This window comes from Bombina bombina, chromosome 10, assembly GCF_027579735.1.
Source record: "Bombina bombina isolate aBomBom1 chromosome 10, aBomBom1.pri, whole genome shotgun sequence".
NCBI lineage: Eukaryota > Metazoa > Chordata > Amphibia > Anura > Bombinatoridae > Bombina > Bombina bombina.
Genome location: NC_069508.1, coordinates 61,302,614 through 61,374,702, shown reverse-complemented (window position 1 = coordinate 61,374,702; position 72,089 = coordinate 61,302,614). Strand labels below are relative to the sequence as shown.

At 37.3% G+C, this 72,089-nt stretch overlaps 2 protein-coding genes across 2 annotated transcripts in view; both read right to left on the bottom strand.

Annotated features, from left to right (window-relative positions):
• LOC128641456 (cyclic AMP-dependent transcription factor ATF-6 alpha) overlaps positions 1-10,754 on the bottom strand; it is a 351,342-nt gene extending 340,588 nt beyond the window's left edge. The window contains exon 1 of the mRNA XM_053694096.1: positions 10,599-10,754. Coding sequence (XP_053550071.1) covers positions 10,599-10,695 — 97 coding nt within the window. The 5' untranslated portion in view covers positions 10,696-10,754. The remainder of the gene's footprint in view (positions 1-10,598) is intronic.
• Positions 10,755-39,075: 28,321 nt separating this feature from the next.
• On the bottom strand, positions 39,076-66,184 carry LOC128641146 (dual specificity protein phosphatase 12-like). Its single transcript, XM_053693714.1, has 7 exons — positions 66,032-66,184; positions 64,084-64,366; positions 56,120-56,233; positions 54,094-54,212; positions 48,483-48,573; positions 44,573-44,750; positions 39,076-39,627 (listed from the first exon to the last, which is right to left on the bottom strand). The coding sequence occupies exons 2-7, from the start codon at positions 64,335-64,337 to the stop codon at positions 39,466-39,468; spliced, it is 918 nt and encodes a 305-aa protein (XP_053549689.1). The 5' UTR covers positions 64,338-64,366; positions 66,032-66,184; the 3' UTR covers positions 39,076-39,465.
• Positions 66,185-72,089: the final 5,905 nt, after the last annotated feature.

The following is a 72,089-nucleotide window of genomic DNA, read 5'->3' as shown; positions in this document are numbered from 1 at the left end:
TGTGGCATTCGAGCACCTTCTTTGTTTTTACACATCCTATAGTAGTTCCTTTAACTATTTGCAGCCTAGGTTGCTGGGATTGCAGTGAGTTTCATCAGCCTTTATGCATTCATTTTCTGCTTTACTTGCAAAACAGAAATAGTCAACAGCAATGATATAATCAGTGCACAACAAAAAAAGCACAATGTAAAAGTATTAATTGAACATTAAAATGTAAGAAGGAACGGGGTTGAGCCCACTATATAGATATGAAAGTCAAAAATATACCAGTGTACTGCTGCAAGACACTTGGCTGATTCAGCCATAATAATAATAATAATAATAATAATCTTATTCGCCACGCTAGTTCCACATCTGAGTTGTGCAACTAGCTACTGAACAGTTCTTATTCTATGTGTTTAATTTAACGAATTAGAGCATACAATGTTTTACTATTATGGCCCTTTAAACTAATATGCCAATATGACAGCACACTTAGCTACTGATTGTCACTCTATAATGCACTAGCTTGATTGACAGCTAGAACGCAGAGCGTACCCATCAATCAGTGTCCCGCTAAACAGCCTCTTTTTAACACTTGTTTGAAACTGCTGACAAAGGCTGTACAATTCCAAATTATGTCTCTTAAATAGTTACTGTTGGAATTTGTGATCAAAGCACAGCGACCAAAATCAAGCAACAAAGTTTGAAATAAGTTTGAAAACTTCTGTATAACGGATTAATATTTCAGGAGTTCCATCTACCATTACAGAATTAGAAATGTATCTAAACAAATATATGTTTACTCTCTAACAAGTTCATTATATTGGGAGACTTATACAAGAACCATCCCTTGCTTGTTAAAGGGACAGTCAACACCAGAATTATTGTTGTTTAAAAAAAGATAGATAATCCCTTTATTACTCATTCCCCAGTTTTGCATAACCAACACAGTTATATTAATATACTTTTTACCTCTGTAATTACCTTGTATCTATGCCTCTGCAAACTGCCCGGTTATTTCAGTTCTTTTGACAGACTTGCATGTTAGCCAATCAGTGCTGACTCCTAGGTAACTTCACGTGCGTGAGCTCAGTTATCTATATGACACACATGAACTAACGTCCTCTATTGGTGGAAAACTGTCAAAACGCATTTAAATTAGAGGCTGCCTTCAAGGTCTAAGAAATTAGCATATGAGCCTGCCTAGGTTTAGCTTTCAACTAAGACTACCAAGAGAACAAAGCAAAATTGGTGATAAAAGTAAATTGGAAAGTTGTTTAAAATTACATTTTACAGTTCCAAATGATATTGTGCCCTCCTTTGTAGTTACATATTTGTAGGCAGTCATATGTTATGAGGTGTGGTCACTTTAAGAAATTAGCATAAATTGATAACCTGTCCAATGGCTGCTTAGCAGCCCCTTTTTAAAGTTGGTTGGCTCAGTACTATGTACGTCTATGAATACGGCACCACCCCGAAACGAGTAAGACCAGTCAGCCGGAATTATTACCCCGTTATGAACTTTTAATCTGAATGGAATAAAGATTTGTTTTTATCCCAAGCTGATTGAGACTGACTCCGGATTTCCTTTTTAATATTTAAAATTACATTCTCTGAATCATGAAAGTTTATTTTGGACTAGGCTGTCCCTTCAATGAGCGGTTATTTTGCACAATTATCTTCTGGTATTTGGAACAGCATGAATTAGCATTCATAAGAAAACAATGACTTTGTTTGGGTAAACAATAGGGGAAAATACAAGGAATTGCCCTATCGACTATAACTACTAATGCTTTCATCCACTAATTGCGCTTGCATTTCGCTCTCACACATTTAGAGGCTTGGGGATCAGGATTGCCACCTCAGCCATGTTTTCCTGGACACTTATGAGTTATTCATGTTGCAGGGTGTGCAGAGAGGAACATGAATAGTGCTGTCCAGGATCACTATGCGTGTGCTGTCCAGTGGTGCATTTCATGTTCCCCTCTGTACACCCTGCAGCATGTGTAACTCATAAGTGTCCAGGAAACATAGCTGAGTTAGCAACTCTATTGGAAATGTGAACAAATACTATTAGGTACAACATCTACAGGTGTAATGAATAATGTTATACTGCCCCCTAGTGTCCGGGTCCCTCTCTCGTCCTACTTCCTGTTCCATCCTGTAACCCAATGCTCTCCTTATTCGGACCTGGCTCACTTAACCCCAACCCTGGTTCCCTGCCTTCCTCTACTTAGTTCAAGCTATCTGCTCAATCTCTTTCCTATAATAAATACAGATATCACAACTCTAAATAACCTTTCAGTAAAGTATGAAATAATGTAGAAAAGAAATAAAATACGTGGTCTACTTGGCTTGGTCACTGTAAAAGAGAAGATGATATGTCCCCCTCTTCCACTCTATGAAACCTGTTTACCACTTATCCTACCAGTTCGGCCTATACATAGCCCCAAGCACCTACACACAGCTGCTTACAATACCAGAGTCAAACCCTCTAAACTTCTGGCACCTCCATAAACAGCCTTTAACCCGTGTAATGATGTAAAAACATTGTACACTGCCTCTGAGACAAAGCTGACATTAGCAGCACCCGCACAGCCACTTATTTAGACAACGCACACACATGGGACTCCTCTGAGGTGGTGAAGAGAAATCACCCCAAACTCGCTCGCTCAGGGTGATTGACAGACCCTTCTCTCGTGTGATTGGTTGCGAGATAAGGGCGGGCATTAAGACTCATCGGAGAGAAAGTACTGTTTTCCGGTATGCTGGGTTTTGCATCAGTAAACAAGATTAACAATGCAGGAATTTAGTTTCTATTAGCAGAAAAGTGTCTAAGCAGCTAATTTCATCTTCTTCAATGGGATTTTAAAGGACCAGTCAATGCAGTAGATTTGCATGATCAACAAATGCAAGATAAGAAGACAATGCAATATCACATAGTCTGAACTTCAAATGAGTAGTAGATTTTTGTTAAATAAATTGCAAAGTTATGTCTGTTTCCACTCCCCCTGTATCATGTGACAGCCATCAGCCAATCACAAATGCATATACGTATATGCAGTGCATTCTTGCACATGCTCAGTAGGAGTTGACTCAAAAAGTGTAAATATAAAAAAAAAAAAAAAATTGGAAAGTTGTTTAAAATTGCATGCTGTATCTAAATCTTAAAGTTTAATTTTGACTTGAGTGTCCCTTTAAAGGGACATGAAAGCCAAACATTTTTTTTTCACGATTCAGATAGAGCACACAATTATAAACAGCATTCCAATATACTTCTATTCTCTAATTTGCTTCATTCTTTAAATATCCTTTGTAGTTGCAGTGTGCATGGGTGAGCCAATAACAAGGCATCTATGTCAGCAGCTACTGAGCTATTAAGTTCTGCTTTTCAATAAAGGATACCAAGAGAATGAAGAAAATTAGATAATAGAAGTAAATTGGAAAGTTGTTTAAAATTGTATATTCCTTCTAAATCACTGGTTTTCAAACCTGTCTTCGGGCCTCCCTAACAGGCCACATTTTGAGGTTATCTGAACTGGAGCACAGGTGAAATAATCAGCTGATTAGTAACCATGGTTATTTTACCTGCTCTCATCCAAGGCTATCCTGAAAACCTGGACCGTTGGGGATGCCTGAGGACAGGTTTGAAAACCAGTGTTCTAAATCAAAGGAAAAACAAATTGGGTTTCATGTCCCTTTAACAGTTATCGCACTGTAAATAGTAAAACCACTAAGTGACAAGGTTTTAAATCAGTTACACATAGCTGCAGAGTATCTGTAGCATTCTGTTGCAGCTATGTGTGTAACTATGTATAACATTGATATAAACTTTGCTGCCATAGAGTATCTGTAGCATTCTGTTGCAGCTATGTGTGTAACTATGTATAACATTGATATAAACTTTGTTGCATACACTGATACCAGATGGCTAAAGTTAAGTGCACGCTCATGAGCTCACCTAGTATTACATTTTAACAAAAGGATACAAGAGAATTAAAGGAACACTGAACCCAAATGTTTTCATTCGTGATTCAGATAGAGCAGCAATTTTAAGCGACTTTCTAATTTACTCCTATTATCAAATTTTCTTCGTTCTCTTCCTATCTTTATTTGAAAAAGAAGGCATCTAAGCTTTTTTTTTTTTAGGTCAGTACTCTGGACAGCACTTTTTTATTGGTGGATGAATTTATCCACCAATCAGCAAGAACAACCAAGGTTGTTCACCAAAAATGGGTCGGCATCTAAACTTACATTCTTGCATTTCAAATAAAGATAGCAAGAGAATGAATACAAATTGATAATAGGAGTAAATTAGAAAATTGCATACTCTATCTGAATCATGAAAGAAAAAAATTGGGTTCAGTTTCCCTTTAAGCAAAACTGATAACAGAAGCAAATTGGAAAGTTGCTTGAAATTCTATGCCCTATACAATCCATTGAAGTTTAATTGTTACTTTACCGTCCCTTTAAATGTATATTTATATCATATTAAAAAAAAAAGTTTTAATGTCCCTTTGCAGGTGCTGGTCACAAGGACAGATCCCATGCTATTTTTGACCTTACAGCCACAGTAAAGGAACATTTAGCAGATAACACAATTAGTTCACCTTGTTAATAGTTAACTCATTCAGTTTAAAAGGGACCGTCTACACCAGAATGTTTGTTGTTTAAAAAAGGCATCCCTTTATTACCCAGTTTTGCATAACCATCACTGTTATATTAATATACTTTTTACCTCTGTGATTACCTTGTATCTAAGCCTCTGCAAACTGCCCCCTTATTTCAGTTCTTTTGACAGACTTGCATTTTTAGCCAATCAGTGCCGACTCCTAGGAGCTTCACGTGCCTGAGCTTAATGTTATCTATATGAAACACATGAACTAACACCCTCTAGTGGTGAAAAACTGTCAAAATGCTTTCAGATTAGAGGCGGCCTTCAAGGTCTAAGAAATTAGCATATGAACCTCCTAGATTTAGCTTTCAACTAAGAATACCAAAAGAACAAAGCAAGATTGGTAATAAAAGTAAATTGAAAAGTTGTCTAAAATTACACGCCCTATTTAAATCATGAACTTTTTTTTTTTTAACTTTACTGTCCCTTTAAGCGTGTGAGAATACAGGAGACTTTAGAACAAAAATGAGAGTGCCATTTGCTGTGCAGTAGACGCATTTTTTTGCTACTCGCTTGCATGCAAAACAAACATCCTTGTATGGCTCCTATAAAAATGATGAGCCTAGCTTTCAACCCATGTGTTACAGCCTTTTTAAATCTAATTTTATTGAGCTGCAACAACTAATCGATAAAATCGATTATTAAAATAGTTGCCAACAAATCTCATAATCGAATAGTTGGTTTACACATGGCTCCAGCGCATGGTATTGTATTTTATGGTTATGCCCTTAGCCTAAAGGACGTCTACAGATGTTTACTTTTCACTTTTTCAGGACAGTACAAGTTTATTTTTAGGTTTACAATTACTCCTGGCTTATGTGCAACGCAGAAATAATAGGAGTCATCATTTGGATCGTTAATATTAAATCAGGTGATTTGGGCCTTTGCATTGCATGATATATCGCCAAACTTGTGATTTACACCTAGCTCTAGATTGGTGGGAGTTGTTGGAATTGATGTGCAGTGTGCACTATTATCTGTTTGCACAATTATTAGCGGATTGCTTGCTATTGCTGATTATATGTACTGTATAGATAAATGTTTAAGGCTTTGTCCTGTTATTGATATATAGTCCTTAGCACTTTTGACTTTTTTTGTTTTTTTATATTTTTAATTAATTGTAATATGTACCAAATTTAACCTCTATAAGTATATATCTGTTATTTTAAGAGCAGACTAGATATTTTTTTCCCTAACCTTATAGCTGGTTATTTACCATTGCATATAGATATTCAAGATATTTTTATGTTAGAATGAAGTCCGGACTTATTTTAAGAGGCCCCTTGCCAAAGAAGAAAACCCTTTGCCTTGGTGGAGACAGAGTTAAGATAAAAAGCCCACCTTGGTGAAATCGACAAAACCCTATGCATCTCAGGCACCTAAACACCATGTGAGCGTCTCTCTTTTCTGCTGCAGGCAAAATAGCTTGCATAAAGAGAGTCAGCCTCAGCCAGGAGATTGTGGACATGTTGACATTTTTGTATTTTAATGCAACGTTTCTGAAAGAGTGAATAACAGAATGTTATAAACAGTAATAATTTACAGTACCTCTTTTTAGTTCTACCTCTTGAAACCATTCATGGTTTTCTTTCGCTTAATTATAAAAATTTGCTCTGCTTCTTAAAAAGTGGACAAACAGTTGTCGTTTAATGTAAAGTTTTAATCTGAAGTTTATATTTGTAACACTCAGTATGTGGATTTTATTTAAGAGATATAGGAATTATTATTTTTTTTTGTATCCGATTAATAAAAAAAAATAATCGGCCGATTAATCGATTATGAAAATAATAGTTAGAAATGTTAGAAAATTATAGGGCTGCAACTAACATTTAGCGAGAAAAACACATTTGGCTGAAATTTAGATTGTACTAATTTTTAAAATGACTCAGAAATGTTAAATTGACCCGGGTTTATCTAAAATGTAGAAATTATTGTGATCTTGAATAGCTAATTCCATTTTAATACATACGGCAGTTACATTTACATTTTAGATCTGTCAGATTTATCATTGTCTGGACAGAGAAGGTTTACAAGTAATGAGCTTGTGCACCTGGGATTTAAAATTTCTGGACTGCATTCCCTACCCCTATTTATCATTGCACAATTTGGTGCTCCTGCAACACTACCCCAGCTCTTACACAACCAATCACACAAGAGTATGGCTTGTCAATCGCCCTGGTCAGATCAGTCTAGTGAGAGCTGTTAATTTGCCTTAAAGGAACAGTCTAGTCAAAATTAAACTTTCATGATCCAGATAGAGAATGCATTTTTAAGCAACTTTCAAATACTCTTATTATCAATTTATCTTTGTTCTATTGGTATCTTTATTTGAAAAAGCAGGAATGTAAGCATAGGAGCCGGCCCATTTTTGGTTCAGCACCTGGGTAGCGCTTGCCAATTGGTGGTGGCTAAATGTAGCCACCAATCAGCAAGCACTACCCAGGTGCTGAACCAAAAACGGGCCTGCTCCTAAACTTACATTAAAATAAAGAAAGCAAGAGAACGAAGAAAAATTAATAGGAGTAATTTGTAAAGTTGCTTAAAATTGCAAGCTCTATTGAAATTATGAAAGTTTATTTTTGACTAGACTATCCCTTTAAGAAGCAGCAATCTACAAAGATTCATCATAAATAGAAGTTCCAGGTTTGCAAATCTAGCCTGCAACCAATTCACCTTTTGATAAATCTGCCGTATAGTTTTAGGTATAGTTTTAGGGGCACTGGCCCCTAATCTTGGATTATTTTATAAAGTGTTCTCCCTATGGTCTATTCAGTGGGTGAACCACTGCTAAAATTTAAGCCAATATTAAAAAGGGACATTCCAGTCAAAATATAAATGCACATAGATTTATTGCATCTTTAAATAGAAAATATTTGCATTATACATGTATTGGCAAAAATGCTTCTAGTAAAAGTTATCACTGTTTTAGTGTTCAAATTTTTCTCTGCATGTGAAGCATATTATCACTGCACCCAGATTTTAAAAAATGCAGCTGCTCAGGTCATCAGTGGGGCCTGTATCATGTCATCAATTAACAAATTAAGTCATTACCAGATGGTACAAGCACCTTAGGCTCTCCGAATAAGTGTTGTGTTTAAAATGCTGGTGCACAGCGCATACTTAAATACACTTTTGATACAGCTATAGCTTTTATTAGAAGCCTTTTTGCTAATGCATATTACATTTTGTATTAATGATATTACAAAATTACTTCTGTTCAATACCGAAATGCACCTATGTGGTTTCCAATTTTGGAAGCAATATCCCTTTAAGCTGCAATTAGCCAAAGGGATAGTCTAGTCAAAAATAAACATTCATGATTCAGATATAGCAGCAATTTAAAGCAACTTTCTAATTTACTCCTATTATCATTTTTTCTTCGTTCTCTTGGTATCTTTATTTTAAAAAGTTAGAAGTAAGCTTAGGAGCCGGTCCATTTTTGGTTCAGACCTGGGTAGCGCTTGCTGATTGGATGGCTACATTTAGACACCAATCACTAAGCACTACCCAGTGCTAAACCAAAAGTGGGCCGGCTTCCAAGCTTAAATTCTAGCTTTTTTTTAAAAAAAGATACCAAAAGAACAAAAAAAATTGATAATAGGAGTAAATCTTCTTCTTGATTTAAAATCGAAGTTTCTCAAATGCAAATGATTCCACTGTAACACAAATACATAACCCTCTTTACAGAAAATAAACTTTCAAGATGATAGTTATATTGTTGTAATCATTGTGCGCAATAATGTCATTTTTATGTATACATAAGGTTGTATGCAATGTATTTGTAACATTATAAAAAATGAAAAACTAATAAAAAAAGTATTTAAAATTAAAGCAATGTATGTTAAATTATGTAATTAATCTGTGCTTTGGACAATTTAAGTAACGAAAAATGTTATAATCTTTTTATTTAAATTAATTTTTTTATTTTTTTTTTTAAATAAAATGCTTTTTGAGAGGAAAAAAAAAATCGAAAGATAGTTATGAAGATAGCTTCTATTTAAAGATACATTATAATCCAAATGTTATTCATCCTGAGATATATATTAGTTTTTAATTATATAACACAATGCTGTATATTCATGCTGTAAGGTTTTGTTTTTTTTTGCTAAATTAATTCCAATAACAATGTCATGCTCTCCCAAAGGTTTCTATCAAATTATTTTGGACAATTTTTCAATCTTGTAGATATTATCACATATTATTAGTTTTGTAGTTCTCAAAACTATGCATTTGCGTCTGCAGAAATAACTTGCCCCTTCTACACACTAAAATGTAATAAAATTAACATACAGAGTTGATAAATGGACCTTAAAAGGGACATAATCATGAAAGAGAACTTTTGGGTTTCAGATAGAGCATACAATTTGCAGATTTCAGATTTACTTCTATTATCAGATTTGTTTCATTCTCTTGGAATCCTTTGTTGAAGGAGAGTAATGTTGTACTGGGGCCTAGCTGAATTACATTGGGTGAAACAGTGACAAGCAGCTAGCTCACAGTAGTGAATAGCTTCTGAGCCTACCCATGCAGGCGTTTCAACAATGGATACCAAGAGAACAAAGCAAATTAGATAAGGGAAGTTCATGCATGTTCTTTCTGTATCATGAAAGTTTAAAAGGGACACAAAACCCATTTTTTTTCCTTTCTTTCATGATTCAGATAGAGCATGCAAATTTTAAGCAACTTTCTAATTTACTCCTATTTTTCTTTGTTCTCTTGCTATCTTTATTTGAAAAAGGAGGAATGTAAGCATAGGAGCTGGTCTATTTTTGGTTCAGCACCTGGGTAGCGCCTGCTAATTGGTGGCTACATTTAGCCATGAGTTTGGCAAGTGACCCAGTGAGTGCGTAAGTAGTATAGTTTCATTATTTATTTTACCCCCTTTTTCTGTAACTTAAAAGGACAGTAAACACCTCGCAATTACAACATTTTTCTGCAGTATTTCAACAGATTAACATAATCGGCAAAGTATGAATGTTATGATTCAGATAGAACATGCAATTTTAAGCAACTTTCTAATTTACTCCCATCATCAATTTTTCTTCGTTCTCTTGGTATCTTTATTTGAAAAGCAGGAATGTAAGCTTAAGAGACAGACTATTTTTGATTCAGCACTAACTGATTGGTAGTTAAATGTAGCCATCAATCAGCAAGCGCTACCCAGGGCGAAGGAGGCCTTCAAGGGGTTAGAAATTAGCATATGAGCCTACTTAGGCTTAGCTTTCAACAAAGATACATAAATACATATATGTAGAATAATGTAAAAGAATTTAGGAGCCCAGGCTCATGTAATTTGTCAAGTTTTGTAAAATAACCAGTGACCAGCTATAAATACACATTAGGTCATGTTCTGTCACACTGTGACATTATGGTATTAAGTGACAAATATTTGACCCAAAAGCCAGAATACTTAGAAACAATGTGTAGTACTCAGTCATAATGTATAATACAGAGCACCACACAGTAAAATGGTTGAGGTCAGACTGTGTGACATTTAGAAAAAAACATATACAATATATGACACCCAGCAACACTATACAATAGTCAACACCACAGTATACCATATACTTTATGATACACGTTTACTGTATATAGGCAGATACTCCTTGCATACTATTTAAGACAAAAAACTCTGTGATCACCCTTCATTATGTATATAATTTAAAAATAGGCAGCTACATGGTATATGACAGTCATACTGCATGATGCTCATTAATAGTATAAGGCAGGTTTATATAACACTATATAAATGAGTAGCTATATACTGTAGCAATAGGGAGGGAGTTACACTGCTTATAACACTGTTTATAATAATACATAACCATATTAAAACTATAGGACACATTACATCACACTGAACAACACTAGATGACCTGGTGCTCCACTATGTGTAGTACTCAGTAACACTATACAGAGAGATGTCAAACTATACAGCACTCACCCCAGTGAAGCCCATCAAGGGTTGCACTACCCCCGCCTGGCCCAGGTCCCCGACCCAATTCCCCTCTTGGGTTCCAGCTCTGAAGATCGGCTGCCATGATCAACTACTTCCGCACTGACTGCTAAATACACGTCCTTCTTCTCTAAGCAACACCATTGGCTCGTACGGCGGCCGAGTAGGAACAAAAACCTGCTAACGCGAAAGAACAAAAACCAGCATGTGTAACTTACTGTAAGATACAACACGTAAAGGATACGCCTACTAAGCGAGAGCTGGTTGGTGATTGGTTATTGGCAACTTCTTTTATAAATGTAAATATATTGAGCCATGTGACTTACTATCTACGTCCCATATAAATTAGTTATGTATTGAGTTGATGTAGTGGTGTTCCCTAATTCCTTAGATAGGGTTTATGATTGGGCAAATATATTTCAAATACGGACACTGATGAATTTAAACTATGGTTAGTAAAATCCCTGTTTTCCCCATAGACTTTTCCCAGCCAGCACTTACACATGAACTGTGCTCACCTACATGTAGACGGTATCCTCAGCCTATATATTTGTATGAGTTTCTGTACGTTTTATACATGTGTAACTGTTTACTGTACACAGAGATTTTAAAGGGACAGTAAACATTGTGTAATTTAATACATATATTAGGGTTGCCACCTGTCCCTTAAAATACAGAACACTTATAAGTTACACATGCTGCAGGGTGTGCAGGGAGGAATATGAATAATACTGTCCAGAAACACAATACATGTTCCTCCCTGCACACCCTGCAGCATGTGTAACTCATAAGTGTCCAGGAAAACATGGCTGAGGTTGCAACCCTACATATAATAATAATAAATAACTGATAATAATAATACATAATTCTGCACTAATTATGTAACAAAAGGATAGCCTTGTGTTTGAAAAAAAATGTATAGTAAATAAGTAATTCGGCTGCTAATCTTATAACTACCTCATGTAAAGCCGTCTTGCGTATCACAGGCTTAAAGTGAATGTAAATTTTCTCTACTTTGAACGTTTATCTTATTTGCTTTTTGGTGTACAATTCAAACCGCCACTTTTTTTTTTTTTTTAAATGTAAAATAAATATTATACTTTTATTACCAATTTGGTCCGTTTTATGGACCAGCTCCTCCCATCCACAACTTCCTGATTTTGTTCCATGTTACATATACAGCGGTCCCACCCGCTGTTTACGTAGAGGAAATGCGCGCTCCCGGCTATCGGCACATCTGCGCATGCGTTACACGCCAATGTAATTGTATAGTAACATAGTATTCAATGAATGAAAACATTCATTGAATACTATCGTTGAAGACAGTACAGCAGCGATCGAGCCAGCCCCTGTATGATCGCTACATACCTTGCGATCCAAAATTGGGGAATAAATTACTAAGACCCAAAATCGTTGAAGAGCGCATGCGCAAAATGTGAACGCGTGTCTGAGATCAGTATTAGAACAGCGCTCTAATGCAAGCACATTACGGACGCATGACGTAGAGAAAAAGTTTTGGTCCCCTCGTGGTGGATTCACTGATTGGTTGACAAGATCGAGCCTACTATGTCAATCAATCATCAAACATGGCGGGCGGAGGATTAAAAGTACGATCACAGCTATCTAAATACAAAATACTCGGTAAATACAAATTTATTACAAAAATCATCAATTAAAGTATACCTATTTTCAAATACATTTTAATGCTGTGTTTAGCAGCCAGAATGACTTTACATTCACTTTAATATCTAATCACAGCGAGCCTGATAGCGCCATTCAGCTACATGTAGAGTACTCCCACGCTATGTAAAGCAGCCAACACAACAGCATTACCTAGTTTGAGTGCGTTAAATGCAGTTGAATGGCGTGATCAGGCTCACTGTAATTAGACAGTGAGCCCGTGGTGCACAGAAGAGAAAAGATAAGTATAGTATTAGCTGCCAAATTACTTATAGCACCAACAAACTTACAAACAGTAGATTATTCCTGAATTTATTCAATGCCTGTGGAGCAGAGGTGACTGCAATCCTCTCCAGTATCCAAATGTATGAATCCACAGCACCAAAACTTATTGAGAATATTTAGAAATGTATTCTTATAACTAGTACAAACAAAAACAAAGTTTCTGGAGCCATTCCCTTTATCAATCCCTAATGTTCACACTGCACAGCCTTAAAGGAATAGTCTAGTCAAAATTAAACTTTCACAATTCAGATAGAGCAGGCAATTTTAAGCAACTTTCTAATTTACTCCTATTATCATTTTTTCTTTGTGCTCTTGATATCTTTATTTGAAAAAGCAGGAATTTAAATAGGAACCGGTGTTATATAGAAAACTCCAAGACATTGAAAACTCCAAGATTACGTCTGTCATGAGATGCAGGACATATGCAGGACACAGCAGTGTTGGTACAACTCTATTTTATTACAGAGCATAGAAACATACATCTGGTCTTGTTGATTTCACTAAATGCGACACAGACAACCAGACTTAAGCCCCGCCCACAGTGACCTCACTTGCTGCTCTCATCACATCTTCCCCCCTTTTCAAAGGGCGAAGCATACATTTGAATATAACAAATAACATTGTATACAAACAGAGTATACAACAACATTTTTGAATAGTATATAACAAATAGGTTACAGAAAATACAAACAACATAAATTACATCCTGACTTGAACATCGGGGTAGACTACCCTATTCCACAGTGACCATGGGATTATTCTGCCCATACTTCCGGTCACTGTTCTAACTAAAGTTAGTCCCGATATCAGGCTGGAATTTTCACCACTCTTCCGCTTGATGTAACTCTGCATGAACTGTCCTCTGATACAAAAGAAGGTGAATGAGATTCCGCTGGAGGCAAAGACATATCCCCACTGTGATCTTGCTGAGGGGAAGGCACCCCTTTTAAAACAGGGGATCCCACCAGCGGTGGCACTGAGGCATCCAGTTCCAAACTCTCAGGTACAGGCTGAAGATGTTTTCGGTTACGGCGTGTAACCGTCCCTCCCTCAGTAAGGACTACATAAGACCTTGGTTCTGGAGAGCTTCCACTTACCGTAGCAGGCGTCTTCCATTTCTTCTCATCATCCAGTTTAACTCTGACACTTTGCCCCGCATTTAGCTCCTGCAAGGGCCTGACAGAATGTCTCCTGTTGTAGAAGAAACAATAGCCCTTTTTGGCCTCTTCATCCCTCCTAAGGACTTTGTCCCGAGGAACAGAGCCAGTCGGCTTGAAGACACCCACTGAGGGTAAGGTGGTGCGAATCTGGCGTCCTAGCATCAGCTGTGCCGGGCTAAACCCGGTGGCTTGAATGGGCGTCGCCCTATAGGACAAGAGGGCCAGGTACAGCTCAGATTGCTTTAAAATTAACTTTGTTGTTTGAACTGCCCTTTCAGCCATCCCGTTGGCCTGCGGGTAATGTGAACTTGACGTGGAATGTACAAAATCATATTCCCTGCTGAAAGCACTGAACTCTGTAGAAGCGTACTGCATGCCGTTATCACTCACCAGCTCTATTGGAATGCCCCACTGGGTGAACAAGCTCTTAAGACGAATGATAACGGCTTGACTTGTGATATCATTCAAAGGTGCAATTTCCAAATACCTGGAATAGTAGTCGATCACAACTAGGAACTTCATCCCGTGCAGTTCACACAAATCAGCAGCTATTTTCTGCCACGGGCCCGCAGGCAGCAGAGTAGAAATCAAGGGCCCCCTTCTCTGGGGAGCCGGCGTTCCCGGCAAAAGGCACATTTAGACACGTGATTTGCAATGTCGGAGCTGATCCCAGGCCACCACACAGCTGTAGCTGCCCTTTCTCTGCACTTTGTAATGCCTTAGTGACCATCGTGAATCCTGTTTAACATCTCCTTCCTCATACTGACAGGAATAACGATGCAGTCTTGGAACAGCACCAACCCCTCCAGCTCTGTGAGCTGCGACCTCTCTGACTGGTAAGAACTTAAAGACATCCAGGCTGCCCGGCTCTCTTATAACCTCTTGCAGATCTGTGTCCAAATATGTCTCTTTCTTTATTTCTTCCAGTTTCCTTGAGGAAATGGACTTTGAGGCCAGAACTGAATCAACATACACTTTCACATCAGATTCGGTTGAAGACTCTTCAGCAGCAGCCAGCGGGAGCCTGGATAGTGTATCTGCCACAACCAGTTGTTTCCCCGGCTCATGCACTGCCTGAACATTGAACCTGAGTAGTCTGATTAGAAGTCTCTGGCATCTTAAGGGTGTTTTGTCGATATCGTAGGAGTTGATTAGAGGGACTAGCGGTTTATGATCAGTCTCCAGACTAAATTTCTCTAAACCTACAAGGTAACACTGAAAGCGCTCACAGGCCCAAACTGCAGCCAGGCACTCTTTCTCAATTTGAGCGTATTTTGACTCAGCAGCCGTCAGTGTGCGTGAACAGTAGGCAATGGGCTGTAGTTTATTTTCATTTAACTGCAGGAGAGCAGCCCCTAACCCATAACTGCCTGCATCAGCACTAACCACAGTCTATTTGGAAGGATCGTAGAACCCCAGCACTGGGGCAGACCCCAGCAGGGACTTGGCCTGCATAAAAGATTTTTCCTGTGAAGGTCCCCAGACCCAGGCAACGTCTTTCTTTAGAAGGAACTTGCCCACATAATTTACAAGGCCCAATATTTGTCTCAGCTCATGTACATCAGAAGGACTTTTCATCTGTTCAATAGCACAAATTTTCTCGGGGTCTGGTTTGATGCCATCCTCATTGATGAAATGTCCAAAGTAACATAATTCAGTTTTCCTAAAATGGCATTTTTCTTTATTTAACTTCAGCCCAGACTCTTTGATAGCCTGCAGCACACAACTTAAACGCTGATCATGTTCCTCCACCGTAGACCCATACACTAGAATGTCGTCCATGACGACTGCCGTGCCATGTGGTCTCTTAGGAGAGAACTCATTTCCCTTTGAAAGATTTCAGGAGCAGAGGATATCCCGAAGGGGAGTCTGCAAAAGCAAAACCAACCTACCGGTGTAATAAAGGTAGTCAGTTTGCGGCAATTCGGATCTAGAGGGATCTGCCAAAAGCCGCTAGAACGGTCCAATGTAGAAAAGAACTTCGCCCCAGTTAATTTCGGAGCTATGTCTTCTAATGTCGGCAGCACAAATCTCTCTCTCTTCACTGCCTCATTCAACCTTTTCAGGTCCACACAGATGCGCACCTTTCCGTTTTTCTTTGCAACAGGAACAATGGGGGCACACCAGTCAGTTGCTTCAACAACCTCTTCAATAACCCCCATAGTCTTCTCCACTTGAGGCATGAGTGGGAACGGAATTCTACGGGGAGTAGAAATGCTGTATGGGACTGCGTCAATTTTAAGTGATATATGGACTGGCTTGGAATTCAGTAGGCCCAATTCACCAAACATATCTTCAGAGATCTCATTCACTCTGGCTACTAGGCCCAAGCCACAGGCTGCTTTTCTGCTCAATAAATTGCTAACACACTGACCTCAAATCACATGCACCCACATGGTGAATTTCCTTTGCTTGTACTCGCAGCTGGCAAGAAATTTCCCCGCACAATCAATGCGGCCACCAGGACTATGGACATTTGTAGTAACCTTCGCTAGGTGGGGCTGTCGAGGCAGTTTCATAAATGCAGCGAGAGACATTACAGTGATATCTGCTCCTGTGTCAATTTTAAAATCAACTTTGGCTCCCATTACAGTAAAAGTAACCTTCCAATCTTCCTCTGAACTTGGCCGTTCAACAACAGACCCCACAAAAGACACTTCCTGACCCTCCTGGTCACTATCCACCTGCATCTCCTTAATGTATTCAGTTTTACACACCACTTCAAAATGGCCCATTCTGTTACATTTTCTGCATCTTTTATCTTTGGCCGGGCATATAACACTCTGATCATGGGCCCGGTAGCACCGTGTGCATCGGGCATGTTGCGCCCATCCACTTCTAGGCCTTTCCAGTACTTTAGATCTACCGCTCACACTGTGCCTTTCACTAGCAGTTTTCCTGAACTATTGCACTTCATCCACAATACTCTCAGACCTCAGATCAGCACTTTGCTTTTTCACCAGTTCACTCTGGCGGGCCATCCTAATAGCCCCATCTAATGTTAAATCAGGCTCTAACTGCAGCTTCAGTGAGACTTCATCATCTGCAATTCCAATAACTATTCTGTCTCTGATTTGCTCTTCTTTAGCAACACCAAACTCACAGAATTCAGCTAGTTCATACAGGCTGCGCACAAATGACTCCACAGATTCTCCCACACGCTGATTACGTTTGTGAAAACAAGCTCTCTCATGAATCACATTTCTTTTGGGCACAAAGTGGGCACTAAGTTTATCCATAACTATATCAAAGTTAAATTCTTCCCCTTCTTGGAAAGTAAAAGCATTGAACACTGGCTCCACATCTTTCCCCATAGAGTAGAAAAGAGAATTAACTTGTACTTCACCACTCTCCTTGTTCAGTTTGGAAGCAATCCTGAAGTGCTGAAACCGCTGACACCATGTGGGCCAAGCTGCAGGCTGAGAGAAGTTAAAAGGCTCAGGTGGGGTAAACTTTGACATCGTCATCGATCAGGAACAGAAGCGCAGGCAAGAACTTCTGACACCATGTCATGAGATGCAGGACATATGCAGGACACAGCAGTGTTGGTACAACTCTATTTTATTACAGAGCATAGAAACATACATCTGGTCTTGTTGATTTCACTAACTAACTGCGACACAGACAACCAGACTTAAGCCCCGCCCACAAACAGTGACCTCACTTCCTGCTCTCATCACAACGTCACTTCCGGTGAATCCATACATCTGATTGGTTATGCATCCTGTCCCTCATGGAGACACGGGCCAATCAGATGGGACTGTAATTGCCTATCTTCACTATCTATTTTGCCTCCGCCTACGGAGTTCAAGGGGGGAAAAGCCCCCCTTGTTATTTATCTTTTAAAAAAAGATAAATACCAACCAACATTGTTACATTAAAATACTTTATATCCTCTAAACCTCTGCTGTTTCTATGACCTATGCTGCCTCCTATTTCTTACTTTTTATTAGCTTTTTACAGGCAGAAAGTGCTTGTTCATGTCTGCCATATAGATAACATTTTGTGCTCACTCCTGTGGAGAATGATAATGGTTATGCAGGAACCAGCACTGATTGGCTAAAATGCAAGATTGTAAAAAGCACTGAAATAAGGGGGCAGTCTGCAGGGGCTTAGATACAGGTAATCATAAAGGTAAAAAGTTTATGTTGGTTTTGCAAAACTAGGTAATAAATGGGTAATAAAGGATTATCTATCTTTTTAAACAATAACAGTTTTCAAGTAGATTGTCCTAACTATCACAACTCAGTGAATGCTCACTTTAACCCCTTAAAGTGATGGTAAATCTTAGTGTTTTTGAAACGCTAGGATTTACCAGTGCAACAAATAAAGGGGACTTTCAGTCATGAAGTATAAAACACTTCATAAAAATAAAACAATAGTAATTTACAACAATGTGCACTTGTTATTAAAGGATATAGTCTTTTAGACTGGTTTCTGTTGTTGAGTTTATCTTGGGAAAATGTCCCTTTAAGGATATGTTCCTTTAAGACCTTCACTTTTCCACACCAGAATCCTAAAAATTAAAGGGACAGTCAAGTCCAAAACAAACTTTCATGATTCAAATAGGGCAAGTAATTTTAAACAACTTTCCAATTTACTTTATCACCAATTTTGCTTTGTTCTCTTGGTATTCTTAGTTGAAAGCTAAACCTAGGAGGTTCATATGCTAATTTCTTAGACCTTGAAGGCCGCCTCTAATCTAAATGCATTTTGACAGTTTTTCACCACTAGATGGCGTTAGTTCATGTGTTTCATAAAGATAACATTGAGCTCATGCACATGAATTTACCGAGGAGTGAGCACTGATTGCCTAAAATGCAAGTCTGTCAAAAGAACTGAAATAAGGGGGCAGTCTGCAAAGGCTTAGATACAAGATAATTACAGAGGTAAAACTTGTATTATTATAACTGTGTTGGTTATGCAAAACTTGGGAATTGGTAATAAAGGGATTAGCTAGTTTTTTAAAACAACAACAATTCTGGTGTTGACTGTCCCTTTAAGGGAGAGAGGTACAAACAATATGATGGAGCTGATCATCATTTAGGACAAATCACGTAAGGCGGGACCCTCTAAATGCAGGAGGAGAGGATGGGACCGCTACAATTTCCACATTGAGAGCATGAGGGAGCCCCTCTATCTATACGGTCTATATCCAGGCTAGACCCAGATGCCTCAGCCCTCTATACTCTCTATATCCATACCAGACCTAAACGACCCTGCAACCCCTCTATAAGCCCCATATCCACACCAGACCCAAATGACCCTTTAGCCCCTCTATACCAGCCCTTCTTAAACTGTGGGTAACCCTAATGTGGTGGTCGCTAAAAATTCAAGCAGGGAAGTGTGCGACCTGTGCCATCGCACAGGTCACACACTCCAAGCGCTGTCCAGCTGCTTGCTTAATCCCAGCACTCCCTCTTCCCTCCTCCGCGGCAGCGCTGGGAGGAAGTGATCATATGTGTTTACCTCCCAGTGCACTGTTCTGCTCAGGAGAGAAGAGGGAGCCCTGCAGAGAAGGTATAAATCATACAGTACCATCTTGTGTGTACAGTACATTTGTGTGTAACGCTAAAGGATGTGTATATATTTATATGCAGGAGTGTACACTAATACTACATATATAAATCATACAGTACCATCTTGCGTGCACAGTACATTTATGTGTAACGCTAAAGGATGTGTATATATTTACATGCAGGAGTGTGCACTAATACTACATATATAAATCATACAGTACCATCTTGCGTGTACAGTACATTTATGTGTAACGCTATAGGATGTGTATATATTTATATGCAGGAGTGTGCACTAATACTACATATATAAATCATACAGTACCATCTTGCGTGCACAGTACATTTATGTGTAACGCTATAGGATGTGTATATATTTATATGCAGGAGTGTGCACTAATACTACATATATAAATCATACAGTACCATCTTGCGTGCACAGTACATTTGTGTGTAACGCTATAGGATGTGTATATATTTATATGCAGGAGTCTGCACTAATACTACATATATAAATCATACAGTACCATCTTGTGTGTACAGTACGTTTGTACTGAATGATTTATATATGTAGTATTAGTGCGCATTCATGCATATAAATATATACACATCCTATAGCGTTACACACAAATGTACAGTGAGCATGGAAGGGGGGAGTATGAGCATGAAGGGGTGAGTATGATTTATTATCAGTAAATATTTGATTTGTATACCTATTTTATATACCCTGGGTCACGTAAAAATTTCTTGCTTGAAAAAGGGTCGCAAGTGGAAAAAGTTTAAGAAGCCCTGCTCTATACACTTTATATCCAGACCAGACCCAAACAACCTTACAGCCCCTCTATAAGCCTTATATGCACACCAGATCCAAACAACCCTGCAGCCCCTCTATAAGCCTTATATCCACACCAGATCCAAACAACCCTGCAGCCCCTCTATAAGCTTTATATCCAGACCAGATCCAAACAACCCTGCAGCCCATATAAGCCTTATATCCACACCAGATCCAAATGGCACTGCAGCCACTCTATAAAACCATAACCAGCTCAGACCCAAAAGACCCTGCAGACCCACTGTAAGCCCATACCTACATCAGATCTAAGGACAAGCAACCTTTTATGTGTGATGTGCCAAGGCTGCAACCAAATGTGTTGTTAATCAAGTTTATAGCTTAAATGGTCAATAAACACTTTGAGACTATAATATAAAATATTTAATTATGGATAATAAAAACAACTTTCCTTATATTTTCATTGTTTATTTTGCCCCAATTACTCTAATTTAAGTATGAAAATTATGGATTTTCTGGTCATGAGAACAGAAAGAGCACATGTAAGGTTTCACAAGCCTAACCCTGCCACATAACTGTCCCCAATTTGCCATTTGTTAAAGGGACACTGAACCCAAATTTTTTCTTTCATGATACAGATAGAGCATGCAATTTTAAGCAACTTTCTAATTTACTCCTATTATCAATTTTTCTTCATTCTCTTGCTATCTTTATTTGAAAAGCAAGAATGTAACTTTAGAAGCCGGCCCATTTTTGGTTCACAACCTGGGTTGGCCTTGTTGATTGGACAGCACCAATAAACAAGTGTTGTCTAGGGTACTGAACCAAAAATTGCTAATAGGAGTCAATTAGAAAGTTGCTTAAAATGTCATGCTCTATCTGAATCATTAAAGAAAAATTTTGGGTTTAGTATCCCTTTAACTTATCATTTCTGCTGAGGATTTTGTTAACACAATGACAGGGGCAAACCCTGTCATGTGTAGGCTCAAGTACTGAAAGGCTCCTCCAAATAAAGACAGTGGTGGGTAAAGTTTGACATTTGAAAAAGAAATGGAGGAAATAATTAATCTGTTTTAATAACATTCATACTTCTTAATCTATTTGAAGACTGCAGAAAAATGTAATTATTAGGTGGCTACTGTCCCTTTAAAGAATGTATATTTATTATTATTAGCATTATTATATTAAAAATAAAACATCCCTCTATCAGCCCCTTGGGCCACCTGTCTGCTACTGACTTTCCAGCACAACATGCAGGGCCACATTGCCTGATAGCCGGTGTTAGCCATCACAGTAGGCCTGTTGTATTGCTATAAAATCACATAGCCAAGTCTAAACATTTTAAAAAGAAGCATCTTGTTTGCTGTAATTATATTTCAATAACCAATCTGGACTTTAGTTCACAGACAACAATACTAGCTACTGTCATAAAGTTAGTATAAATTTCAGAGCTAAATTACATAAAAAGGGGGATTAACAAATAATGAAAATATATTGCAAAATTGCTTTATTATACGTAACTAAACATTTGATATAAAAATCTCAAAGTGTTTACTATCCCTCAAAGGGCCACTGAATACAGTAGAATTGAACAACTGACATACCCAATAAAAAGACAACGCAAAAGCATCTACTATGAACTCAAAATGAGCAGTAGAATCTTTTCTGGCAAATTTCAAAGTTAATCCAATTTTCCCTCCCCCTGTATGATGGGATAGCCATCAGCCAATCACAAAATGCATCTATGTATATACTGTGAACTTTGCACATGCTCAGTAGGAGCTGCAGACGCAAAAATAATGTGTACATTTTATAATGGCAGTATATTGTAATATTTTATCTGAATAATGAACTTTAATGTTGACTTTAGGGGCCCTTAAAGTGCCATGAAAAATGACAGTGGCAGACATGACACGTGTGCCATAGGTTGCAGACCCCTGTGATAGGAATAAACTATTTATAATTATGGTTGCCAGGTGTCCAGTATTCAACCGGACAGTCCATTATTTTAGCAGGTTGTCCAGTATAATCTTCACAAAAATATTGGACAGTTTTTTTAAAGTCTCTTGAGTGTTAGCTATATGTAAAAGGCCTCCTATTCCCTCAACACATAACAAATATAGAACAGGAAGAAGTAAAGGGCAGTCAAAGGTAAGATCACTTATGTTTACGAGTCTTACTGTCAGCCAAAGAGGCAAAATTATTTATTTGAATGTTACTGGCAGCCAAAGGGTAAAGTGATAAGCTCTCTAATGGGAAAATGGGCCTCAAATCAGTCTGAGGACCCCTCTCAACGAAGAATCTGGAGTACCTCAATTCTTTACCTTCCTCCTGTGAGGCAAAGAAAAGACTGGACTTACCAGAGAAGTGGGAGGGATTAAGTGCTCTTTTCCTCCTCCTTAGTGGCCAGGAGTTGAATCCCAGGAGTGATGGCTTGTGGACTCTCACCACCTTATGAAAGAAATATGCATGGTGGGATCAAGAGAGAGGACTAAGGTAGTGATTTTAGGAGGGGGGGGGGTTGTGTGACCCTATCTTACGTCATGCTAAGTCACCAACAGATTGACCAGTATTTTTGAGGAGGGCATCTGGCAACACTATTTATAGTCTTATGTAAATAAAAGACTTGTATGGCATAGTACAAAACAGGATATACAGAAATGTATACAAAATAAGTGTGGTTTGTCCTTCTTATACTAAATAAATGACCTGAAGATTAACAGCATCAAATCAAGGTTTTATAACCAATAAATAGAAAACTCTAAACAATGTATTTCATGCGCATGAAACCATACACATTTCTTTCATAATTCAGGTAGAGCATACAATTTTAATTTACTTCTATTGTAAAACTTACTTAATTCTCATGGTATTGTTTGTTGAAGGGGATACCTAGGTAGGGTACACATGTATAGAGAAGTACTGTATAAAGATGCAGTTTTGTAATAATACTTTTGAGCAGTAGATGGCAGTGATTTCACAATGTACAGTATAGCACTGTTAAAAGCATTTTTGTAAAACCGCTGTCAAGTAGTGTTTCAGACACGTGCAAAATCTCCTTAAAGAGACACTAAACCCAAATTTATTCTTTCATGATTTAGAAAGAGCATGCAATTTTAAACAACTTTCTAATTTTCTTCTATTATCTAATTTGCTTCATTCTCTTTATATCCTATGCTGAAAAGCATATCTAGATAGGCTCAGTAGCTGCTGATTGGTGGCTGCACACAGATGCCTTGTGTGATTGGCTCACCCATGTTCATTGCTATTTCTTCAATGAGGATATCTAAAAAATAAAGCAAAATAGATAATAGAAGTAAATTGGAAAGTTGTTTAAAATTGTATTCTCTATCTGAATCGTAAAATAAATTTTTTGGGTTTAGTATACCTTTAAAGGGATATGAAACCCTAAATGTTTCTTTCATGAATTAGATAGAGCATGTGATTTTGAACAACTTTCTAATTTAGTTCTATTATACATTTTTCTGCAGTCTCTTGATATCTTTTGTTGAACAGCAGGGACGTATGCTTAAGAGTTGGCCCATTTCTGGAGCACTATATAGCAGCAGTTTTGCAAGAATGTTATCCATTTGCAAGAACACTATTTCCTACCATGTAGTGCACCAGATGCCTACCTAGGTATCTCTTCAACACAGAATATCACGTGAACAAAGCAAATTTGATAATAGAAGTAAACTTGAAACTTTTTTTTTAAATAGTATGCTCTGTCTGAATTACAACAGAAACATTTTGGGTTATATCCCTTTAACCTACATACCTACTTTTCAGCAAAGATAACAAATAAAATGTGATAATTGAAGCAAGTTATAAACTTTATTAAAATTGAACACTCTAAATATCATAAAATAAAAATTTGGGGTTTCATGTCCCTTTAAGCACTTTAAAAAAGAAAAAGAAGTACAAATATTAAAGAATATTTACACACACCTAGATAAGCACTATGTCTCTTAAACCATGCTCAGTGTATAATGTGAAACAAACTCCTCAGTGGCATCACCAGAAACAATAAATGGGTACATTTTTCTGAGGTTTACTTCTATCACCAATTTTGTTCTCTTGGTATTCTTAGTTGAAAGCTAAACCTAGAAGGTTCATATGCTAATTTCTAAGCCCATAAAGGCCGCCTCCTATTTCAAGGCATTTTGGCAGTTTTTCACCACTAGAGGGTGTTAGTTCATGTGTTTCATATAGTTAACATTGTGCTCACGCACGTGGAGTTCCTATGAGCCAGCACTGATTGGCTAAAATGCAAGTCTGTCAAAAGAACTGAAATAAGAGGCAGTTTGCAGAGGCTTAGATATAAGACAATCACAGAGGTAAAAAGTGCATTACTATAACTGTGTTGGTTATGCAAAACTAGGGAATGGGTTATAAAAGGATTATCTATCTTGTAAAACAATAAATATTCTGGTGTAGACTGTCCCTTTAAATACTATGTCACACTCTCATAATGTAATATCAGCTTTGTAGAAGAAAAAAGAAAACTTTCATATTTTCCTGGATGTATATAAATTTACCTGTAGAGGGAGATAACGATCCACAAAACAACTTTAATTTAAATATAAACCTGGAGTAGAAATATGCCTGTGATTATAATCTCTTTTAAGGTTAAAGGGACAAAGTCAAAATTAAATGTTTATGATTTAGATACAGCAAACAAATTTTAAACACCTTTCCAATTTATATATTTTATCAAAATAACTGTTCATTCGGTATCTTTTGTTGAAAAACATATAGGTTGGCTTAGGAGCAGCAGTGCTCTACTAAGAGGTAATGATTAGTAGCAGCACAAATATGCAGCTTGTCACTGGCTCACCTGTTGAGTTCAGCTAGCTCACACACACACACACACACACACACACATATATATATATATATATATATATATATACATACATACACACAAAACAGGGGGTATTGGCACACATCTACTTGCAAATAAATAAAACATGCAAAAATTGCCTGCAAAAAACACCTACGCTTTTATATTAAAATTGGGATCTTGCATAATATGGCCATATTCTAATTAGCCAGTCACCAACTTACAAAGTTTCCCAATGTTGACTGGTCCTAACCAGTGTTCCCTCTAAGGCCAGTTTTGTGAGCGGTCCAGCAATGAAACTGTTAATAAGAGAATCATACCTTGCAGTCTGTATTGTGCAGTGTTTGCGAATTGCAGGGTGTGGTTCCTTAATTAACTGTTTCACTGCTGGGCTGCTTACAAACTGAACTTAGAGGGAATACTGGTCCTAACACTACAGAACTTTGCCTTTATGGGCTGATCATTCCTGCTTTAACTCTTTATAATAGAATGAAACTCCCTGGTTTTATATACACAACTCCATTACACTGTCATGAGTACACCTGAGTGTGGGTGGGTTGCTTAAACACTGGAAGATGGTCAGTCTTCCTTTTTTAAATACAAATCCACAGTTTGGTTTAGCACACCTTTACAAAAAGTTTAAAGTGATGCTAAATTCACAAAATTTACTTTTGATCAAATAAAAGATTTGCCTTTAAAATAACATAATTTATGTAAGAACTTACCTGATAAATTCATTTCTTTCATATTAGCAAGAGTCCATGAGCTAGTGACGTATGGGATATACATTCCTACCAGGAGGGGCAAAGTTTCCCAAACCTTAAAATGCCTATAAATACACCCCTCACCACACCCACAATTCAGTTTAACGAATAGCCAAGAAGTGGGGTGATAAGAAAAAAGTGCAAAAGCATATAAAATAAGGAATTGGAATAATTGTGCTTTATACAAAAAAATCATAACCACCACAAAAAAAGGGCGGGCCTCATGGACTCTTGCTAATATGAAAGAAATGAATTTATCAGGTAAGTTCTTACATAAATTATGTTTTCTTTCATGTAATTAGCAAGAGTCCATGAGCTAGTGACGTATGGGATAATGACTACCCAAGATGTGGATCTTTCCACACAAGAGTCACTAGAGAGGGAGGGATAAAATAAAGACAGCCAATTCCTGCTGAAAATAATCCACACCCAAAATAAAGTTTAATGAAAAAACATAAGCAGAAGATTCAAACTGAAAACGCTGCCTGAAGTACTTTTCTACCAAAAACTGCTTCAGAAGAAGAAAATACAACAAAATGGTAGAATTTGGTAAAAGTATGCAAAGAGGACCAAGTTGCCGCTTTGCAAATCTGATCAACCGAAGCTTCATTCCTAAACGCCCAGGAAGTAGAAACTGACCTAGTAGAATGAGCTGTAATCCTATGAGGCGGAGTCTTACCCGACTCAACATAGGCAAGATGAATTAAAGATTTCAACCAAGATGCCAAAGAAATGGCAGAAGTTTTCTGGCCTTTCAAAAACCGGAAAAGATAACAAATAAACTTGAAGTCTTTCGGAAAGACTTAGTAGCTTCAACATAATATTTCAAAGCTCTAATAACATCCAAAGAATGCAACGATTTCTCCTTAGAATTCTTAGGATTAAGACATAATGAAGGAACCACAATGTCTCCACTAATGTTGTTGGAATTCACAACTTAGGTAAAAATTCAAAAGAAGTTCGCAACACCGCCTTATCCTGATGAAAAATCAGAAAAGGAGACTCACAAGAAAGAGCAGATAATTCAGAAACTCTTCTGGCAGAAGAGATGGCCAAAAGGAACAAAACTTTCCAAGAAAGTAATTTAATATCCAATGAATGCATAGGTTCAAATGGAGGAGCTTGAAGAGCCCCCAGAACCAAATTCAAACTCCAAGGAGGAGAAATTGACTTAATGACAGGCTTTATACGAACCAAAGATTGTACAAAACAATGAATATCAGGAAGAATAGCAATCTGTCTGTGAAAAAGAACAGAAAGAGCAGAGATTTGACCTTTCAAGGAACTTGCGGACAAACCCTTATCTAAACCATCCTGAAGAAACTGTAATATTCTCGGTATTCTAAAAGAATGCCAAGAAAAATGATGAGAAAGACACCAAGAAATATAAGTCTTCCAGACTCTATAATATATCTCTCTGGATACAGATTTACGAGCCTGTAACATAGTATTAATCACAGAGTCAGAGAAACCTCTTTGACCAAGAATCAAGCGTTCAATCTCCATACCTTTAAATTTAAGGATTTCAGATCCTGATGGAAAAAAGGACCTTGAGACAAAAGGTCTGGTCTTAACGGAAGAGTCCACGGTTGGCAAGAGGCCATCCGGACAAGATCCGCATACCAAAACCTGTGAGGCCATGCCGGAGCTACCAGCAGAACAAACGAGCATTCCTTCAGAATCTTGGAGATTACTCTTGGAAAAAGAACTAGAGGCGGAAAGATATAGGCAGGATGATACTTCCAAGGAAGTGATAATGCATCCACTGCCTCCGCCTGAGGATCCCGGGATCTGGACAGATACCTGGGAAGTTTCTTGTTTAGATGAGAAGCCATCAGATCTATTTCTGGAAGTTCCCACATTAGAACAATCTGAAGAAATACCTCTGGGTGAAGAGACCATTCGCCCGGATGCAACGTTTGGCGACTGAGATAATCCGCTTTCCAATTGTCCATACCTGGGATATGAACCACAGAGATTAGACAGGAGCTGGATTCCACCCAAACCAAAATTCGAGATACTTCTTTCATAGCCAGAGGACTGTGAGTCCCTCCTTGATGATTGATGTATGCCACAGTTGTGACATTGTCTATCTGAAAACAAATGAACAACTCTCTCTTGAGAAGAGGCCAAGACTGAAGAGCTCTGAAAATTGCACGGAGTTCCAAAATATTGATCGGAAATCTCACCTCCTGAGATTCCCAAACCCCTTGTGCCGTCAGATACCCCCACACAGCTCCCCAACCTGTAAGACTTGCATCTGTTGAGATTATAGTCCAGGTCGGAAGAACAAAGAAGCCCCCTGAACTAAACGATGGTGATCTGTCCACCATGTCAGAGAGTGTTGTAAAATCGGTTTAAAGATATTAATTGAGATATCTTTGAGTAATCCCTGCACCATTGGGTCAGCATACAGAGCTGAAGAGGTCGCATGTGAAAACGAGCAAAGGAGATCGCATCTGATGCGGCAGTCCTAAGACCCAACATTTCCATGCATAAGGCTACCAAAGGGAATGATTGTGACTGAAGGTTTTGACAAGCTGATATCAATGTTAAACTTCTCTTGTCTGACAAGGACAGAGTCATAGACACTGAATTTATGTACAAAAACCTAAAAAGGTTACCCTTGTCTGAGGAATCAATGAACTGAATGGTAAATTGATCCTCCAACCATGAAATTGAAGAAACAACACAAGTCGATTCGTATGAGATTCTTCGAAAATGAGAAGACTGAGCAAGTACCAAGATATCGTCCAAATAAGGAAATACCAAAACTCTATTCTCTGATTACAGAAAAAAGGGGCACCGAGAACCTTTGAAAAAAATTCTTGGAACTGAGGCTAGACCAAACGGTAGAGCCACAAAACTGGTAATGCTTGTCTAAAAAGAGAATCTCAGACACTAAAAGTGATCTGGATGAATCGGAATATGCAGATACACATCCTGTAAATCTATTGTAGACATAAAATGCCCTTGCTAAACAAAAGGCAGGATAGTCCTACAGTAACCATCTTGAATGTTGGTATCCTAACATAACGATTCAATAATGACAGATCCGGAACTGGTCTGAAGGAATTGACCTTCTTTGGTACAAATGAAGAGATAAAATAAAACCCCAGCCCCTGTTCCAGAACTGGAACTGGCATAAATACTCCAGCCAACTCTAGATCTGAAACACATTACAGAAATGCTGAGCCTTTGCTGTGTTAACTGGGACACGGGAAAGAAAAGAATCTCTTAGCAGGAGGCCTTAACTTGAAGCCAATTCTGTACCTTTCTGAAACAATGTTTCTGAAACCAGAGATTAAGAACGGAATTGATCCAAATTTCTTTGAAGAAAACGTAATCTGCCCCATACCAGCTGAGCTGGAATAAGGGCCGCACCTTCATAGGTACTTAGGAGCTGGCTATAGGTTTCTATAAGGCTTGGATATATTCCAAACTGGAAATAGTTTCCAAACTGATACCGCTCCTGAGGATGAAGGATCAGGCTTTTGTTCCTTGTAAGGAAAGGAACTAAAATGATTATTTACCCTGGAAAGAAAGGGAAAGCAAAGATGACTTAGAAGACATGTCAGCATTCCAAGTTTAATCCATAAAGCTTCTCTAGCTAAAATAGCTAGAGACATATACCTGACATCAACTCTAATGATATCAAAAGATGGTATCACCAATAAAATTATTAGCATGTTATAGAATAATAATAATGCTATAAAATTATGATCTGTTACTTGTTGCTCTAAAGCTTCTAATCAAAAAGTTGAAGCTGCAGCAACATCCGCTAAAAATATAGCAGGTCTAAGAAGATTACCTGAACATAAGTAAGCTTTTCTTAGAAAGGATTCAATTTTCCTATCTAAAGGATCCTTAAATGAAGTACTATCTGCCGTAGGAATAGTAGTACATTAGCAGGAGTAGAGATAGCCCCATAACCTTAGGGATTTTTGTCTCAAAAAACTCTAATCTGTCAGATGGCACAGGATATAATTTGCTTAAACGTCTAGAAGGAGTAAATAAATTACCCAAATTATTCCATTCCCTGGAAATTACTTCAGAAATAGCATCAGGGAGATAAAACACTTCTGGAATAACTACAGGAGATTTAAAAACCTTATTTAAACGTTTACATTTAGAATCAAGAGGACCAGAATCCTCTATTTCTAATGCAAATAACACTTCTTTAAGTAAAGAACGAATAAATTCCATCTTGAACAAATACAAAGATTTATCAGCATCAACCTCTGAGACAGAAACCTCTGAACCAGAAGAACCATTATCAGTATCAGAATGATGATGTTCATTTAAAAATTCATCTGAAAAAAGAGAAGTTTTAAAAGACTTTTATGTATACTAGAAGGAGAAATAACAGACATAGCCTTCTTAATGGATTTAAAAAATAAAATCTCTTATGTTATCAGGAACACTCTGAAAATTAGATGTTGACGGAACAGCAACAGGTAATGTAACAGTACTAAAGGAAATTTTATCTGCATTAATAAGTTTGACATGACATGCAATACAAATAACAGCTGGAGAAACAGATACCAAAAGTTTATAGCAGATACACTTAGCTTGGTAGCTCCAGCACTGTGCAGTGACTTTCCTGAAGTAACTTCTGACTCAGTTGCAACGTGGAACATCTTGCAATATGTAAAAGAAAAAAACAACATATAAAGCAAAATTGATCAAATTCCTTAAATGACAGTTTCAGGAATGGGAAAAAATGCCAAAGAACAAGCTTCTAGCAACCAGAAGCAATAAAAAATGAGACTTAAATAATGTGGAGACAAAAGTGACGCCCATATTTTTTCGCGCCAAATAAGACGCCCACATTATTTGGCGCCTAAATGCTTTTTGGCGCCAAAAATGACGCCACATCCGGAACGCCGACATTTTTGGCGCAAAATAACGTCAAAGAATGACGCAACTTCCGGCGACACGTATGACGCCGGAAACGGAAATAGAATTTTTGCGCCAAAAAAGTCCGCGCCAAGAATGACGCAATAAAATGAAGCATTTTCAGCCCCCGCGAGCCTAACAGCCCACAGGGAAAAAGTCAAATTTTAAGGTAAAAAATGTTAAATTAAAATGCATTATCCCAAATATGAAACTGACTGTCTGAAAAATAAGGAAAGTTGAACATTCTGAGTCAAGGCAAATAAATGTTTGAATACATATATTTAGAACTTTATAAACAAAGTGCCCAACCATAGCTAGGAGTGTCACAGAAAATAAGACTTACTTACCCCAGGACACTCATCTACATATAGCAGATAGCCAAACCAGTACTGAAACGAGAATCAGTAGAGGTAATGGTATATATAAGAGTATATCGTCGATCTGAAAAGGGAGGTAAGAGATGAATCTCTACGACCGATAACAGAGAACCTATGAAATAGACCCCTTAGAAGGAGATCACTGCATTCAAATAGGCAATACTCTCCTCACATCCCTCTGACATTCACTGCACGCTGAGAGGAAAACCGGGCTCCAACTTGCTGCGGAGCGCATATCAACGTAGAATCTAGCACAAACTTACTTCACCACCTCCATCGGAGGCAAAGTTTGTAAAACTGAATTGTGGGTGTGGTGAGGGGTGTATTTATAGGCATTTTAAGGTTTGGGAAACTTTGCCCCTCCTGGTAGGAATGTATATCCCATACGTCACTAGCTCATGGACTCTTGCTAATTACATGAAAGAAATATAGGTAACAAACTGTTTTCCTCAATAATAACTGCTTTCCAATAATAATTTTTATTTTCATGTCCCTCCGTTACTTGTGTCCTGGCCACAATTTGACAGGCGGCTGGTTTATCCAATAGGGGATGCACCACGCTCCCTATGTAATTTAGCATCCGCATGCTTCCAAGCTGGTATCTAGAAGCAGCATCAGCTGCTAGTCTAACTGTGTAAGTGCAGCGCTAACTCCGGTCACCACACCATCATATAAACAGTGAATATTCCTTATCTTTAGCGATTCACTGTTTACTGCTGCGGTGACAGCAGCACATGGATTTACTGTGCAAGAAACCCCTTAATAAAAACAAGCAATATATCATTATTGATATTGTATTTTTAATGTAAAAGCCCTTTTAATTATATCTATGAGATATATCCATTTTTAGCTATTAACATGGCGGAGGGGGCAGTTGTGTCGGGCCAGATATTTTCTTTACCATGACATGCAATTGATTTGCTATAATGAAAACTCATATAACTTATTTAACAAAAAATAACTACACTAATGACATATTCCTCATCGCAGCAGTAAACAGTGAATCGCTAAAGATGAGGAATATTCACCGGAGTTAGAGATGCACTTGCGCAGTTCGACTATCACCTAATGCTACTTTCAATTATCAGCTCGCGAGCGTGCGGATGCTAAATGGCGTATGGTGCATCCCGTATTGGATGAACAAGCCGCCTATCAAACAAAAATTAAAATTGTGAAACGGAGGCAGGTAACGAAGAGACTTAAAAATATAATTTATTATTGGAAATAATTAATATTTGAGGAAAATAGTGAGCTACATATATATTTTAAAAGTTAAATCTTTTATTTTAAGAAAAGTAAACTTTGTGAATTTACCATCACTTTAAATACAACTTTGGGAGTGCAGCCAATGAGACCAAATAGTTACACAAAACAGCGGATATTAATTTGGCTGTAATCCAAACCAATCTTGTGTTATATGGATTGATGTGCGGTACAAACATTGCATTCCCTGAGGACAGTGATTGGTAGCTACATAGAAATGCTGTTTTTGATTGGTTCAACCTCCATTTTCTGTTCAGAGCATCAATGCTTGATTTCCGACTTTAAAGGGTCATGAAACCCAAAAAAAATCTCTTTCATGATTCAGACAGAGCATGCAATTTTAAACAAATTTTCAATTTATTTCTATTATTTAATTTGCTTCCTTCGCTTGTTACCCTTTGCTGAAAGGTTTAACTAGGTAAGCAACAAAAGAACCTAGGTTCTAGCTGCTGATTGGTTTGGTGGCTGCATATATAAACCGATTGTCATTGGCTCACCCATGTGCTCAGTTAGAAACTAGTAGTGCATTGCTGCTCCTTCAACAAATGATACCAAGAGAATGAAGCAAATTTGATAATAGAAGTAAACTGGAAAGTTGTTTCAAATTGTGTGTTCTACCTAAATCATGAAAGCAAATATTTGGGTTTCATGTCCCTTTAAGGCGAAATGAAAATACAATTGGTTTTTATTTATTACATTTCAAGCAGTGAAAATAAATGAGGAAGTAGAAAATAAGATATATATATATTAATCTAAATACTGAAAACAAATCTAGCGCCATCCTTTTGAGTATTACAAAGACAAGAAGGATATATTTTTATCCAAAAATATATAAAAAATAAATAAATATATAAATCCAAAAGGTATCTAGTGTCATCTTTGTGAGTATTTAGGGTAGATAAAGAAAAAGCTTTTCATCCAAAAAATAAAGTGAAAAAAGGTGAATATATATATACACTTTCTATTCTTTTTGATCATTTCATTTTATCTATTGACTCTACACTACTGTGCGTTTAACCCCGCAATGGGGTTAAAAACACAGTAGAAATACCGCTCAGGACTCACAGAATACTGCTGGTCCAGAGTGGATGTGTAACTCACACTGCTGATTAAATTAGTAGCGTTTTCTGTTTAGGACCAGCAGTGCTCTGTGAGCTCCGAACAGTATTTCTACTGTGTGTTTAACCAATTTGTGCACCCCCCAGCAAAGCTGTTAAGTGTAACTTCCCTTACCCATAATCCCCAGTCATTTAGCCGAAGGAAAATGGAAAAAGAGGAAACACAAAAAAGGTATAGAGGTACCTGAGGTTTACTAAAAAAAAACTGACGAATATTTATTTATAAGAGGGCGGGGTCGTGGACTCTCCATGCCCGGAAAGAAATACATTTATCAGGTAAGCATAAATTTTGTTTTCTTTCCTATGACATGGAGAGTCCAAAACATCATTCCAATTACTAGTGGGAACCAATACCCAAGCTAGAGTACACAGAATGAAAAGGGAGGGAGAACAAGGCAGGAGGACCTAAATCGAAGGCACCACCGCTTGAAGAACCTTTCTCACAAGAGAGGCCTCAGCCGAGGCAAAAGTATCAAATTTGTAGAGTTTGAGAAAAAAATGCAAAGAGGACCATGTTACCGCCTTGCAAATCTGTTCCACAGAAGCTTAATTTTTGAAAGCCCAAGATAAGGAGAAAGTCCTAGTGGAATGACCTGTAATTCTCTCAGGAGGCTGCTGTCCAGCTGTCTTATAAGCAAAACGAATCATACTTCCTAACCAGAGGGAAAGGGTAGTAGAAGTGGCCTTCTGACCCTTACACCTTCCAGAGAAAACAGCAAACAGGACAGAAGATTGCCGAAAATCTTTAGTAGCTTGTAGGTAAAATTTTAGAGCATGCACAACATCCAGGTTATGCAAAAGACGTTCCTTATGAGAAGGATTAAAGACAAAAAGAAGGAACAATAATTTCCTGATTAAGGTTTCACTCTGACACCACCTTAGGGAGAAGCCCCAATTTAGTACATAGGTACAGGGAATAACACTGCAGAGCTGAAAGCTCAGAAACTCTGCAAGTGGAAGAAATAGCAAGGAGAAACAAAACCTTCCAAGATAACAATTTTATATCAACATCAAATAGAGCCTGCTGCAAAACTTTAAGAACTAGGTTAAGGCTCCAAGGAGGAGCAACAGGTTTAAAAACAGGCCTGATTCTAACCAGGGCCTGAACAAAAGCTTGAACATCTGGAAAATCTGACAGACATTTGTGCAAAAGAATAGACAGTGCAGAAATCTGACCCTTCAGAGTACTGACTGACCAACCTTTTTCCAGGCCATCCTAAAGAAAGGATAACATTCGGGGAATCCTCACCCGGCTCCAGGAGAAACCCTTAAATTTGAACCAAAAAACATATTTATGCTATACCTTATGGTAAATCCTGCGAGTAACAGGTTTACGAGCCTGAAGCATAGTATCAATGACCGCTTCAGAAAAAACACGTCTAGACAGGACTAGGCGTTCAATCTCCAAGCAGTCTTCTTCAGAATATCTTGATTTGGATGGAGGAATGGACCCTGCACAAGAAGGTCCTTCCTCAGAGGTAACCTCCAAGGTGGAAGAGATGACATCTTCACCAGATCCGCGAACCAGATCCTGCAAGGCCAGGCAGGAGCTATGAGAATCACAGACGATCTCTCCTGTTTCTTACGAGCAATGACTAATGGAAGGAGAGCAAACAGAGGAAACAGGTATGCTAGACTGAAACTCCAAGGAACTGCCAGAGCATCTATCAGAGCGGCCTGAGGTTCTCTTGACTTTGATCTGTACTTTTGAAGCTTGGCGTTTTGATGGAACGCCCCACCTGAGGGTTATCCTTGAGAACACTTCCGGATAGAGAGCCCACTCCCCGGGATGAAAAGTCTGTATGCTCAGAAAAGCCGCCTCCCAATTGTCCACTCCTGGTATGTGAATGGCAGATAGGAGACAATCATGAGCTTCCGCCCACTGCAGAATGCGAGTCACCTCCTTCATGGCCAAGGAACTCAGAGTTCCTCCCTGATGGTTGATGTAAGCCACTGAGGTGATGTTGTCCGACTGGAATCTGATAAACCGGACTAAAGATAATTAAGGCCAAGCTGTCAAGGCATTGAAGATTGCTCTCAACTCCAAGATGTTTATGGGAAGAGAACCACGAGAACCCGAGACCACAGGCCATGATCTTTAGAGAACTGCAAACAGCTTCCCAACCTAACAGGCTGGCGTCCATAGTCACAATCACCGAGGAAAGTCTCAGGAAGCAAGTGCCCCGAGACAGATGTTCCTGTGAAATCCACCACGAGAGGGAGCTTCTTGTTAGGGGATCCATATTTATCCTCTGCAATAAATCTGCCATTGACAGTTCCATTGACTGAGCATGCAATGCTGCAGAGATCGTAGATGGAACCGAGCAAAAGGAATGATATCCATTGATGCCACCATCAGACCAATCACCTCCATGCATTGAGCCACTGATGGACGAATAGCAGACTGGAGAGATAGGCAAGAAGCAAGAATTTGGATTTTCTGATGTCAGTCAGAAAAATCTTCATGGACAGGGAATCTATGATTGTCCATAGGAAACACACTCTTGTAGCTGGAACTAGAGAACTCTTTTCCAGATTCACTTTCCACCCGTGGGAACATAGAAAAGACAACAACATCTCCGTATGAGATTTTGCAAGTTGAAAAGAGGACACCTGAACCACAGCAATTCCCTGGGATCTGATCACTGCCAATAGAGCCCCCAGAAACTTTGTGAATATTCTGGGAGCCGTGGCAAGACCATATGGAAGTGCAACAAACTGGAAATGCTTGTCCAGAAAGGCAAACCTTAGAAACTGGTGATGATCCCTGTGAATGGGAACATGTAAATACGAGTCCTTCAGGTCTATGGTTGTCATGAACCGACCTTCCTGAACCAATGGAAGAATTTAAGAAGGCCTCCCTCTTTAACTGGTTTGAGGATAGTCTTGGCAGGAGAAAGCTTGACTTAAAACCTATTTTGTAACCCTGAGAAACTATGTCCACGGATCTGGGGCATCGCATATCCAAGCCTGTCGAATAAAGGAAAGCCTGCCCCCCACTTGATCCAAAATTGGATCGGGGCAGACCATTCATGCTGACTTAAGAGTCAGCGAAAGGCTTCTTGTTTTGCGTCCCCTTATTCCAAGGCTGACTGGACCTCCAAGAGGCCTTGGCTTGCTATGGCTTGAAAGAAAAAGGAGGAAGACTTTGGTCCTTTACAGTTACAAAAGGAGCGAAAATTAGAATTCTGGCGACCAATAGATCTGTTCATCTTGTTCTGAGGAAGGAAAGATCCCTTTCCACCCGTAATTTCAGAAATAATTTCCGCCAGACCAGGTCCAAATAAAGTCTTACCTTTATAAGGTAAAGACAAAAGCTTGGCTTTTGAAGTTAAATCAGCCGTCCAGGATTTTAACCACAGAGCTTTGCGAGCTAGAACAATAAAGCTATACATCTTAGCTCCCAGTCTAGTAACCTGCATGTTAGCACCACAGATAAATGTATTGGACAGTTAAAAGTTTTGATCCTATCTTGGATCTCCTCTATTGTAGTCTCCTCTGATATCAGGTTGCCACTGTAATCCTTGATGGATGTACATCTTTTTTTAAATAAGCCTCTAGCTTCTTATCCATAGGATCCTTAAAAGGAACAACTATCCTCTATAGGAATGGTAGTTCTTTTAGCCAAAGTAGAGATAGCTTCCTCTACTTTAGGCACAGTGTGCCATGAATCACGAATGACGTCAGCAACAGGAAACATCTTTTTAAAAACAGGGGAAGGAGAAAAGGAAACCCCTGACATCCTATTCCTGAGCTATAATTTCAGACATCTTGTCTGGAACAGGAAAAGCATCCACAGATGGAGATACATAAACTCTATTAAGTTTAGTAGACAGCAAACAAAGGTTCAGAGTCATCCAAAGTAGCTAGAACCTCCTTCAGAAGCAACCAGAGATGTTCAAGCTTAAATCTGAAATTAACTTTTTCAAATTCTGAATACATTTTCCCCATCATGTCAGAGTCTGAGATTTCACCTTCAGAAGCTACTGAAGTATCCTCCTCAGACATTTGAGAAAGGTTGACCAGAGGAGACTTAGAAGGGTCAGAAACCTTACTAGTAGAAAAATGTAGGATTTCCTCTTACGCTTACCCGAAGTAGGGAAAGCAGATAAAGCTGCAGACACTGCAGAAGTTATCTGCGCAGCAAGAGGAACCGCAGGACACTGCATATGAAACAACCATAGCTTGAGACGTTTGAGGAGAAAGCTGAGGCATATCTTGAACAGCATTATCCTGAGAGACATAAGGCTTAGAAGGGAGTAATGTATCTTTAAATTTTAAGGCCTTAGATAAGCATTAAGTGGAACAAAATTGCACAGGAGGTACCAACCTGAGCCTCCAGACAAAAGCAAACATTTGTCAAAAGAAATGGATGAACTATGGTCTGAATCCATTTTAAAATATATCAAATATATAAAATATGAGAATTATTTAACACCAGTACGGGAAAAGTAAACTACACACCTCTAAACATACAAAAAGGAAAAAAAAATATTTTAGAAAAAAGTCCTCACACCTCTCTCTATACCTCAGGCTGAGTTGAGGAGTCTTACCACACCGAGTCACTCCAGAAAATCAGCAAGTGACATCTGATTGGATCTGCTATCAGAAGGATGCCAGAGTAGCAAAGTTTAGTGATCCAACCGAAGCAGGCACAGAGATAGGCAACAAGATCGCAAGATGTCTAACTCACTCCGCATATTAAAGACGGAAGAGAAGCGGGTCACGTGATTGGACTAAAAAAGAAAACTGTGTCACTGTAAAAACGCACGTTTCTGTCCGACCTGCATAAAACTAAAGTACACCACACTACCTCACATAATAATAAAGAAATTTCCTATGGTTCCAAAATTGCCTTAAATTACCCCTTCAGCCAGTCTCTCCACAAACTAACTAAGGGTAAACATTATTAACCCCTTAACGTTTCCATAAAATATCACATGCCAGTGCATGCCAAACTGCCCAACTGAAAAACTAACTGTAAGGTCTTGTTCAATGAAATGATCCACCAGAGGAATTAACCTCCCAAGTGTTGTCCTTCAATACCTAGAAGGCAAATGCACTAACCTGTGGATCCAGCTGCAGGGCAGGAACAGCTTTTTAGGTGATAGATACTCCACTCTTTATCAGGGACTTAAAGAAAAAGAAAGAGTAGAGTAACCAACCCTGGCTTTCTGTGAAGGGGTAGCAATAATGTTAGAAAGTGGCAAGGTTTTTATTTGTAACTGCTAATAGCCACTCTTACTAAAGAGATTGACATGGACACAGCATAACCCCATTGTGTGATTGGCTGGCTGGTGGCTGTCACATGATGCAGTGGGAGGGAAAATAGAACTAACTTTAAAAATTGCAGGGAAAAGTACCCATAAAAGGATTAAATATCTTCAGACACCATCTTCGCACATCCTCCATTGACAAAGGCAAAGAGAATGACTGGGGATTATGGGTAAGGTAAGTTACACTTAACAGCTTTGCTGGGGTGCTCTTTGCCTCCTCCTGCTGGCCACTAGTAATTGGAATGACATTGTGGACTCTCCATGACATAGGAAGGAAATCAGAATCTTCAGCAGAGAACCTCTCTGCCTACCTCCACAACTCAAGGCAAATAACTACTGGGAGGGTAAGGGGAAGAGTGAGGGATAATTTAGTGCTTTGTTTGGGATGTATTTGCCTCCTCCTGGTGGCCTGGTGAAGTATTTCCCAAAGGTAATGAATGAATCTGTGGACTCTCACTGCCGTTATAAAGAAAAAGTTCTTCAAAAACATTAACTTCAAATTTCAAAAAGGTCATTCTTTATTTAAGCATTATTGAAATGTCTCTTTAAAAGACCAACAACCTGGCAAGTAATTATTGGTCGAGAGATGACAAATACAAAGCTATTTTTCAAACAATATAAAAAAATATGGATAAAAGGACTAATCCATGAATGAGTTACTTATCATAAAAAAAAAAATTCAAACCATCTTTAAACAGAGTAATAACATAGAGTTATATTTAATAATAATCCAATCTCCAATTTGCAGCATTCTCAAAAGGGATCAATACATTTTAATGCATATTCAAACCCTTGTTGTCCCAAAGCGAACTGTATTAACTGACTGTTGCTGAATTTTATCTGTAGATAAGTAGAGCGCTCAGTGCTCAGATTTTGTCTCTTGTTCAGGTCTTGCTTTTCTGTAAGCTGCGGATCTGAATGGCTTTCACTTCGTCCACTCTATTCTTGTGAATCTGAAATGCCGGAGTTACCCATCGCCCGCAGGAGCACTGCTCTCCATACCAGTTAAAGGATCCCAACTTGGAGCTGCACTTAGGGCAGAGGAGCTGGAAGAGAAGGGTATTATTAGACAGTGCAGCTAAAAGGAAAATGGCAATCTTAGTGGCATTTCAGTTACTAAAACAACATACGATCAACTTGAAACAGAATCAGTTATTTTATTTAAAGGGATACTCAAGTCAAAATTAAACTTTCAAGATTCAGATAGAACACATACATTTTAAACAACTTTCCAATTCACTTCCATTATCTAAATTTGCACAGTATTTTTATGTGCACAGTTACTGAGGCACCAGTTCCTACTGAGAATGTGCAAGAATTCACAGATTATACTTATATACATTGTGTGATTGGCTGGCTGATGGCTGTTACATGATGCAGTAGGAGGGAAAATAGAACTAACTTTAAAAATTGTCAGAAAGAAATCTTCTACTCATATGTAATTCAAAGTGTTTTTTGCATTGTCTTTTTAAATTGCATTTACGGATTATGTTATTGCACTGTGTTTAGAGGTCCTTTAAGAAATATTATGTGCAAGAATACCACTGTTCTATCTTATAGGGATATTTAACAGTAAATAAATACTAGGTATAATGCTATAATAAAAACAAAGATTAGCCTGATAATCGCACGTAGATGTATTTTTTTTAATTAGTTGTTTAAATATTGAAGATACACACTCTCCTTTACTGCTTGTTTTATATCTGGCACTAACTCTCCTCAGTAGAAGAGAAAGATTAGAGGAAAACCTACATTTCAACACGACAATGCCCATTACTTTATGGAAACCCAGTGAAATCTAGTTAAAGGGACAGTCAACACCAGAATTTTTGTTGTTTTAAAAGATAGATAATCCCTTTATTACCCATTCCCCAGTTTTGCATAACCAACACAGTTATAATAATACATGTTTTACCTCTGTAATTACCTTATATCTAAGCCTCTGCAGACTGTCCTAGGGTTGCCACCTTTTGCCCAAAAAATTTATGGACACTATTTAAGTGGGCGTGGAGGGCATGGCTTGGGTGTGTGGCTTGGGGCATGGCTTGTCACGGCCTCAAATTCATTATGAAATTATATATATATATATATATATATATATATATATATATATATATATATATATATATATATATATATATATATATATATATATATATATATATATAATAAACAGCATACAGAAGAAACTTGCACTCGCTGGATTTTTCAAAAACAGATTTTACTTGTTACCGGGTAACGTTTCGGGGATAATGTATCCCCTTCCTCAGACGTCTGAGGAAGGGGATACATTATCCCCGAAACGTTACACGGTCACAAGTAAAATCTGTTTTTGAAAAATCCAGCGAGTGCAAGTTTCTTCTGTATGCTGTTTATTATTATTATCTACTAGCACCCTGGTAGTTGACGTTTAAGTGAGAGTGCACTTCTCTGCTACATTATATATATCCAAAGGACTTACATTAATATCCACTTTATTCTGTGAACGTTTTCGAGCTGATTTGGAGTGTGCTTTTTTCCTCAATACTGCATACTCTGTTTGCTGCACCCAAGGCTAGTTTTAGTGAAGTTTGGAGTGCACTTTGATATATATATATATATATATATATAGATATATATATATATATATATATATATATATATATATATCTATCCCAAGTTGAAACCCCAAAACCAAGTAAAATAGTGCTGTAAGTATAGCCGAGAAAATTAATAGAAAAGCTAAACTCAGATTAACAAGTTTAAGAGAAAATATAATTGACACTAACTTTTGGGCAAAAAACTTTACAAAATTATTGGAGCAGTGTCTGGAGATGAGAAAGATGGAGATAAGACCGCGCATTACCTGGGATTGCTAAGCTTGGGGTCATCATGAACCCGTGTGACCGGACTCGGGTAACTAGTGGGCGGGTAACTGGGGTAACTGGTGGGCGGGCGCGCACGCGCAACGTCCTCTCTGTCTGCTGTAGGATGTGACGACTCCCCTCCTGGACTCTGTTCCCCCTCCCACATCATGCTTCGTCTCTCCTGCAGACTCCACCTACCCGGTTAGTAACCCCGCGCTAAGCGCTCCTCTGGCCATCTTATTTTTTGTAAAGTCTGTGCTCACTGCTGCGCCAGGGGAGCGTTCAGCCCGGGGCATTTGAGTCTAGTTCCGGGAGGACACGGGACACAGAGCCTCAGAACGGGACTGTCCCGGTGAAACCGGGGCGGGTGTCAACCCTAGACTGCCCCCTTATTTCAGTTCTTCTGAAAGACTTGCATTTTAGCCAATCAGTGCTCACTCCTCTGTAAAATCCCATGCATGAGCTCAATGTTATCTATATGAAACACATGAACCAACACCCTCTAGAGGTGAAAAACTGTCAAAATGCATTTAGATTAGAGGCAGCCTTCAAGGTCTAAGAAATTAGTATATGAATCTCCTAGGTTTAGATTTCAACTATGAATATCAAGAGAACAAAGCAAAATTGGTTATAAAAGTAAATTGGAAAGTTGTTTAAAATAACATGCCCTATTTGAATCATGAAAGTTTTTTTTGGACTTGACTGTCCCTTTAAATTCTAGGAAAAAGAGATAAAATAAATAATTAAAAGTATACTTCAAAGTTGCTGGGTTGTGTGTTTTTTTTTTTTTTTTTTAACTACACATATTTAAACCATTTATGTTAACACTATAAAATAGTCCCCAGGGATGGATGCAGCCAATACATCTAAAATATTACATTTACTAATTCCCAGCACATACAAAATTACTAAAAAATATTATAAGTGATTGGAATAAAAAATTGAATTGTTGGATAAAGGGTCCAGTCTGTTTTATAGTAATTGTATAACTGAACAGAAACAAGCTGCATAAATATACTTCCTGGTAGTACCTGGACAACTTTATTGACTATTTTTACAATGTTGACGTGTTGAGAACTTTTTCCTTCATTGCACAATGGGGCTGCTTTTAAAACAAGTTTGGACAATATGTTGAATACTGCATAATGAACTAATTTATGTGAAGATATTGACATCCTCTGCCTTTTTTCTTCCCACTGACAGCTGATGAGATGACATAGTAACAAACATTTTGATGGTAGATAACAGTAGGCTCAACAAGTCTGCCTAATATTTCCTTAAATTGTAATAGTAGTTTGTACTATAGCCTTAGGCTTATCTCAGGCGTTCTTAGAGTCCCTCACAGTGTTCGTCTTTACCAGCTGTAACGGCAGTTTATTCCATGATTCAACCACCCTTTATGTGAAGAAGTGTAAATTACTCCTGAACCTACTTCCCTTCAACTTGAGATCATGATCCCTTATTCTGAAATTGCCCTTTTTGTGAAAAATACTCCCAGCCTCGGCTTTATAATCCCCTTAATATACTTGAATGTTTCTATCATATAACCTCTTTCCCTGCTCTCCTATAAGCTATAGATATTATTTAGTCCTTTCCTGGGAAGTTTACATTTTTAGACCAAGTACCACTTTAGTAGCTCTCCTCTGGACAAATTAAAGTTACACAAAAAGAGAGAAGTGCTCAACCAGGGAACGAAAAATAGCGTCATATCTTGTTCTATGGCCAGTTACCACCAGACTGATATACTACAGGAAAGTTCTTCTCTGTGAAAGGCAAATGTTAAAAAGGGACTCTAAAGTCAAAATTAAATTTTTCATGATTCAGATAGAGCATGCAGTTGTAAACAACTTTCTACTTTACTCCTATTATCAATTTTTATTCGTTCTCTTGGTATCTTTATTTGAAAAGCAGGAATGTAAACATAGGAGCCGGACCATTTTTGGTTCAGAACTTGGGTTGCACTTGCTTATTGGTGGCTACATTTAGACACCAAAAAGCAAGCACTAGCCAGGGCGCTGAATCAAAAATGGGCCGGCTCCTATGCTTACATTCCTGCTTTTCAAATAAAGATATCAAGAGAACAAAGATAAATTGATAATAGGAGTAAAGTAGAAAGTTGCTTAAAATTGCATGCTCTATCTGAATCATGAAAGAAAAAAAAAGAAAAAAAAAAAAAAAAAAAAATCGGGTTTACTATCCCTTTAATCAAAAAGAGGCTGCTCCTAGGGTGGTAACTAGGCCATAGAACAAGTTATTACGCTATTGTTCGTTCCAAGGTTGAGCGCGTCTCTCTTTTTGTATATACAGATTCCAGGTAAACAGATGTTTGTACGCAAGAATGTTTTATTTTGGATGTTTGTGTGAGTTTTAGGGGACGATCATCATTTATGGTTAATTTCTATTTTGCTTTGATGATTTTTTAATTAAAAAAAACATTTTACACAAATAATGATGTTTTAAGTCATTTGTATGTGCTGAGAATTTGTACATTTAATATCTTGCAATTATTTTATTTGTTAATATCTCTTATGGGCACTCCTTTAAATGAAGTATGGCAACTCCCCTGCTTTTATAAACACTACAGGATTGGTTGAAAGTACAGACTGAAGTCAGAAGCCTCTAAAATGTCTTAAAGGGACAGTTGTTTCAAAATTAAAATTAACTTGATTGGATAGAACATGACAATTTAAAACAACTTTCCAATTTACTTCTGTGATCAATTTTGCTTAGTTCTCTTGGTATCCATTGCTAAAGAGTAATCCTTGGTGAGCTCAGGAGCGTGCACAATACTTTAGCTATCTGGCAGCAGTGTTTGCAACATTGTTTATAGCATTGTTACAAACACTGCTGCCATAGGCACGTGCACGCTCCACCAAAGAATACCAAGATAACCAAGCAAAATTTGATGAAAGAAGTAAATTGGAAAGTTGTGTGTGGAGTAACGTGCAGAGTAACAAAGTGCATGGGAGGAATTGTGCATAAAGTATTTTAAACTTACATATTTATATTTTCTCATTATATCTTTATTAGATGTTATTTATCAATTAGAAACAAATGAACCACACATTAAAGTATTATCATACATAAAAGAGAAAATGATGCAGCATAAAACTAAAAAAGTAGCTCATTACACCTCTGGGCTTACCTGTCCGTCCATCACCCCCAGCAGCGACGTTTCCATCCACTGAACAGGCTCCACAAAATAGGAAGTGCAGTTTGTAGAATCATTGGCTTTAAGAGTGGTCACCCGCTTGTGGGTGAATGCAGCAGAGCCAGACCCCAAGGCATGATTTAGAATACTTCCTACCCTGAACAAGGAGCGTCTGAGAAGAGAACACACACAATGGATTCCTTAGCTAATGGGTACCTACCAGAGAAAGACAAATTTCCTAATTCAGTCCTCAAAGTACCTCTGAAAACCAGAGTTATACGACTTCCGGACAAGAACATGTGAGTTGAGTCAATGATGGAGCCACTGGCTCACCTAAGCAGGGAAAAAAAATGCTGTCTCTTTAAAATCTGTCTCATTGTAGGGTGTGAGATATCTTCTCCACTAAACTGTAGATATTTGGATAAACAGATAGATACTACTAAATAGTATCAGTTTATTTAACCCCTTAACGACACACGTCCTACAGGGTACATCAAACACAAACTGGTCTTTAAAGACCAACAACGTACCCTGTACGTCGATAGGGGTTTAAAGCGGCTGGAAGTGAGCTGCTTTCAAGGTATTGCCGTGATGCCTCAATATTGAGGCATCACTGCAATACCTTTTTTCAAACACTGATGCAGAGAGAGACACTCTGTGGCCCTCTCTGCATCGGCCAGCGATGGTGCCGATTGTTGGTGGGTGGGAGCAGCTGCAGTGAGCTGGGTGGGCGGCCCATCGCTGGCAATCTTCCGGCCAGCAGTCGGAAACGAGTGTCGGGTGCGGGCCGGAGCGCGCGCGGGGGGTGTGTGCGCATGCACCCGCGATCCGGTATTGATAATGTGGAAGTGGTGGGAGAGGGTGGTGGGTGGCGGTTGTGGGTGGGAGAGGAGGGGGTAGGGTATAGAGGGGGGGGGGGGAAGCTACACTACAGAAAAACAGAGGTTTATTTGAAGAAAAAAAGAAGAAAAAAAAAACACATTTAAATGCAAAGTGGGTCAAAATGGTGGAAAGTAGTTAGTGGGGGGCGGGTTAGAGAGCTCTTTGGGGGGGAATCAATTAGGTTGGGGGCTAAGGGGGGATCCTACACAGCAGAATATATATATATATATATATATATATATATATATATATTATTTTAAAAAAATATATATATAAAAAAAAAGCATTTTATTTTAGTACTGGCAGACTTTCTGCCAGTACTTAAGATGGCGGGGACAATTGTGGGGTGGGGGAGGGATGAGAGCTGTTTGGGAGGGATCAGGGGGTGAGATGTGTCAGGTGGGAGGCTGATCTGTACACTAAAGCTAAAATTAACCCTTCAAACTCCCAACAAGCTTCCTAATTAACCCTGTCACTGCTGGGCATAAAACAAGTGTGGTGCGCAGCGGAATTTAGCGGCCTTCTAATTACCAAAAAGCAATGCAAAAGCTAAATGGGCCCTAGGGACCTCTCACCATATCTCAACTATAATACCCCAATATACACACCTCCATAATATATGCCTCCATATACAGTCTGTATTTACAGTATATTTAGAAAAAAAAGTGTCAGACAGCACAGGGAAAATGAAATACATTGCCCCTTTAAAGGGTATTTTTAACATTTAAAGGGACACTGAACCCAAATTTTTTCTTTCGTGATTCAGATAGAGCATGACATTTTAAGCAACTTTCTAATTTACTTTCCTATTATCAATTTTTCTTCATTCTCTTGGTATCTTTATTTGAAATACAAGAATGTAAGTTTAGATGCCGGCCCATTTTTTGATAATAGGAGTAAATTAGAAAGTTACTTAAAATTACATGCTCTATCTGAATCATTAAAGAAAAAAATTTGGATTCAGTGTCCCTTTAATTGTAGTAAAAAGTAATGCTCAAACCTCTTAAGCTCTCCAGGGAGCAGAGTCCTCCAGTCTTTTTATCTCACTCTACCTATGTCTGTCTTCACTTTTTTTTTTACTCCTTAGATAGCATTGCTGAATATCTTGTTACATTATCACTACTGCTACTACCAATATTTATTTCACTCTGTGCGCAGCACTATTCGAGTCACCAATCTTTCTATAACTATTGGGTGCACATAGAAGGGGTTACTGCTTCCCCCTAAGTAGTACAGCAAGACATAGGCAATTCTACAGCACCACAGAATTTCTTGATAAAAAGTCTTTACTTTATTCTTCACAGATAAAAACTAAATTATGCAACGTTTTGGCCCAACTGGCCTTAAAGGGACAGTACACTGTAAAATTGTTTTTATATGAATGTATTTTCATTGACTTGTTATACCAGCTGCAGAGTATAAAATGTATGAGAAATTGCATTTTCAGGTTTATTTGTGTATATGAAGTAGCTGGTTTTGTGCTTTTAAACCACAGCCTATTAAATGGTTTGAGCTTCAGGTAATATATCTCATTATATTATCACTTTGTGTACACACATTTGCTTCCTTATCTTATATTTGTCTGGAAAACTAAAGCTCAATACATAGAGAGAACAATGGAAAATTATCATTTTATTACTTAACTATCCTGGACCCCACTGGGAGTGTAATTTATTCTGCTGACTGTGTTACTTAGGCTATTCAATAGCTGAGACTTCAGTATCAAAACTTTCAGTATAGGTTGGGAAACCACAAGCTAAATCAGCTATTTCAAAGGCGAAAATAGGGGTAATGGAGCTACTTGTAAACAATTAAACAATTTAATTACACTCCAGCAGGTAAAATGGATCATTGGGAACAATTTAAATGGGAGAATTTTTTGGGGTGAACTGTCCCTGTAAATCATGCATATCAAATTAAGGCCAGTGGGGCTGAAACATTGCATGATGTGTTTTATCTGTGAAGAATAAAGTAAGACTTTTTATCAAGAAATTCTGTGGTGTTGTATAGTTACTCCGCCCCCACTCTCTACGGGTGCTAAACTCAATGTGGTTGACAGTGACTGCCACCCTGCACCTGCACTGTGCAATATTATTATGCTTAGGGTATTTTGCTTTATTTTTCCCCCCTCCTGGAAAAATGTCTGCAGATGCCCATGAATTCAGCCCAGGTACTAAAAAGGGTGTATTGGTTGCTGATTATAATCCTGCGTTTCAAACACATTTGTAAACCCTATCTTAAAGAATTATAAGTATCCAATATATAAAAGGTGTTTAAGATGATAAATGGTGTCACAAACCTGGACGTCTATAAAATTCACCTCTGAAATGTTATAATGCATAAAACCTGCTAACTTTGTCACAATCATTTTCCACCTCTACAAAATGTGGTTTGCACACCCATCAGACTTCCATGCCACTCAAATGAAGATACAGTAAAGGAATAACTAATTGTGCAGCTTTTCCAATGGCGTTCGACACGCTGAGCTCTTGACTTCGTCTTCAATTTCTGGTCTTGAAGACAGCTTAAGTTATAAGCCGAAACATCGACCTTATGTAGTAATTTGTTTATGAATAAATAACGTTTTTGAATCAAGTCCTGTGAGTGATGTGAAGTATATATATATATATATATATATATATATATATATATATATATATATATATATATATATATGACGTGCGGTGAGGTCAGAGGCTGGTGAGGCAGTGGCCATGATATGCCGAGACACACGTATATGCACACACACATGCTCATACAGATGATCTCTCTAACACACACACACACACACACACACCTGCTTTGTCACTCACACATGCTCTCATACTTACACATACAGATGATCTCTCTAACACACACACACACACCTGCTTTGTCACTCACACATGCTCTCATACTTACACATACTGATGATCTCTCACACACACATACACACATAGATTTTCTCATATATGTGTGTATGTAATATGAATGCCACATTACAATTGTCTCTACTTTTGAATTCAACTTATAAACCAACTACCTGCATTTTCTACATCTGAAGAGGGCATCTGTAGTTTGCCCCACAGAATTGGGGTCTAAGGCAAAGACCTCTTTTGGCAGCTTCTGAAGTTCTACAGGATGGAAAAAGAGAACAAATTCAGATTATTTATCTCACAACAAGAAATTAATCATGGAGATTAAATTTAAAGGGACAGTAAAGTCCAAATTACGATTCAAATAGGGCATGCAATTTACTTTTAACATTAAGATTGCTTATTTAGAAAGGGTCAGGAAACCCAATTTTATTTTTTCTTTCATGATTCAGATATAGCAATTGATTTTAGTCAACTTTCCAATTTACTTATATTATCTAATTTGTTTTGTTCTCTTGGTATCAGTTGTTGAAAAGGATACCTAGGTAGGCTCGGGAACTGCTGATTGGTGGCTGCACATATATGCTTCATGTTATTGTTTCACCCAGTAATGCAATGCTGCTTCAACAAAGAATACAGGATAATTAAGCAAATTAGATAATAGAAGTGAAAAAATGTTTAAAATTCTATTGTCTTTCTGAATCGTGACAGAAAGATTCTGGCTTTTAGTGTCCCTTTAATAATACACACTGGAGCCAAAGTAATAGTGATAGCCATGACTAAACTATACTATGTACATTTCAAAAATATTACCAAACAACTTAGCAGCCCAACAGGAAGCTGTTTATTTTTTTTATTTTTTTTAAATGTATTATGGTACAAAAATGACAATGGGTGATTATTATTTAACTAGCCCTATAAATTGTGCATGGTTATTCAAATGTTCTTGCATGAGGTTGAAAAAACACGTGGCAAAGGTTGGATCAACATTTACATACAGGCCTATCCGTAAAATATGGAGCACACCATACATTGGGGGAAGGGAATTCCTTGCAGAAATGGTGGTCGTATTACACCTAGATCAGAAGGGGTTAACATAAGCAGACTCCAAAACCTACAGCATCGTACAGACTAATTGGCTGATTTATCAATGTCTGGCATACATGATATGCTACTTCTTAACTCCTGGTTCCGGCGAGCGTGAAGACTCGCGCAGAAACGGGGGTATTTGGCTCTATTCGGGCCATGATAAATTGGCCCCTAAATATCTTCCCACTCCCCATCTTCACACAAAACTATAATAATGTTTCCTTACGTGGGGATATTACTCCAATAAGATGAATACATTTACTAATTTCCTTTATTCACTATTATTTGGAGGAAATAATTTATCATAATAATAATCACCACATCAATTTCTCGCCACCACAAAAACTAACGTTACAGAATTTTCTTTATCACAATAATGCAGTTGCTTAAAGGGACATGAAATCCCAAATATTTTCTTTCTTTCTTCAAATAGAACATACATTTGTAAAGAACTTTTCAATTTACTTCTATTAGCAAGCTTGCTTCATTCTCTTGGTATCCTTTATTAAAGGTGCAGCAATACACTACTGGGAGTTTGCTGAACACATTGATAAGCCAATGAAAAGAGGCGTATATGTGCAACCAATCAGCAGCTAGCTCCCAACTCATGAGCCTACCTAGGTATGATTTTCAACAAAGAAAACTAAGCAAATTAGATGATAGAAGTAAATTGGAAGATTGTTTAAAATTGTGTGCTCAGTATGAATAATGAAAGAAAAAAAAATTGGGTTTCATGCCCCTTTAATTATGTTTAAATTATCTAAATTTCATATTGTAAATTATACGAATTGTTTTTTTACTGCAATAATTTTTCCTAGTACGATGGTTAATGTATTACATGTAGTGTAAAATAAATAATATTATGCATTGGTATATTTAAACAAATGCAGAATAAAGCTGTTGGTAGCGTCATATGGCTTTGTGCAAATCCAGATCTGTGTCTGTTGCACTTTTACACAAAACAATTCTAGCTCCAAAAAGAGCTGAATGAAGCTACATACTACTCGAATGCATGTGCCTAATTCCTACTGAGCCAAGGGTTAACTTCTAGCTAAAATGATTGCAATTGTCTTCTCGATATTTTGCTTTGCATAATTTAAGTTTATTTTATTACAAAATAGATTGTACTCTCACATCTGCTGAATCATTTTGATGTAGCATACGTTTTTCTGTCAAATGTCAAAGTTAGTTACATTTTTATGCCTAATGCATCATGTGACATCCATCAGCCAATTACAAAATGCATATACGTATATAGCCTGTTAATCTTGCTCAGTAGGATCTGGTGCCTCAGAAAGTGTGCAGATAAAAAGAATGTTGCCATTTAGATAATGGAAGTAAATTGGAAAGTTGTTTAAAATGATGTGCTCTATCTGAATCATGAAAGTTTAATTTTTACTTTAAAGGGACAGTCTAGTCCAAATTAAACATTCATGATTCAGATAGGGCATGTCATTTTAGACAACTTTCAATTTACTTTTCTCATCAAGTTTGCTTTGTACAAAGCTAAACCTAGGTAGGCTTATATGCTAATGTCTAAGCCCTTGAAGGCTGCCTCTTACCTGAATGCATTGGACAGTTTTTCACAGCTAGCGAGCATTAGTTCATGTGTGCATATAGATAACATTGTACTCATGCCCGTGGAGTTATTTATGAGAGGGCAGTGACTGGCTAAAATGCAAGTCTGTCAAAAGAACCGAGATAAGGGGACAGTCTGCAGAGGATTCGATACAAGGTAATCATAGAGGTAAAACGTGCATTAATAAAACCGTGTTAGTTATACAAAACTGGGGAATGGGTAATAAAGGGATTATCTATCTTTTTACAAAACAGCTTGGGAGAATTTTTATTCTGAGTTCCATTTTACGATTATCCAGAATGCTACTATATGTGCTGGGGTACAATTACACATTATTCCTGTTTTGTAAGTACAGATTATTACAGGTGCATGCATTGTAGGTCAAATGTACTCAAATTCTGTAACATCACCTGTTCAGTGGCCTGGCAGTTATAATTTACCCAGTGTCAGTGTATATATTAGCTGTGTAGTGAGAAAAAAAACATGCTTCCAGTAAAAGCAAATACAAGTACATTGTAAAAAAGTTGCTCTAAGCAAAAGTAAAATGTGCAGGTGTATTTCAATTTTGGCTGTAATATCCCTTTAACAAATGGGAATATTTTGCACTAAATTTATTTTGGTCTATGATATGCTGTGTTACTTTACAGGCAACCTGATTGGTTCAGGCAGCTATGGGGTAAAGAATGCATGCAGCCAACTGGCTCCATGCAACTGCCGTATAAAATTCACTTTGAGAGAAAGGTCAGTGGTCTAAAGATGGGTTCTCTGAGACGCACACAGATCTTTATACACCCTTGTGAGATACTTATATATGTGAATTAAGGGGTTAACATCAATGTATTACTTTGATATCCCTTCAACAATTCCAAGTTTAAAGTAAAATCAAAATGAAATGTTCATGATGGAACTTGCAATTGTAATCAACCTTCTACTTTGCTTCTTTTATCAATTGTTCTTAATTCTCTTGGTATCCTTTGTTAAACAGTAATCCTAGGTGAGCTCAGAAGCATTCACGTGTTATTAACCACCTGGCAGCAGTAATTGCCACAAAGTTTATAGCAATGTTAAAGGGACATAATACTCATATGCTAAATCACTTGAAACTGATGCAGTATAACTGTAAAAAGCTGACAGGAAAATATCACCTGAGCATCTCTATGTAAAAAAAGGAAGATATTTTACCTCACAATCTCCTCAGCTCAGCAGAGTGAGTTTTGTGTAAAATGTTATACTCAGCTGCAGCCCAGCTGCAGGTAAAAAAAAATAAAAAAAATGAAGAAATGAACAGCAGCCAATCAGCATCAGCAGTGCTGAGGTCATGAACTCTTTTACTGTGATCTCATGAGATTTCACTTAACTCTCATAAGATTTCATAGCAAACTTCCTTACACTGAATAGGGAAATAAGATGAGAGTGCACGTAAGCTCGCCCCTTCCGCCGTCCCGGGACAGACATACTAATTTGCTGCTTAGAAATCCTTTACAATGGGATGTGGCTACTGAGGAACTTTTGAGGTAAAATATCTTTCTTTTTTACATAGAGATGTTCAGGTGATATTTTCTAGTCAGCTTTTAACAGCTATGCTGCATCACTTTCAAGTGTTTAAACATTTGGGTATTATGGCCCTTTAAACATAGTTGCAAACTCTGCTGCCATTGAGTGTCTAAAGTATTCAATGGCAGCATGGTTTGTAAGTATGTATTACTGTAGCAAAAACTGCTGCCAGATGGCTAAAGACACGTGAACGCTCCTGAGCTCACCTATCGTCTTTCTTTAAAAAAGGATACCAAGAGAACTAAGCAAAATTGATAATAAAAGTAAATTGGAAAGTTGTTTAAAATGTCATATTCTATCCAATCTATTGAAGTTTTACTTGTACTTTAATGTCCCTTTCATGTACTTTTTTCACAGATATCCTGCAATATCTATATCATCATGAGACATGGTATTCACGGGAATGACGTCCAACGAATGTAATAAAGAATGCTTACAAACTACGGGCCAGATGATCTAAAGTTCTTGTCTTGTCAGTATGGCGAGGTCCCTCTAATAATGTACTAAATGTAAATTTTAACTTAAAGGGACAGTAAAGTCATAATTAGACATTCATGATTTAGACAGAGCATACCATTTTAAACAACTTTCCAATTTACTTCTATTATTTAATTTCCTTTCTTCTCTTGTTATCCTCTCCTGTAGGTTTATCTAGGTAGGCTCAAGAGCAGCAAATAACCTAGGTTCTAGCTACTGATTGGTGGCTGCATATATATATATATATATATATATATATATATATATATATATATATATATATATATATATATATATATATATATATATATATATATACATATACATATATATATATATATATATATATATATACATATACACACACATACACACACACACATACACACCGATTGTCATTGGCTCCCCCCATGTGTTCAGTTAGAAACCAGTAGTGCATTGCTGCTCCTTCAACAAATAATACCAAGAGAATGAAGCAAATTTGATAATAAAAGTAAACTGGAAAGTTGTTTAAAATTGTATGTTCTACCTAAATCATGAAAGAAAATATTTGGGTTTCATGTTCCTTTAAAGGGACACTGAACCCAAATTTTTTTCATTTGTGATTCAGATAGAGCATGCAATTTTAAGCAACTTTCTAATTTACTCCTATTATCACTTTTTCTTCGCTCTCTTGCATCTAAGCTTTTTTTTTTGGTTCAGTACTTTGGACAGCACTTTTTTATTGTTGGATGAATGTATACACCAATCAGCAAGAACAACCCAGGTTGTTCACCAAAAATGGTCCGGCATCTAAACTTACATTCTTGCATTTCAAATAAAGATACCAAGAGAATGAAGAAAATTTGATAATAGGAGTAAATTAGAAAGTTGCTTAAAATTTCATGCTCTATCTGAATCACAAAAGAAACATTTGGGTTCAGTGTCCCTTTAAGAACTATTTATCTCACTATGCAGGATCCTGGGTGTGACGGTGAGACCACTACATTACAATATAAGATCTAAAAAAGATCCTAAAGATTTTACACAATTTATCTCCATGCTGGCGAGTTTTTGATCATCGGCCCTGTGACACTCACCTGGGTACTTCTCTGTCACTTTTTGTAGGCGATACTGTTTGTAACCTGCACTCGTCATATCCACATCACAGCCCATTGCTTCATAAAGAGAAAGCTGGTTTACAAATTCCTCATTAATTCTGCAATATAAATATTTATTAAAAGCAGATCAACAAAATTGCAATACAACGTATAAACTATTTACTTTTCAATGGTTATTTAAATGAAAATCATGTTTTCAAAACAGAGTTTTGTTGTTCTATAGCATAAATATATAAATAATAAATATATAAAACAAAGGGAGGAATGGCCCAATCAGAAGCATTTTGTGCAGTGATCAAGTTCATCGACACAAAGCACATCAGTAATTGGTCAATGGATTGAAGGAGCAACTTTCTGTAACCTTGTTCTGAACTGAACCAGGAAGAGAGTAGAGACATTTCTAAAGGACCTAGGACCATCAGGGTGAAGGTGGTTGAAGAGTGCTGGTGTTGGTTTGTCAGCCTGGTTTCCTACAAGTTTATTTTGCCACTTATCTTTAAAGAGTATAAACATGGATTTTTTTTAAAGTAATAACAATTATAAAATAAATGCAAAGAATGGGGTAATTAAAATTAATTTTTCCTAAAAAAAACAAAAACTAACAGATCATTTAGAGATACTACAATAAAATTAAGTAGAAGATACACTAGACAGGACAAATTTGTCAGATGTTTTACAAGGGGTTGCAGTATTTTCTATGGTGGTTAACCCTTTCCCGCCAGGACTAATTTGACAAATTGAAATCATGCGATTGTTCATCCGATCGTATGATTTCCAATGATGGGATCGGGTCATTGAAAGCTAACACACGGGGGCCACAGATCAATGTTGTAGAGGCATTAAGGGCCAAAAATAAATGTATGGCTATAAAACACACAACAGATTTCCTAAAAATAGTGATAGAGGGTCAGATATATGTAAGGTTTCAGGGTACCCTCTGTCTTCTGTTCTCATCTCCATATTGACCACCTAAAAGCATACATTTTTATTTCACCTTATTCCTGGGGCCACAAATCCTATAGTTCTTTTTTTCCTGTATAAAATAATTGTGCCATTCATTTAATCTAATAGGATTCTCCTGTGGAATTAAAGCGATACAAAATCCAACATTTATCTTTCATGATTCATATAGAACATGCAATTTTAAACAATTTACTTCTATTAGAACATTGTCTTTGTTCTGAGTTTGTCACAGCTTTTGCAACAAAAGATACAAAGAGAAGTGTGCACATTTCTGAAGCTCTATATGGCAGCAGTTTTACAAGAATGTTATCTACTTTCAAGAGCACTAGATAACAGCACTATTTCCTGCCACTTAGTGCACCAAATGCCTACCTAGGTATCTCTTCAACACAGAATATCATGGGGACAAATCAAATTTGATAATAGAAGAAAACTGGAAAAAAAATTAAAAAAATTGTATATCCCTTTAATAGCTAATTAAGTATATCCTTTTAATAGCTAATTAAGAAGTGCAGGTTAAAGCAATCACGAGACAAGATATTAGCAATCATAGGAATAAAAAGAAAAGAAAAATATGCAATTTTTCCCTACAGAGTTAATCAAGAACATGGTCCATATTGGTATATTGTATTTAATAAAAAAAACAGCATATTTAAAAGATATGTTAGTGAGAGAGTACGTGGGTACCTCAAAAGTATATAACAGCAAGAAATACTTGCTACCCATGTTTAAATCACTCAAATTGTAGTGCTAGGATTATATGGGTTTCATTCCTAAATCCAACAACTGCTGAACATACCAAATAATATACGCATAATATTCGCACAGTTTTTTAATTCTGTACAGTGCTGCATGTTCATTATAACAAACATGTCCAATATACAAAGCTGAATATTTCAGTTATTTATTAACACCCTAGGGCAGGGCCACCTAGATCTATCTTGGTTCCCAAAACCTAAACAAAAATTAAAAAAATGCCTGGCTCCTACGTTTTATCTAAGTTTGCCAAGCCCTGATTTAGTACACAGAATAAAAAACTTACTTGACGTCAGCTTTGAGAGTCTGGAGCTTTGCGTAGGCATCTTCCAATGTTAGCTTGTTGGTGTTCATCAGGTAAGCGGCGACTACAGCAGCACTGCGGCTCACTCCAGCATGGCTGGAAAAGAAAGAGATCCATAAAGGACGGGCAAAAAATGCAATAAATAATTGGCTGCTAGAACAAAGCCAATCAATAAAGACATGAATATTTACATGTGCTATCCGGAAACAGTAATACATGAGTTATAATACCCCTATGTATACATATTTTTATAAAAAGTGATGTGTGGACTTATTTTTAAACAAAAACCCAAACCAAAACTGTGTAAGAAGCGATATACGCCTTAGTTACCATCACCTAGATTACGAGTTTTGCGGTAACAGGGGTGCGGTGTTAACGCAGAGTTTTCCCTCACCGCTCACCTAAAAAGTAACGCTGGTATTACAGGTTTTTTTAAACCCGGCGTTAGCCGCAAAAAGGTGAGCGTAGAGCAGAATTTAGCTCCACATCTCACCTCAATACTAGCGCTGCTTACGGTAGCGGTAAGCTGGCTAAACGTGCTCGTGCACGATTTCCCCATAGGAATCAATGGGGCTGATTCGGCTGAAAAAAAACCTAACACCTGCAAAAAAGCAGCGTTCAGCTCTTAACGCAGCCCCATTGATTCCTATGGGGAAACACATTTTATGTCTACACCTAACACCCTAACATGAACCCTGAGTCTAAACACCCCTAATCTTACACTTATTAACCCCTAATCTGCCGCCCCCGACATCGCCGCCACCTGCATTTTATTATTAACCCCTAATCTGCCGCTCCGGACACCGCCACCACCTACATTATAGTTATTAACAGTTACATTGTAGCCATCTTAGGATTTATTTTTATTTTACAGACAAGTTTGTATTTATTTTAACTAGGTACAATAGTTATTAAATAGTTATTAACTATGTAATAACTTCCTAGTTAAAATATTAACACATTTACCTGTAAAATAAACCCTAACCTAAGTTACAATTACACCTAACACTACACTATAATTAAATTAATTACCTAAACTAACTACAATTAAATAAACTAGTACGAAAAAAAACAAAATACTAAATTACAGAAAATAATAAAATAATTAAAAAATTTTAAAACTAATTACACCTAATCTAATCCACCTAATAAAATAAAAAAGCCCCCCAAAATAATAAAAATGCCTACCCTACACTTAATTACAAATAGCCCTTTAAAGGGCCTTTTGCGGGGCATTGCCCCAAAGTAATCAGCTCTATTACCTGTAAAAAAAAAACAAAAACAAAAAAAAACAAACAAACAATAAACCCCCCAACATTACAACCCACCACCCACACACCCAACCCTACTCTAAAATCCACCCAATCCCCCCTTAACAAAACCTAACACTACCCCCTTGAAGATCACCCTACCTTGAGATGTCTTCACCCAACCGGGCAGAAGTGGACCTCCAGACGGCCAGAAGTCTTCATCAGATCCGGGCAGAAGAGGACCTCCAGAGGGGCAGAAATCTTCATCCAGGCGGCATCTTCTAACTTCATCCCTCCGGAGCAGAGCGGGTCCATCTTCAAGCCAGCCGACGCAGAGCATCCTCTTCCAACGACATCCAACTGAATGACGTCATCCAAGATGGTGTCCCTTAAATTCCGATTGGCTGATAGAATCCTATCAGCCAATCGGAATTAAGGTAGAAAAAATCCTATTGGCTGATGCAATAAGCCAATAGAATTGAAGTTCAATCCTATTGGCTGATGCAATCAGCGATTGAGCTCGCATTCTATTGATAGAATCCTATCAGCCAATCAATCGGAATTCAAGGGACGCCATCTTGGATGACGTCATTTAAAGGAACCTTCATTCTTCAGATGGATGTGGTTGGAAGAGGATGCTCCGCGTCGGCTGGCTTGAAGATGGACCCGCTCCGCATGGATGAAGATAGAAGATGCCATCTGGATGAAGACTTCTGCCCGGATCGGATGAAGACTTCTGGCTGTCTGGAGGTCCACTTCTGCCCGTTTGGGTGAAGACGTCTCAAGGTAGGGTGATCTTCAAGGGGGTAGTGTTAGGTTTTATTAAGGGGGGATTGGGTAGGTGGTGGGTTTTAATGTTGGGGGGGTATTGTAATTTTTTTTTACAGGTAAAAGAGCTGATTACTTTGGGGCAATGCCCCGCAAAAGGCCCTTTTAAGGGCTATTTGTAATTTAGTATAGGGTAGGGCTTTTTTTATTTTGGGGGGCTTTTTTTATTTTATTAGGGGGATTAGAGTAGGTGTAATTAGTTTAAAATTCTTGTAATTATTTTATTATTTTTTTGTAATTTAGTGGTTTTTTTAGTAATTTAGTGGGTTTTTTTGTACTTTAGTTTATTTTATTTAATTGTAATTAGTTTAATTTAATTTAGGTAATAAATTTATTTATAGTGTAGTGTTAGGTGTAATTGTAACTTAGGTTAGGGTTTATTTTACAGGTAAATTTGTACTTATTTTACCTAGTTATAATATATACAAAGTTGCCTGTAAAATAAAAATAAATCCTAAAATAGCTACAATGTAATTATTAGTTATATTGTAGCTAGCTTAGGATTTATTTTAAAGGTAAGTATTTAGTTTTAAATAGGACTAATTTAGTTAATTTTAGTTATTTTATTTCGATTTATTTAAATTATATTTAAGTTAGGGGGGGATAGATTTAGGGTTAGACTTAGATTTAGGGGTTAATACATTTAATATAGTGGTGGCGACGTTGTGGGCGGCAGATTAGGGGTTAATAAATGTAGGTAGGTGTCGGCGATGTTAGGGACGGCGATGTCCGGTCGGCAGATTAGGGGTTAAAAAATATATTTAAGTGTTTACGATGTGCGGGGGGGCCTCGGTTTAGGGGTTAATAGGAAGTTTATGGGCGTTAGTGCACTTTTAATCACTTTAGTTAAGAGTTTTATGTTACGGCGTTAGGCCCTAAAACTCTTAACTACTGACTTTTAAATGCGGTATCAGTCTTGACAGAAGAGGCTGTACCGCTCACTTTTTCCAAGACTCGTAATACCGGCGTTAGGCAAATCCCATTAAAAAGATAGGATACGCAATTGACGTAAGGGGATTTGCGGTATGCTCGAGTCGCGGAAAAAAATTGAGCGGTACACCTGTACCTGCCAGACTCGTAATACCAGCGGGCGTTAAAAAGCAGCGTTGGGACCTCTCAACGCTGCTTTTTAAGGCTAACGCAAGACTCGTAATCTAGGCGTATGTGTTTTACTGGCATTTGAGAGATTAAAAGATCATGAAACCCAAAAATGTTCTTTCACGATTAAGAAAGAATATTCAATTTTAAACATCTTTCTAATTTTCTTCTATTATCTAATTTGCTTCATTCTCCCGATATCCTTTGCTGAAAAGCATATCTAGATAGGCTGTTTGGTGGCTGCTTATAGATGCCTCGTGTGATTGGCTCACCCATGTGCATTTCTATTTCTTCCACAAAGGATATCTAAAGAATGAAGCAAATCAGAGAATAGAAGTACATTGAAATATTGTTCAAAATTGTATTCTCTACCTGAATCATGAAAGAAAATGTTTGGATTTAGTGTCCCTTTAATACACTGTTCCCTCCTGGTTACTGCTACAGACAACATAAAAAGGACAGCACATGCTGATAATGAAATAATGGTGTTACAGAACGGCACTGCGCTAGTACTCTCCCAAGGTCAGTCACAACTAACACTTCTAAGGCAGTTGCTCAAACGCCACAGCCCGCCCGATTCAGTCAGTACAAATACATTGCCATTTTTCTCATGCTATCATATAGAATAGGGGTGGTAAACTTTATGAATGCGTGCATTACTAAAATATACCATGGATTCATAAAAATATTTATAAAAACACTACAATTGCAGACAATGAATCCAAGCAATAGACCCCAGAGGTGGAATTCCAGCAAATTTGTCGAGTGCCACCTTGGGCTTTTGTGCCCTATATTTACCTCCCCTGTCTGGCAAGAAAACAATGTCATTTCTAAGGACAGGTACAGTTTAAAAAAAAAAAAAAATTAAATACATTGTGAACTGCCCTTCTTTAGGAAAACAAAACAAGAAAATGCCTTTAATTTAGTATCCTGATGCACTCTCTAACTATAGCCGCATGTGGAACTCATTATTTTCTTTCATTTTTTTTCCCAAGAAGTCTAGTCCAAAAAAAACTTTCATGATTCAGATAGGGCATGTAATTTTAAACAATTTTCCAATTTACTTTCATCACCAATTTTTCTTTGTTCTCTTGGTATTCTTAGTTGAAAGCTAAACCTAAGAGGTTCATATGCTAATTTCTTAGACCTTGAAGGCAGCCTCTTAAGAATGCATTTTAACAGGTTTTTCACCACTAGAGGGTGTTAGTTCATGTTTTTCATATAGATAACACTGTGCTCATGCACGTGAAGTTACCCGGGAGCCATCACTGATTGGCTAAACTGCAAGTCTGTCAAAAGAACTGAAATAAAGGGGCAGTTTGCAGAGGCTTATATACAAGATAATCACAGGAGGTAAAAAATATAGAAATATAACTGTGTTGATTATGCAAAACTGGGGAATGGGTAAAAAAGGGATTATCTATCTTTTAAAACAATAACAATTCTGGTGTAGACGGTCCCTTTAAAATAAACATTCGCTGGATATAAAGGCCTATTCAAGTGTAATAATAAAATTCTCTAATTCTTTGGATAGGTTGAACACATCACTTGCAATTATTATTTAAAGGGGCAGTCTACACCAGAATTATTATTGTTTTAAGATAATCCCTTTATTACCCATTCCCTAGTTTTACATAACCAACACTGTTATATAAATACACTTTTTACTTCTGTGATTAGCTTGTATCTAAGCCTCTGCAAACTACCCCCTTATTTCAGTTCTTTTGACAGACTTGCATTTTAGCCAATCACTGCTGGCTCATAGGAACTCCACGTGCGTGAGCACAATATTATCTATATGACACACATGAACTAACACCCTCTAGTTGTGAAAAACCGTCAAAATGCCCTGAGAGAAGAGGGGGCCTTCAAGGGCTTAGAAATTAGCATATGAACCTCCTAGGTTTAGCTTTCAACTAAGAATACCAAGAGAACAAAGCAAAATGGGTGATAAAAGTAAATTGGAAAGTTGTTTAAAATTACATTCTCTATCTGAATCATGAAAGTTTATTTTGGATTAGACTGTCCCTTTAAGAATAAAATGTTCAAGCTTTATTATTAGAATACAATGTCAATTTATAAAGCACAGTAAACAAAAATAAATCCTACATATGAAAAAGCACTATTTACACACGTTAGATAAAACTGTTTATTTTGATTTTTAAAGTAGACAGGAAGTGCATGTCTGTCTACAACTGAACCTTAAATGTACAGTACAGTTTTTTCTTTGATAATTCAGATAGACAAAACAACTTTCTAATTTACTTTTATTATAAAATTTGCTTTATTCTCTTGGTATCCTTTGTTGAAGAGCAGCAATACGCTTCTGGGAGCAGGCTGAACACAACTGGATAGCCAATGGCAAGAGACATACAACTGCAGCCACCAATCAGCAGCTAGCCCCCAGTAATGTATTGCTGCTCTTATGCCTAAATAACATGCTCTATCTGAATCATGAAAGAAAAAAAAAATTGTTTCATTCCTTTTTTTAAAGGAACATTATATTGCAAAAATGACATGCTCTAATTCGTAAAAACATGTCTTTTAGCACTAGTGACCCTGCAATGCTGTAGGTTGAACACACACTAAGCCAATCAGCAGCGTCAGTTGCACAGCTGGATCGTGCACCTGTCGATTGTATCACCATCTAGTCTTGAACAGTACTTTAACTATGTGTTTATTCCCTTTGGGGTAAATACATAGCACTGCAGGGTTGTTAGTGCTAAAATGACCTGCTCTAATGAATCTGAGCACGCCATTTTTGCACTATAATATCCCTTTAAGGGCTGATTAGCAGAACTTCTATGGTTATACTACCGGTGTAAAGCATATAAACAGTATCTGGCCCCATTTATATTTTTATTCCATGTGACCTAGGTTTTTACTATCTCCAAAAATGTGAAGCTGTGCCACTTAGCTGTGCATGGATGAGAATGTGTATAGTCTTTATAACATTAATTAAAGGGACATTAAACACTATGAGATGGAAATATAAAATGATCCAATTTATATATATATATAAAAAACCTCTGCAATATACTTTCATTATTTATTTTGTCCCCTTTTGCTGTAATTCCATTCTGACATTGTGAGCCGTTTAGTTCCTGTTAAAAATGGAAGCACAGAACAATCCTTGTTTTATAACACTAAAACTTTACACTTATTTTGTCAATATTTAAACAGCTAATGAAGCTGTACAAAATATATTTACGTGTTATTATGAGAGTAATCTTTTCTTTGACTGCATCATTCTACCTAGCATTAATTTAGGGCTAGATTATAAGTGGAGCGCTAAATTATCGCTTGCCCGCAAACGGGCAAATTTGCTAGTTTGCAGGAGTGTGATAATTAACCAGCCAATTACAAGTGGCTGGTTATTGCTACTGCAAGCTCGGTTAAACACAAAGTAATGTAGGGTTAGGATATGTCATTTTTCGACTATTATAGCCCTTTAACTGTATCATTAAACATAAATTGATCAAATGATAAAGTGTGCAACATACATAGAAAACACTTAAGGGGATATGAAAAAAAAATTCTTTCATGATTTAGATCCAATTTTAAACAACTTTCAAATTTACTTCTATTGTCAATTCTGCTCTTGGCATTCTTTGTAAGAGTAATTGCAGGTAAGCTCAGGAGCGTGCACGTGTCCTTACTAGGGTTGCCACCTCAACCATGTTTTCCTGGACACGTATGAGTAACACATGCTGCAGGGTGTGCAGGCAGGAACATGAACAGTGCTGTAGAGGGTCACTATGTGCGCGCGGGCCAGGTGCACAATTCATGTTCCCCTCTGCACACCCTGCAGCATGTGTAACTCATAAGTGTCCAGGAAAACATGGCTGTGGTGGCAACCCTAGTTCTTACCAATCTGGCAGCAGTGTTTGCAACAATGTTTATAGTAAAGTTATTCACAGTTGCCTTTACTGTCCCTTTAAAGTGATGGTAAATTTTCAATAATTGGGAAACATTATTAATCCTCAGTTCTTTCTAACGTAAATCGCTATGTTTTTTCCTTATTTATTTGATTGTTTTCTATAATAAATAATGTTTTACTCACAGAGCGTTATCGCTCCTTCCTCCGCCCACGTCATTACTTCCTGTTATTTTCTATAGCCGGACAGAGAGCAGAACCACCCCTTGCAACGTCATTATATTGGAATGTAAATCTTCAACTTTAGCTATGCGCATGCGTTTCATTCCAAATACATGTTATTGTACTGTCAGTCATTGATCCAATGTCTAGCGCATGCGCATCGTTAACTTAGGGCGTGTTTGATGATATCAGTGTTGCTGTTGGTATGTCAAAACACGTGGGATGAATAAATCAATGGCGGCCGTGGTACCGGAGGAGTAAAATATATTAAAATTCAACTATTCCGGACTAAATAATTAAATAGAACGAGCGGTTTGCATGTTTTCATGAATAAAAGTCCACTTAGTTTTTTTATTTTGCATATGAATACAAGTTTGAAGTCGGCTAAGCTTACCATCTCTTTAATATTAGCTAGGTGGTATGCCCATTAAATAGGTTCTAGGGATAACACTGACGCAGTTATATGCAAGCAATGAAACAGTTATATGAAAGCAATGATGCAAAAATAAAATGCTCCAAGCATTAAAGCATTTTCTTTTAGCACTTTTAAGACGCGTTAATAATCATCACAATTCCAGTAATACTTAAGAATCTAGTCATTTTGCGTATTGCGTTTTTTTCATTACCATAAATCCTGCTTCCAATACGTAAATAAAAAGTACCACGCTCACCAGTGAACCAGCACAGATGACCCAACCACTTCCAGGGCTTGTTTTACAAAGAGTAAACATTCTGGCAAACAGCTCAGGAGATCTGCACTCGAGTCATCCAACAAGTGAACATATTTGGTCTGGAACGTATCTATCTGCATCGGCTCCTCACTGTCAATAGTCAAAACATGGGTAATTCCAGCTTCTTGCAACCGTGGAATATCTGCCGCATCACTGATACTGCCGAGATAGAGTCCGGGCAGCACGCAGATCATCTTCTAGAGTCAAGAGTTAGCAATGGATTCTGCAAGCAACCAATAAATTGAAAATAATAGAGAATACATTGAATCCCCTGCTACAAACATAAACAAACATTCATCTATTAGATGTAACAAATAAAAAGAGGCTTTAATGTTATACATACACACACATATACATATACATATATATAACATTTTACAGGTAAAGTAAGAAATTGGGTAATCCTAGCATTACCCAAGCGTCTGTGGGTAAAAGCCCAGCGTAAAATGATAAATCTTCTCAGAGTGCATTGAGTCACCGCATCATGTATGTGTATATATATATATATATATATATATATATATATATATATATATATATACACATATACACATACACACACAATGCACACGTCTTCACTATCTTTTTTGCTTCCGCGATGCCCCGTTTGTAAACCTCATTCCCTAAGGTTTACTCTGGGTGGATGCCAGAGAATTGGCGGGGCACCCCTTCAATTCCTCAGGCAGAGGCAAACAAAAATTGTGTAGATGGGGGAATTACATTACACAGATGCTTGGGTAATGTCAGGTTTACCCGGGTAATGCTTGGATTACCCAATTTCTTACTTTACCCGCAACATATACACACAAACACATAAATATACAGATGTTTCTATCAGTTTCATTTTAGAATAGCATAAGGAGGTGTTTAAATAATATTTCAATCTTCTTTGATAAACATAATTGTTTTACATATAAATACACACGCACAAATATATAAAGAACGTATTTAAACATGTACACGTTTCACATTTAAATTTCCCACTAGAATACAGGACGCCATACCAAAAGATGCAAAGGGAACATATTTTAAACTATGAAATATGGGGTAGATTTGACACATTAATGTCCTTGATTTTTGTTTTCTCATGCGTATTATGATAGTTTTACACAGTTCTACAGTTAATTTATTTGCATTCATCTAAAACATATTCTAAAGCAGAAATAATTGAGAAGTGTATACACAAAATGACAATTGCTTGACAATAATGCAAAAAGATGTTAATGCTACTTTATAAAACATAACTATATTTCAATAGAATAAAATACAATTGTACCCCTTCAGTCAAAAATCTTGGTTTAGTGGTGAGTTTATGCATGCAAATATACATTCTCTGCCAATATTAACAAGATAAAATACATTCTTCCATATGATACTGTAGCAAACCCACTATTATGTGAAACACAGTGATACAGAACAATCTCATATTATTAAACATATACACAGTTTTGTTTTATATAGTAATAATAATAATAATAATACCAGAAAGACTTGGGATATGTATTATCTTTTTATGAGTAATATGGCAAAACAATCTTTTGGAATATATATCAAATCAGGATTTTAACAATCCACAAGATTACATATATCAGTGAAACATGCATTATATAACACTAATGATATTTTAAATTAATAATAATATGGTATACATGTCATATCTATCCTGCAAAAGAGACATAATATGCAGTGTAATGAGTATTATTATCATAAATAGGTGTTATACAATCTTCTACAGTTTCAGAATATAATTAAAGCTGTTACTATTAGTAATAAAAAAAAAAGAAAATATACTGTATATGCACTTGTAATCTAGCATAATCTTATTGCATTACTTTCCCCATAAGTGTAAATACATACAAATAAAATGTGTAGAAATAAAATATCCAACCTTTCTCATCAGAAATATAAGCTGAGTTTCTGTCCTGAATGTGACAGACACAGTTTAAACAAGTATATACCCAGCTGCTGAGCCCTCCTGTGCTGTCACATTGTCACTGCCAGAAGCACAGACAGGAAGATTACACTCTGCAAACATGCTTGCTTCCTCTGTCACATGATGCCTGTCTATGTTATTCATTGGCTGCCTCTGCTATCATGTTTTTTTTTTTTTTTCGTTTTTTTTCCTTTTCATTTAAAGCTTTATTAACAAATACAAAGTTAGCTAAAGAGTATTTCAGTGTTGTTATAACGACATAAACCTTGTAGTCTGGTTACAGACCAACTGATACATACATAGATATATAAATATAAGTAGAAAAACCTTTGTTCAAACTGCTTGGGACTGGGAAAAGATTGGGATTTAAAATAGTTTGGATTTTGGTATATTTGTATCTTTTAAAATGTGACAGCTTGAAGAGGGGATGGGAGGACTAAGTGTAAACAGCAATATCTTATGTCATTTAGGCAATATTTACATGTCATTATACAACATGCACAACTAAAGGTAGTTTTATATCATTTTTAATATTTTTGTTTACATAGCACCCTCAGAAATATAGAAAATATAGACTATTGTTTACGTTTAAAAAAAAAAAAAAAAAAAAAAAAAACGAACCAAAGATGCAGGCAGGGAAGAGTGTAAAAAATAGTAATCTTTGATAATTTTATTTGAAAAAAAATATTAAATAAAAAGTTTGGATTTTGGAATTCTGGATTTGAGGATTTGTACCTGTATTTATTATTATTATTTTAAAGATTAAGAAATAGGAATGAAAGTGATATGTTCACACTGCAAGTGATATGTTTTCACATTTCATTAACCGTTTTGACTGTTACAGATGAGTGAATCATAGGCCGTATTCCCAGCGCCAGAACATATGCAGGGGCGATGAAGTGATGCTGTGGGTACGTCACCAGTTAGGGAGCTTTGACAAAACGCTCCCATCGCAACGTCCCACGTCACCACGCATTCATTAATTGTTCATCCTTAAAAACAATATATTACTTGTTTAATTTCAGGGCAGATGCACTTTGGAAACGTTTTATTAAAACATTCTTACTTGCCATCTCAGCACTCCCTGGCCGTCCACAATGCCAGAGCTTTTTTTTCTCTTAGCCAACTGGCGAGCGAACGCATGTCTTCATTGATTTTTACAGTGCTCGTTCCCCTTACTCCTGCTCATGCACAAAAATAAGAAACGGGCGAAATAAAAAAAAAAAAAAGCTTCGCCATTGTGGGCGGGCAGGGGAGTACTGAGATGGTAAGTAAGAATGTTTTAATAAAACCATTTGAAAGTGCATCAGCTGTGCAAAATAATTGATGGGTGAACTAAAGCAAAAATGATAGAACGTTTACAGTCACTTTTACATTATTGTAAACATGGCAGCCTCCACGAGCAACACGTGTGTGTATATAAATATATTGTATGTATAAATACACACGTGTTGCTCGTGGAGGCTGCCATGTTGTCAATCGTCTGAGCTTGCTCTGAAAAGTACCAGCTTTTCCAGCACGCTGTAAGCGCTGGGACTTACATCATCAGAGCACTCAGAGAATGCCCAGCGTCTCACTGGCAAGTATTCAGAAAACGCTCCAAGCGAGTCCCATTTCGCTTGTAGAGCTTGCAGAACGCAGCCATAGAGAATAGGGGCAGGGGGCTTAGAAAAATAAATACTGGAGGCCTAGAAAAAAATTGTTTGTCCCCTGCAGCTGCACATAGTATAGTATTGAAGTTTTTTCCCCATAATCTATCTCACTACATTCCAGTGCTGATGTGTTTGCACATTTGCAGCAATTCTCCTTCACATTCCTGCAATGAAACTCATAATTAGAAGAAAATGCATGAAATGTATTTAGGGCTACATCACTAATGGAGCAGTAGTTTGCACTCCCGCGTGTTGGATTGCGTGCTTATTACAAGTTAAAAGTAAAAAGTTTTAGCTTGCACACTAACCCGATGCGCGCAAAAAGCCTAACTTCTAATATCGCTATTGCATTATCGTATTACCCCATAGACTTCTATGGAGCGCGAAAAGTGGAGAAAAACCTAACACCCAACAAGTTGCGCAAACCCAATCGCATTTTCTCAAGTGCGCTAACCTGACATGAAATGTTAATATTACATATTCCAATGCCTATCTGCCTCTAATATGTATGTGTGTGTCTATATATGTATTCATATGTATTTATGTGTTTTTATATGTATATACATCTGTAAATACATATACACACATTAAATATTTAAATATGTATGTAAACACACATACAGTATATATATGTACAGGTATATATAAATATATATATATATATATATATATATATATATATATATATATATATATATACACACATACATATACATATGTTAAAGCCCTTTGCAGCCCTTTTGTTTCTGAGACTTCAGATCTTATAACTGTTTAAGGGGACAGTTTAATAATTCACATAGTGCATGCAATTTTAAACAACTTTCCAATGTACTTTAATCATAAATTTGTGAAACGCTAGGATTTACCATTGTAACAAATAAAGGGGACTTTCATTCATGAAGTATAAAATACTTAATTCTGAAAGCCCTTTTATTTGTTAGTAGCGTTCGCTGCGTGTAGCTGCTAAAGGCAGCCAACGGCAGAACGCTATTTGGCTGAGAGGTGACATTTTCACCTCTTAGCCAATAGCTGTGCAGGAAATCCAGCTTGGTGCTGCAAAACACCACGCCAAGCTGGATTTCCCGCATGGCTATTGGCTAAGAGGTGGAAACGTCACCTCTCAGCCAATAGCGTTCTGCTGTGGGCTGCCTTTAGCAGCTCAGCGCAGCAAACGCTGCTAACAAATAAAAAGGCTTTCAGAATAAAGTATTGTATAGTTCATGAACGAAAGTCCCCTTTATTTGTTACAATGGTAAATCCTAGCGTTTCAGAAACGCTAGGATTTACTATCACTTTAAGAGTCAGCACTGATTGGCTAAAATGCATGTATGGCAAAGGACTGAGATAAAGGGGCAGTCTGCAGAGGCATATATACAAGGTATCTTAATATAACAGTGTTGATTGTGCAAATCTGAGGAATGGGTAATTAAGAGATTATCTATCTTTTTAAACAATAACATTTTTCAAGTACTTCCGACACATGCAAAGAAAGAGCCGTGATAAAAATCGCAATCTAGCCCTAAGTTTTAATGTCCCTTTAAGTGAAGCACAGGGCACAAGGGAAATAAAAGTGAAACATATTAAAGGGACAGTAAAGTCAAAACTACACTTTCATGATTCAGATAGGGCATGCAATTCTAAACAACTTTCCAATTTACTTTTATCATCAAATTTGCTTTGTTCCCTTGGTGGTATTTTTGAAAAGATAAACCTAGCTAGGCTCAAACTGATTTCTAAACCATTGAAAACCGCCTCTTAGCTCAGAGCATTGTGAAAGTTTTTCACAGTTAGACAGTGTTAGTTCATGTGTGTCATATAAATAACATTGTACTCACTCCCATGAAGCTATTTAGGAGTCTTCACTGATTGACTATACTGCATGTCTGTCAAAAGCACTTAGATAAGGAGGCTGTCTGCAGAGGCTTAGATACAAGGTAATCACAGAGGTAAAAAGTATATTAATATAACTGCAAAAATGGGGAATGGTTAATAAAGGGATTATCTATCTTTTTAAATAAGAAAAATTTTGGTGTTTACTGTCCCTTTAATTTATTAAAATAAAATCATTTTTTTTTAATAATTATGAAATTTGGTAGCTGGATCCTCCTAGTAAGTCAATAAATCCTATGTGACCCCACTGTGTAAAACGATAGGACACTTAGTATTCAAATGTTCTCCTTTATAATGGTGGTTAATGCTATGGTGTAAAAACACATTGTCAATCCCCCCTGACTTTTCCGACCAGGGAGATTGGCGGCCCTTGCACACGCGTGAGCAGGGCGCAATGTTGCACACTAGTCATAGTACTGCTGCCCACTAGACGTGAATCCAGGCAGACAGGGTCGAAGATGTACACCCCTGTCCGCCTTACTTTGTTAAATCTGGCCCTTAGAGACAGACAAGCAGAGACTAGAGAGTATATAAATAGACTTTTATTTTAAATAATTTTTACTAGGTTGTTCAGAAAATATAAAGCAATTGTTCACAAAAGTACACAAAGTAAATTAGCGTTTTCCGCATTTCTATGTCACATGAATATTCTCTGTGAAGTTTAATGGGGTATTGGGTGGGGGTGGGAAAAAAAAGTGGGGGAGCGAAAAGTTGCCAGAATAAGAAGGCGTAAGTAATGATTACAACATATCAGTATAGTTCTAGTTGTAAAGTGTAGTGTGGTATCCTTGTGTTTATTTTTAAGCAAACTAATGAGATTGGGGTCTTTGATTGATCCCAGATAAAAATAATATCAAGAATACAGTCAAGTTTTCCAGTGCATCTTTTCCAAAGAGATAATGTGATTCATTTCAGAGATCCATTGATCTAGGGTTGGTGTGCGTTGTTGTTGTTTCCAAAGTCTAGGAATTAATCTTTTGGCACTAGAGATCATCAAATAAAACAATTTTAATCTGTATAAACAGTTTATATTCGGGGGCTGATTAAGAAGTATATTGTTAGCAGTAAGAGAGACATTAGTGTTTGATCGATGTACCTCTCAATTTGAGTCCAGTATGACCTGAGTTTAGGACAGGACCACCATATGTGGGAGTGAGTTCCTATTTCCCAACATCTCCTCCAACAGCTGGATGAGGCACCAGGAAATATTTCCCCTATTCTGTGTGGTGTGAGGTAACATCTTGAAATAATTTTGAAGTTTAGTTCATTTAAAGCTATAGATAGATGGGTATGTGTTGTTTTAAAACTGTGTTTCTAAAACATGTCAGTTTGTTGGCATTGAAGTTCAGATTCCCATTTTAATAAATATATGGGTCATTTGGTAGGAAAAGATCCTCTGAGTAATTTATATGTGATGACCAGGTGTGATTTATATAGTTTGGTGTTGGTACAGATGTTTTCAAATGGGGTAAGGGGTCTTAGGATGTTTTGTTAATGTGGGCTAGTGGTTATTGCATGATGGATTTGGAGATATGCAAACCATGTATTGAATGGCATTCCAATAGTGTCGTTCAATGTGGTTCTGTCTTTGATATAATTTGTGTCAGTTAATAGAAAAATAGGTAGATTTTGATATTCAATTTTTTCTTTATTGCATGGAAAGGGGCACTGAATAAAGAAAAGTTGGTTATTTAACAGTGGGGTCAGGGGCGAGACTGGAGTAGAAAGTAAGTTAACTGTGTCATCCCAGATCTCCAGAGTAGTTTTAATAAGTTTATTCTTCGAGATGCTCTCTGGCCTAGCAGATTTGGGTAACCAGCATACATCTCTCATGCTGTGTAGTTTAGATATGTTTGCTTCCATATGGACCCATATTTTTGGGGGGCTGTTATGATTCCAGGCAATAATCCGAGCTAGGTGTGATGCACTATAGTAATTTTTAAGATTAGGAATGTTAAATCCGCCATCCTCTTTACTTAAATATAGGGTTTGTCTGGCTACCCTGGGTTTTTTATAAGACCATATAACATTTTCCATCATCTTTTGTTGTGTGGCTAAATATTTGTTGGGTATGGGTATAGGCAGAGTTTGGAGTATATATAGATAATTAGGTATGATCATCATTTTGATCGTTTTTTTGTGGCCTATCCATGACAAGTGTCCCTGTTTGTGCCAGTTCTCTAACAACTTAGATGAAGTGGTCTGGAGGTTGATATAGTTATTCTGGAATAGGTCTTGTGGGTTAAGTGATATATGGAGTACAAGGTATTTAAGATTATTTACTATCGGGAATATCGTATTCTGTTTTATATAGTTAATATCATTCTGTGTCATATTATAGGCATTGGACTTTCCCATGTTAATAGAAAAATTTGAGACCCGTTTATAATCTTCTAATGTGTGAATTAATGCTGGTAAGGATGATACTGGGTTTTGTAAAGTAAAGACTATGTTGTCAGCAAAAAGGAGGC

Bases quoted from the DNA above. Each gene is read 5' to 3' on its own strand.
- LOC128641146 (XM_053693714.1), bottom strand. From the start codon at position 64,337: ATGATCTGCGTGCTGCCCGGACTCTATCTCGGCAGTATCAGTGATGCG. The intron at 56,234-64,083 runs GTGAGCGTGGTA...TTTCTTTTCCAG, and splicing joins TCATCTGTGCTGGTTCACTG to CCATGCTGGAGTGAGCCGCA. The intron at 48,574-54,093 runs GTGAGTGTCACA...TCCATCCTGTAG, and splicing joins AGTGACAGAGAAGTACCCAG to AACTTCAGAAGCTGCCAAAA.